At 48.5% G+C, this 71,215-nt stretch overlaps 1 protein-coding gene across 1 annotated transcript; it reads left to right on the top strand.

Moving 5' to 3' along the window:
• Nucleotides 1–20,034: 20,034 nt before the first annotated feature.
• Nucleotides 20,035–49,747, top strand: Drgx (dorsal root ganglia homeobox). The gene is made up of 6 exons (XM_040747736.1): nucleotides 20,035–20,149; nucleotides 24,427–24,524; nucleotides 25,775–25,876; nucleotides 28,656–28,834; nucleotides 28,920–29,032; nucleotides 47,555–49,747. Exons 1-6 carry the CDS (start codon nucleotides 20,116–20,118, stop codon nucleotides 47,818–47,820), a joined length of 792 nt encoding a protein of 263 aa, XP_040603670.1. The 5' UTR covers nucleotides 20,035–20,115; the 3' UTR covers nucleotides 47,821–49,747.
• The last annotated feature ends 21,468 nt before the right edge of the window (nucleotides 49,748–71,215 follow it).

Raw genomic sequence — 71,215 nt, 5'->3', positions numbered from 1 at the left:
TGTTCTGTGGTAGATTATTCATTGGTGCTGTCTTCTGCTTTGAGGTTCAGACAGACCCAGTTGTGGCTATGGCTTCTCCGAGCCTTTGCTGTGCCCCTGTGGTTTGGGCTGCCACCTTCCCTCCCGGCATTGGCTCCTTGTTACTTATCTGCCTTTGCTGGAATCAGCCTTCGCTCGTCTCCTCCTCTTCCCTTTACCTCTTCTCTCTACCCTTGTTCTAAGTTGTTTATTCCAGGGTAATTTTGAACTTTATGGCCTTAGCAGGACTGGCTCCTGATGCAGTGGCGAATGGAATTCAGAAACTGCCCTGTGTGCTCCCTACCATTGGAACATCCCCTCTGCGTTTATTTTGTATCTCTCCTCATGAACTAATGGGTACTGAGGTTATAAAGCCTCTGTCATTTAAAATGAGTGTTTGACGGCGAGTGGAAGGAATTGGAAGAAAAAACATGAGGTCAGTAATAGATTGTGGATACCATAATCACTGCTATGGTGGAACTGGGAGGGGGGATTGACATCTGGGGGTGAAGACAAAACCCCAGAGCAGCCCTGGGCCCTGTGCTGATGGAATCTTCTCTTTAAATATAGAGATGTACTTTAGTATCTTCCCACAGCAGTATGTGACCAGCTGTTGGAAAAACTGACGTGGGCTAAGAGATTGAGCGCATTCCTGTCAGTACTCGTGAATCTAGAATTCTCCCCAGACCTGTGAGGCGTATACATCATTGTCACCGTCCTAGACGGAGTTCTGTTGCTGTGATAGAAGTCTAACTAAGAGCAGCTTGGGAAGGAAAGGGTTTATTGGCTCGCAGGCTATAGCTCATCATCAGGGGAAGCTAGGGCAGGAACTGACGCCGAGGAGACCGTGGGGGAATGCTGCCTAGTGGCGTGTTCCCGACGGCTTGTTCTGCTGGTCTCTTGTCTTGTACACCTCAGCCCTACCTGCCCAGGGGTGGCACCACCTATTGAGTTGGGCCCTCCTACATCAATGATTACTCAAGAAGATGTCCCACAGACACGTTCACAAGCCAATCTGATGGAGGCAATTCCTCATGTAAGGTCGTCGTTTCCCAGGTGCCCCTAGTTTGCATGGAGTTCACGAAAATTAGCCAGCATAACCGCTGTTGTGCAGATGGAGAAACTGAGGCACGGGCCACACAGTGAGACAGGGCTACAGGAACGTATCAGCAATGGTGGCCAGGAGTGCTGCCCCTGGGCTTCTACTTTGGAGAGTGACATGCTGGGTGGCACAGACTGAAGGTCTTCTGTGTCACTGATAACCAAAGACAAAGTGCCCGTTGGGGTTGTGTTTCCATCACAAGTGTGTACGGGCTTAGGCCTGCCTTCCGAAGAACTGGTTGCCAGTAAAGGCTTTTTACTCGTCTCTTTCTGCCTTATGTATTAATTAGCACATGCTAATGCTAACAGCTGCGGGTACAGTGTGGGCACTTGGTACACAGTATGTACAGAGCGTATCAGGACATTAAATGTTTTCCCTTCGCTTAGGACGCTATGAGCTCTCCCTTTCTACCTGTTTTATAAACTTCCTCATGAGTTGTGAGCTGAGGTTACCTCACAGTGTTGCCCACCATCCACTGAAGAGTGTTCCTCTTACGTGGCTATGTTCCCAAGCCCTTTCTCTCTCCCTTTCTCTCTCTCTCTCTCTCTCTCTCTCTCTCTCTCTCTCTCTCTCTCTCTCTCTCTCTCTCTCTCTCTCTCTCTCTCTCTCTCTCTCTCTCTCTCTCTCTCTCTCTCTTCCCCCGTCTCTTTCCAGCCTCATCGACTGCGGTTCTGCTCGATACCTCTGTGAGCTCAGACTTCTGGCTTTCACAGATGGATGAGCGCATGCGGTGTTGTTTTTCTGTGCCTGGTGTGTTTCACTAAAGAAAATGCCCCAGTTCTCCCGTGCAGCCACCAATGACAGGGGCTCATTCTTTCTAATGCTCTCTACTGCTACTGCTCTCTTACAGTTCTAAAAGAAAACAAGCTGGGTGGTGGTGACTGGTGGCGCTCACCTTTAATCCCAGCAATCAGGAGGCAGAGCTGAGTTTGAAGCCAGTCTGACTTAACAGAGCGAATTGCAGGACAGCCAGGGCTACATAGAGAAACCTTGTCTTGAAAAACCTTTTTAAAAAAGTGATGGAGGTTCTTCCTCGAGGTCACTTTTCACTTAAGGTTTCCTGATCCCCAAACCAACCTAAGATGCCATTTGAAGGCTGCATCCCAGGTCTTCCCAACCCATAAGTGAAGGCAGTAATGTCTCAGACATCTTACACTGGGAACGAGGTCAAAGTCTTGTGTTTGAGCCTCACTGTACTCCTTTCAACCAGCCTTGTGGTCTTCGGGAAGCCCTTTGCCTCTGAGTGACAGGCGCATTGCCCATATAGAGTGTGGGGTAGTGCATCTCCCCATGGTTCCAGACGAGCAAGGTGCTATTGAGTGAACACACGGGAAATGCAGCCTCAGCTCCAGCGCAGGGGGCATCAACCACTCACCGGAGAGGTGGAAAGGAAGATGGTGTGGGCTGGATAGACAGGCCTGGCAGAGAGCTGGCATTCGGGATAGGGCTTCTACTTAATGAAGTTGAGGGGGGACAACAGGGCTATCAGAAGGGAGAGGACGTATCCGGTGTGTTTACCCGGGGCAGAGGAAGCAGGTAAGGGAGGGGACCTGAGAGCCGGCACCCAGGCAACGTGTGTGCATGAATGAGTGAGTGAATGGACATGCTGTCCCTGGAGCCAGGTTTCCCATTGGCCCTGGGAACTGTGTGACGACTCTGTTGGGAAGAGGGGGGAGGTGCTCTCTGCATTGTTTAGCGGTACCCCTGCTCCTGTCCTACTAGAAGCCAGCACCAGTCTCTGCCTCCCTACTGCACGTGTGACACAAAAGCATCACAAGTTCTGCTAAGTGTCCACTGGCCGACCGAATTGCTGCATCTGAGCGCTGCTGATCTAGGAAGAGGAGAGTTCTTCCAGGTGGGATAGGGGTGGAGGGGGTGATGCAGGTCACATGGGCAGGATGGCCCAAGTGCAGCAGCGCTGGCATTGACCCTGACCGAGAAGAGACTCGTAGCCTTCCCACTTGTCCCTAGGCTCCCCCAGCTCTCCCAGTCGCCATTTCCCAGCAGTGTCCTGCAGGGCTCCACTGAAGGCATAATTCCTGAGCTGACAGCCCCAGCTCAGTAATTTCCATTCATACACCCAGGAGGTGGCATGTCTGGTCCCTGTCCCAGCACTGTCCCTCATTGCTCTATGACTTACCTTCCTCACCTACCCTTTAAAGACCTCCAGAGTGGGGAGACCCTCACTCAAGTCTCGGGATAAGCCGACGCCCCAGTAATTCAAGAGAGACTGTTCTTGATGCAAGCACACGAGGTTTATTCGGGGAACCAGTGCACTGGCACCGAGCTCATGACCCTCACAGGGGCAGAGGAGTTCGATCCCCAGTAGCTGCAGTCGGGGGGGGGGGGTTAAAGGGAAAAACCATAAAGAATGGGGGAGTTAGGCAAACACCTTCAAGGATGGGGAAGTTAAGTGATAGCTCATGTCTTAACAGGAAGGTTATAGGTTATCTCAAGCAAGCATTCTTTGGGCATTGTACAGTTAAAAATTGAGCAGGAATGTGGTGAGCTAGTTCCTGGACCAGGGAGGGTTATCTTCTAAGTTTATCTTGAGGTCTCCGGTTTCTCAGGAGAGGGCAGAAGGACAAGTTACTCTGTGCTGGGCTAGTTGCTAGGGGTATAAAAATGTTGAGTTGGGGTCTCTCACCCTCTGTGAGGCCTGGAGGACTGTGGAGCTTAGTGGCAGAGGCTTTGGCCTACAGGTTCCTAGGCTCCCGGTCACCAGTGTAACCAGAGAGAAACTTCTCTATTCCACAACAAATGTCCAAGCATGCAAAGGGGACAGCTTCTTTGGTAGCCCCACATAGACCTCTGCCAGCCACTGCAAAAAGTTCCCTGGCAAACAACTCGCCATTTCTGCATGTGATTACAGCTTGTTGATTCAATAGCTAGGCGCATGGGCAGCAGCCCCTTGACTGTTGCTAGGAGTCAGGTAGGTCCCTGCTTGCTGAAGCCTCCAAGTTTTCACGAGCTTAACACTAGCTTTTGGCTGAGTCAGAGAACCCACACAGAGTGCCTGGCTCTTCTTCTGGGACTTGGGCTCTCTAGATCAGCAGTGAGTGATGTTTCAGAACCCATCCACCTTTCCTGCAGGTGGTACAGGATGGAGATGCCCAAAGCCTCAAAAGAAAGGGTACAAGTGAGGCAAGCCATCATGCGAGGAGATTGCAGGGGCGTCTGTGTGGTTTATTTGCATGCATTTACCCCTCAGGACCTGTCAGGGTTCTGGATGTCCACAAATGCCAAAAATCCGTGCATGTTCAAGTCCCTTACATAAATGGTTTACGTATTTGCATTAGGAACTCTGATACACGATGAAAACTCCCATAGAAAATGGGGTGAGAAGGAAAAAAAAAACATTATAGACTACAGAAACAAACTGACTCAACTCAGAAAAACGAGAAAAAAAAAAAAAAACAAGAGAAAGGAGATGCCCTTTATGTGACTTGTGGGCTTTCTGAGTTTACTGTCAAACTTGTCTATAGACTCTGTGAGTGTGGCCAACATCTCCAGGTACCTGGCCCTTGGGGAATTTCCACTGTCCCTGTCCCTGGACTCCTGGTGGCTCTCTAGAAGGGCAGTTACTGGACTAGTGTGGCAGACTTAGGGCCAAAGGCAAAAGAATGAATAAATGATGGGATTTCTGGGCAGAGCTAACCAGAATTACAGTTAATGAAACTTGAATCTTGAGGTTCCTATCACCAGGGACCTGCCTGGTCCCTTGCCATTGGCCTTGGCCTGGGAGGTGTTGCAAAAGGACATCTCTTTGTCTCCTTTCATAATGGCTCATTGAGTGGGGAAAATGAAACTACAACTATATTTGGTCTGTTTACTGTAGCTGCTGTAAGCAAATGAGATCGAAGACTACAGGATCAAGGTTGTCAGGGTCACCAGGAATGTGTTTGTGTGCTGCGAAGGCTTGCTCCCTTCTCCTGGTATTTCAAAGAGCCACACTCAAATTCAGATGGCACTGTAGGGTTGGCAGCAATCTGGGGTTTGGGAGAAATGGGCCTGGTCAGCCCAGGGGCACATTTCTGTATGCAGAACACTGAGCTCTGGGGCTATAATGCGCAGCATGGTAACCACAGGTCAAAACATTGTTTGCTATTTGAGGAGTGAGAGTATTGTAAGCATGCTAACCATTTTTATTTTTAAAAAAGCAACTCGTAAAATGACAGTTATGTTAATTAAATACCATTTCACAATGTATATATACGCAACACACTGTACACCTTCAATATAAGCCATTTTTAATTTGTCAATCAGACTTCCACAAAGTTAGAAATTCTTTCTTCAAAGCAAACAAACAAAAACCAAAAACGCTCACCTGGTGGCGCAGAGTTTTGGTTAAGGATGGTTGAGAGGACCAGAGGCTTCCTAACGATGGCCCTCTCAGAGAGGGTTCACTTAGATTACAAATTTCAGTATGCAGGGTTCTGTTGTAGATGTCAGAGGAAGACATGCAGCTGGCATGCTACCAGAGATGAGCTCCTAGTGTGTACCCACAAAACATGCAAAAAAAAAAAAAAAAACTCCCCAGGAAGGAACTCAAAGCATGAAAAGGCCACAGAAGGGCGGGAGAGGAAATGAGGGCCAGAGACTTGAAGGCCAGTCACAGGTGATCTTCTGGCAGAGTAACGACAGGGTGGGGAGGGGAGGGTGCTCAACGGGGCGCCCAGCTGCGCGGCTGCAGGGAAGCCTTTTACTCTGGTTGCCCCAGGAGACACAGATGCAGCGTGAGGACATTCCTAGTGCTCTCTTGCTCTTTGTCCTCTGGGACAAAGGGTAGAAGACCTGGTCCCATCGGTTTGTGCAACCATGACCCTCTTCTGTGTGAAGTGAGGGGGTAGGACACCTAAAAAGGCCTGGGCACTTCATTATAGTGTCTGCTAAAAAGGAGGAGTAGTGTCCAGCTTCCTCAGGGAGAAAAATCAACTCTATCCACCCATCCATCCATCCACCCACCCACCCACCCATCCACCCATCCATCCACCCACCCATCCATCCATCCATCCATCCATCCACCCACCCACCCATCCATCCACCCATCCATCCATCCACCCACCCACCCATCCATCCACCCACCCACCCACCCATCCTCCCTCCTTCCAAGCAACAGACATTTGCACACTGTCTGAGCTAGCTCTGTGCCATGACTAAGACAGGAGCCGGGAACACCTGAATAAAACAGCTCCTGTCTCATCCTGAAGCAGCCACGGCAGCTAAGAAAAAGGGCTGGCTCCCTTTTGCAGTTTGGTGCCATCTAGTGGCAGCTGGTGGTTACGGATGAAACAGGTGGGCGTGATTCCGAGCTGGGTGACTCCTGGGCTTCAGGGCTGCAGCAGTCTGTTGCAGAGTTTTGCAGGGTTGATTGGTGCCTTTGTCTCTATCCCATCTGGGGACGTGGACCTTGGAAAGTGCTGGGGATGCAGAAATCACTGTCTGCCTCCACCGCTGTGCTTCTCAACGAAGGGTTGGCTGGATGACTCCCCTTGCACCCCGCAACTCTGGCACTAGTTGCTATTCTAAATTAACATTTTGTGGGGTTGACATTACTGCCTAGCTACCCAGGAACTCTGACCACTGAGGGAGCTTCCTTCAGGACCATAGGCAGCCAGCCCCATCTGCTGGCAACGGCCCCTTGGGCCTAGGAAAGCCACTGAGGGGTCCAGAGGTCTGCTGTGTACCGTTTGCTGAACTCGTGCTATCTAACTTGGCCTGGAGGAGAAGTGGCCTGGGCTCCTAACTCTTGACCTTGCTTATCTCCATAGCCTTCTCTACTAGGAGTCCTTCGGCCTGAACTGCCAACCGCTGGCTCCTGGCCCTCCCTTGTCAGCTTCTGGGTATCCAGTGGCTCAGCAGCTCCCATCCAGGCCGCTGGCCTCTGCTGATCTGTCTGTCTGCCCATCTGAACCAGGGCATGTGCATGCCAAGACATGGTTGCTAGGCTTCCCTACCAATGGGGTGTGGTCATCGCTGAGGCTAATGGGATGAAGAAGGCGGAGACTACAGCTCCAGATCTCGGAAGGGTGCTCTTCTTTAAGGATGCCCATGTCCTTTGGAGCCCTTTTCCCGTCTCTCTGGAGGTTACGGTACATACTGGGAGTGCGTTCTTAGACCACACGGGTAGTGGGTCTGCCTCAGGGGCGGTAGAGAAAAGGTTATGAGTATGCAGGCATCCTCCCAGGGCGGAGCAGAGCTCTGCTGCCCTGACATCCACTTCAGAGGGCTCTAAGCGGCGGTGTTTGAGCCATAGTCATGGCCTCTGGTACAGCCGCTGGTTAGACACCCTAAACCCTCGTAGAAGCCCTCAGAACACGCGCAACAATAGCTAACGACACGGAAAGACACTTGCAATATGGCCTTAAATGGGAAGGGGCTCGGTAGGAAAATGTGATGCTTGCCTTCTCCTTTCTCCTTTGAAAATGACGCATGTGATAAATGCATACAAAACATCGGCAGGTTACCTGAGGGCGTTCGTGATGTTTATCTTTGGGCAGCAAGGTGTGAATGAGCTAATTCACTGATTGATTCCTTTCGCGTTAGAAACCCTTTCCAGAAGAGCACAATAAAAGTAAAGTCGACCATGAACCTGGCACTTAAAATCTACTCAAGGATTGTAAATTCAAATGTTTTCAGACACTGGAGAGCAATCAGCGCTGTGCGAGGGGGGGGGGGCGACGCGGCACAGGGGCAGCGTGTGAGACATGGCCCGCTGCTCACCGTGCAATTGTTTTATACGGTAGACATGGGCCTAACACAGGCCTAACAAAGCCAAAGCTGAAGCAGCCAAACGAGAGGCCCATCTTCTCTGCTACACAGAAGAGGGGGCAGCAACATTCTGACCAGAAGAAGGAACGCAGGAGGGCCAAGGCGGGTGCTCCTGGGACAGCAGAGAGAAGAGGACATGGGTCACTCAGATACAGCTGGGCATAGCATGGGCACTGCCAGAGGAAGCTGTGTTGAGAGAGAGGCGCTAGGCAGGACAGGAAGGGGCGTGGGGGAGGAGAAGGATGGGGAGGAGCGAATGCTGGGAAAAGCTGGCAGAGACGGTCCTTCTTCAGGCGTTCGGGCCCGGGTCCCGGAGGTGGAGGCCTATCGGCATCGGAACAGGAGATGACCACTAGCTAACCACTGCCACGTGGGAGATCATTTCCCATTCCCTAAAGAACATCTCCCTGAATGGGAGCCAGTTCTCATCTTCAGGTGGGAAGAGGGGTTCTCAGGAAGTTAAGATGAGCTCAGAGCAGGAAAACTGGGGTGCTGACCCTGGGGTACCAGATCCACCTTCCCACCGAAGGCTGTGGGGTGGGGAAGGAGCGCCCGGCGTGGCTTGTGGGACCGCTGGGGGTATGGCAGGAGCAGACAGGGCGTCTCTTGCTTGTGAACTCAGTGCCCTTTAGGCCACCTTGAGGCAGCGCCGCAGGGAGGATTCCAAAGCCTTCGGCATCGATTAGCCTCAGGTACAGGGAAGAGATGACTGACGGTCTCTCTTTAGTGCAGGAACATACTAAAGCCCTGTCGTGCCTAAGCAGCAGGGCAGGGCACAGGCAGCACCGCAGGGAGGGACTTGCAGCCATATGCCTTCTTCATGCCCCCTTCTCCGTGATGTGAGGCCATAGCGTCTCTCCGGGTAATCAACACATCCTCGCACAGATGAGTAATCTACACGTCGTTACTGAGTGCTGCGGGCACTGATGAGCTCAGGCTGCGATGCTATCCCCACCTTCACAGCCTTTGCAACCTAATAGTAGGGAAGAGACACACGGAATTGTTATAAGGAGGTCAGGGAGTTGGCTCAGTTAGTGAAGTGTCCCCTGCACAAGCTGGAGAACCTGAGCACCCCCCCCCCCAAAAAGCCAGCCACCGTTCTGTGTGGATGTGCTTCACTCTGCCACTAGGGGGCGTGAAGACAGGCAGATTGCTGGAGCTCATGGGCCAGCTAGCTAATCTAGCCAAATTAATGAACTCCAGGTACAGAGAGAGACCCTGCTTCAAAAATCATGTGGGCCGGGCGTTAGTGGTGCACGCCTTTAATCCCAGCACTCGGGAGGCAGAGACATTTGGATCTCTGTGAGTTCAAGGCCAGCCTGGTCTACAGAGCGAGTGCCAGGACAGCCTCCAAAACAATACAGAGAAACCCTGTCTCGAAAAATCAAAAAAGAAAAAAATCAAGTGGAGAGTGATAGAAGATGACACCTGGCTTCTGGCCACCACACATGGGTGTATGGGTGAGTGCTCCTGCATACACATATGCACACATATGTGGTACATGTTACATGCACATACGTACACACAGTGTTGTAGAGAAGTACTGTGGGAAAAACGGATTGGTCTTTCTGTTGCACCTGGCATAGTTCACCTGGTGTATTAGTTTCTGTGGCTGTGACAAGATGCCATAGCCAAGGAAACGTATAAAGAAAAGGGACTAATTTGACTTACGGCTCCACAGGGTTAGCATCTGCGATGGTGTCTGAAAGGCTCAGAGGCAGGACTGCAGAGGCAGGTGGCTGCAGAGTCAGGACTGCAGAGGCAGGTGGCTGGAGCAGCAACTGAAAGGTCACATCCCAATCCACGAGCAGGAGGCAGAGAGTACACCGAGAGTGATGTCCTTTGAACCTTTGACACGCCCCCTCCAATAAAGCCCACACCTCCTAATCCTTCCTGAGCAGTCCTGCCAGTAAGGACCTAGGAAGTAAACACATGGGCCTGTAGGGGATGTCTATTCTCACTCAAACAACATCACACTTTCTGGCCCCTACAGGTTGGTGGCCACATCATAGTATAAAATGCATTTAGTTCAAATTCAAAAGCACCCGTAGTTTTTTAGCCTCAGCACTGTTGAAAAGTTGAAAGTTCAAAGTCTTTTCTTGAGACTCAAGGCAATCTCTTAATTGTAAGCTGCTTTAAAATAAAAAAGCAAATTACATACTTCAACATAAAACGGCACAGACTACACGTTACCATTCCAAAAGGAATTGGGCATAGTAAGGAAATAACGGATCAAAGCTAGACCAAAATCCACCAGGGCAAACTCCAAATCCTGTAACTCCATGTTCCGTGTCAAAGGGCTTGGGTGGCTCTTCCGTTCCAGTTTTGTTGATGACAACAAACTCTCTCTTGGGTTTATTCCAATCCCTATGTGCAGTTCTTCTCAGCAGATACCCATGACTCTGCACCTCTAAAATTTTGTGGGGTTCCAACACAATCCAAGTTCCGCTTTCACAGCTTGACGCAATGGCCTTTCAGGGTTCCCCTGCAAGAACTCCCCTCCACACTTCAGCAGCTCTCCTTGACCCCAGAGGAAGATCCCATAACCCTCTATGCGGGTACCCTTCATCATTCTAAAGCCAGACCGCATGAAAAACTCTGACAAGTTTGGCTACCAACGTGGCTTGGAGTGGAGTCCTCGTGAGTAGCGTTTGCCACAGCCTTTGCTTTTTCTGTGGAAGCTCTCTTAGGCCTGCTCCTTTAACGATTTGGAAGCTTTGCTGGGAGGGTCTTGCCTTAAGGGGCGCCCCTCCCTTTATTCCATTTCCTGTCAGCTTTCTCCTTAATCTCTTTATCTCTTCCAGCACATGCCTTGGGTCCAGCGTTACATTTCCTGTTGCTCTTTTTAATCTCTGAACTGTACATTTTGTGCTTTCTTTGGCCCAGCTTGCTCCTTTTCGTTGTAGACCTGAATAGCGCTGATTACTAATAACAATGTGATAGAGATAAGATTGGGCTGTCGTAAAATCTTCCCCACTAAAGAAATTAGTTCATTACTTTTCAACCTAACCTCAGGAAAATTCTTATGAAACGGGCAGAAGGCAGCTACATGCGTAACCAAAACATCGCAAGAATGTCTTCTAGCCCAGTTGCTTCTATGGCTTTCCCCAAGCCTCCACGGTCTGCACTGCTATCAGTGCTACTGTCTTCAGAGATACCACTAGCTCGGTCCATTGAGCTCTTCTTACAGTGTTCAACTGCTTCTCAAGTCCAAAGCCCCAAAGTCTTCCACAGTCCTCCAAAAACCAGCGTGGGCAGGCCTGCCACAGCAATAGCCCACTCCCTGGTACCAACTTCCATATTAGCTCCTGTTCTGTTGCCGTGATAAGACACGTTGGCCAACGCAGCTCAAAACGAGAGGGTTTGACTGGGGTTGTGGTTCCAGAGGGTTAGCGTCTATGATGGCAGAGTGAAGGCTTGGCGATAGGGGGCTGGAGCGGCAGCTGAGAGTTCACATCTTGAACCACAAGCAGGAAGTAGAGAAAGCACACTGGAATGGTCTTTTGAAACCTCAAGGCCCACCCCACCCCCAGTGACATACATCCTCTAACAAGGCCACACCTCTTATTCCTTCCTAAACAGTTCCTCCTGGGGAGCAAGTATTCCAACCTATGTGCCTTCGGAGGCCGTTCTCAGTGAAGCCTCTGCAGCTGCCATGCACACGAAGAGATGAGAAGGTGAGGGTAAGGAAGAGTGTGTGAGCCTCGCCTTCCCCGTTCAGGTTAGCTGGGGAATGAGGGTGCTGTGGTCACAGTCTTCAGGGCCAGACGCCAGAACCCACAGCTACAACTTGAGATGTGGGGCTCATCATAAAGTGTTCTGGCACTCTAGCCTCCCTGGATCCCACGAGTCCACCGGAGTATATATATCTCTGGGATGCTATGCAGCTCCACAGGCTGGTACCCAGCTCTTGGAAATCAGCAAGATGACCATAAAGGGATGCTCCCCATAGGTCATGGCCATGTGGGGCCTGATTTCGCTCCACCCCGGTCAGTTGGGACTATGAGATGACTGCTGAAGCCTGGCGTTGGTGGCGCACGCCTTTAATCCCAGCACTTGGGAGGCAGAGGCAGGCGGGTCTCTGTGAGTTTGAGGCCAGCCTGGTCCGCAGAGATAACTGCTGGAGGCCGAGAGTGGCAGATGACTGACCCAGCCTGGCCCAGTTACTAGCCAGTCTCGGTATCTTCACTGGGATCCACACGTGTTCCACGGAGGCTGCTGTCACTCGAGGCCACTGGGTTGGGAGTGCTAACCACCTCTGGATGCACTGAGGGGTTCCGTCTTGGTATGGCTCTGATAGATAAGCAAGAGCATGTGCACCGCAGTGTCAAGAGAGATCCTCAGCGGAAGCAGAGTAGTGGAGCATGGGCGGTGGGCTGCATCCTCATGATTGGCCTGACTACAGATGGGGAGCAGTGCAGTGAGCTGGCTGTGGGGTACGGAGGAGGTTCTATGAGTCTAGGTTTTCATGAGCTCCACAGAAAAGCCAGAGCCGTGGAGAATGCGTGTGTGTGTGTGTGTGTGTGTGTGTGTGTGTGTGTGTGTGTGTTTTCTCTGCGGCAGGAGAAGAATGAGGCGTGGGTATGTGAGGAGAGACCAGGAAGAAAGCATGGGTGAGAAAAGTGATTGTGTGTGGGGGGGAGAAAGGAGTTTGACAGAAGGTATGTATTAGAGAGGTGTGTGTGTGTGTGTGTGTGTGTGTGTGTGTGTGTGTGTGTGTGATATGTATGTCTGGGTGTGAGAGAGAGACAGAAGGGGTGGTGAGGAGGAAAATGCTGAGTCAGACACGGAACAGCAAGCATTTCCAATAAAGGAGGCTTAAGAAGCCAGATTTGACCCCAAGTCTGCCTGGTTGGAAACCTGCCCCTCCCACCCCCACAGTTTACATAATTCAAGTCTCTTAGAAATGAGAAAGCTTCGCTGTGTTTACTAATCATTCATGTAGTAAACTTACTTCGTTTGTTCAATAGTCATTTCAATTAAAGGCTGCACATTTATTGAGCACTTAGCATGGGCAATTGACTGTGCTTACGTTTTAGGAGAAACATGTCTTATTTAAGAGGTGTGGTGGGGAGTGTGGGCCTTGGCTTGGGGAAGCCAGCTCCAGCCTGTCTCTGTTCCTCACCAGCTCCAGCCTGCCTCTGTTACAAGCTCTGAAAGCCATCCTGGTCCCACATTTCCCAAGGCTGTTCCTGCTTTGTTTCCATGAGCTGACTCCAAATTACTGGTTTCTGAAGGTAAGCTGTTTCCCATGCTCGGCTGGATTTGGATTTGAGATTTCCCTGCATTGACTTCACTTCTTACTAGCATTTCTGACTGTGTCTTAATAACAGCGGAGACAGGTCTACTAAATGCTCATGCAAAGATACTGTTCTAATTCAGTGACTCCTGCAGGTCAACAAGCGAAGCCCTAGATGTTTGGATGTGAACCCTGACCTTTTGGCTGTAGGTGAAGTCCTAGGACATAGCCCAAAAGGATGCAGGCCCAACCTCAAAAACTTCACTGTAGCTAGAAGGCAGGAGACTGACAGATGTTGTGCAAAGCTCCCACGACTTCCCAGAAAGACTGGGTGATCTCCATTCAGAGCAGCAGAAGCTTAAGTGAGGATGAGGGGACCTCGCAGAAGAGATGGGCTGCCTTCTGATGCTGCTCTTCTGGAGGGCCAGTGAATAAAAAACAAAAACAAAAGCAAAAAACAAAAAAACCTAGGAGATGCGGTGCTTCTCTGGAGATACAGATTCTTCCTGTTCTTTATCTTCTCATAGATGCTTCCTGATTTTTTATCTCTACTCATAGCCAGCTCCTCCAGGGCCTGGAACCTGAGGCTGCCATGAGCTCAGGTGAACGTTCCCTGTTCCCAGATAGACCTTAAAACTCCAGAAGCTGTAGACTTGGTCTCCCTCAACACAATCTGTTCCTATCCTAACCCTTGACAAGAGGTCATTATCAGCGTGTAAATCATGAGAATCCCAAAGACATACAGAACAGTGAAGTGTGTATCCAAGCAGAGGAGTCATACTTAGGTCAAAGGCATTGAGCCACACTTCTAGAACATTTCTATTGCAAATAGAATACCTTTAATCTAACACAAAGAACAAATGTAATTAAGTGTGAAAAGTAGGAACCATTGGAACCAGCATGACAGACAAGCAAAAAGGTTGACAAAAGTTGAGAAGCCACAGTAGCACTCTCCCTGGGAGACTGTTGCTTTGGCCCATGAGAAACTCATCTTGGAAACCATAGAAGACTCAGGAGCCATCTTGACCACCCAAAGCCATGCAGTTCTTTCTAGAAATATAGCCCTCAGTAACCTGGAAAGTTAGACACCATCACTGTAGCTGGACAATAACTATGACAAATGACAATGACAATGATGATGATGTAGCTTGCTGAGTGATTGTGGGGTGCTGGGTGTTACATATAATTTGTATTTTCAAAACTTTAAAAAGTAGTCTTTATTTCTTTTTAGAGCTATTTTATACAAATGGGAAAATTAAACAGAAGCTGAGGAGAGTGCCCTTATGCCCCCATACGCCCTGACAAACACATATTTTCTCCTGTACGTGACGCCTAGCACTAGAAGGATCTATTTGTCCCTATTTGACATAACATTATCATCCAGGTGCAGGATTTACAACACAGTTCATGCTCAGTGCTAGACATTCTGTGGGTTTCTATAAATGTCAAATGACATATTTCCACCCTGCAGAATTATACACAATAGTTTGAAGGTTCTGAAAATGTTCAGTGTAGTTTTTTGGTCTTCTCATCAGAACTTGAGGTAGGCACCGCTGTCCCAATCACAGAATGTGACACAAAGGGCAGGAAATGAGTCCTTCCAGAGCAAATGGAACTAGCGGTGGGCCTGCTTTCCTCTAGTTGAGGACTGGAGTCCTTGGTCTACCCTCTAAGCTCAGCAACAAGGTCAAGGCCAAGAGCTGAAGCTGAACTTCAAGATTGTGAGATTTGAGGCCCTGTGGCCCTGGACCACGGCAAGCAAGTTTATCAGAACCTGGTTTCCATATATAATATCTCTGAGGCCCTGTGGTCCTGGACCATAGTAAGGGAGTTTATCAGGACCTGGTTTCCACATATAATATCTCTGAGGCCCTGTGGCCCTGACCATAGTAAGGGAGGCTATCAGGACCTGGTTTGCATGTGGACAGTTTTTATCACTTTCACATGACAGATAAACTTGTGGGTTAAAGAGAATTGTTAAGATAATAAAAACTATAACTAATTCTTTTCTTCACACACATGTTCTGTTCATAAGTTAACTGTTCACTCAAAATTTCAATTAGCTGCTATGTTTAAAAAGCTATCACGAGTAACTAACCCAAGTTTTATTGGCTGTTTTCAAAACTACAAAATGACCTCACCTTTGCCTGTAAGTAGAAAGAATGCCACATTCTCACTAAACGCACAACTAAGCACACCCTGAGCTTCCCTTCCTTTTCTGGAACACTGCATGCTCACTCAGGATAGCACTGAAATACAGTTTCTAAATTATCGTTCAAACAGCAATACAAATATCTTGGACTCTCCCAAAATAAGTAATTAGGGGTTGAGTGTATTTTCCCTTCTTCTCCTGGTTAATTGATTTATTTTATTTGCCTTTGTTGTTGGGATCTAAGTGGTATTTATTGGAATTGGTTTTGCTCAAGATAAAATTTAAAAGGGAAGCTGGGATGTCCCTCCTGACCACGGTTATCAGGTCCAGTCTATACTCAGGGGTTAGGAGCCGCAAGATGTGCACAGAAGTGCTTCCAAATGTTTCTCTGAATTTTCTTCAACAGGACAAATGAGAAGAAACACAGCTGTGTATGGTGTTAGAGATCTCAAGCCAGTAACTCAAAGTCCTCCATTTTCTAGGGATATAGGATTCTTTCCAGGAATCAATTTAAAATGACTCACAACATAACTGCAAACTATCGAGGGCTTGCATGTAGGATGCTCCCATTTCCAGCATGTTATTGCTGCTCTCAGTGTTTTTGAAATGACAGTTTTCCCTTCAATAGAACCAGTTTAAAATTAGAAAAATCAAACACACATTAGAGAAAGCAGATTTACTCTTCTATTAATTGATAGGGGATGTAAAGCTCCCACCATCTGGGTGGGGGCCATCACTTTCCCTGTGGAGCCCTGGTCATCAGGAGCCCACTCCTCTAATCTGGGAGCTGTCTGCCTTTTGGAAGCTAGCACTGGGTTTCCAGTGCTATGAATGCATTTGCACTGGGGAAGCTGCCTTTGCAACAATGTGCACAAATTGTGTGTGTGTGTGCTACTCTGTTCCTCCCTTTATTTAAGAACATGAACAACCTTGAAAGTTGAACTCCCCACTGTATTCTGGCTTCTCTATGCCCTGCTGGACAAGAGGTAAGCTAGTGTGCCCTATGCAATAACCAGAATATGATTCTTATAGGGAATGCAGCTTGAAGCTGATGAAGTTAAATATTACCAGAAGAAGCCTCCAGGACCACAGAAGTGTCTCCCTGTAGAGGCTGGAAGCTGCCCAGGTAGGTGGGGGTGGGGAGGGCCCTAATAGAAAAAATGTTGAAATATGACCCCGTGTTTCAACTTTAAATAAGCATTTCTGTCCTAATAGAAATCCCATCTAATGTCTCCTGCAGCTTTGATTTTGGAACACGTCACATTCCTCATTAAAGCAATCACTGTTAAAACATAAAGCAACACAGGATTTATTTCTTCATTAAACTGATGATCCGTATATGAAGCCAATTAACATTATGAGTCTGGTGAACATCAAGTGTAAAGAGGTTAGAGAAAATTAAAAGCAGTCACCTTGGTCTTTAGATAAAGAAAGTACACTTTTAGGTTGTAAATTATCAGAGTGTCCAAGCGGGACAGATCGGCAAATTTGGTTAATTGGGAAATACATTTTGCTGCACAGGAATTAAGGAAAAATAAGTTTCCTAGCTAACGCCCCCACCCCCTCTGTTTTGGGGAGGGGAGACCACAACGAATATCTATTAGTCACCTTCTCCAGGACCTGAGTATCGGAGGCAACTGGGGGCAAGGGGGTTCACGTCATCAAAGTTTACTGTAGCTTTTCCGTTTCCACAGTTGTTTGGTTAGTTGTTTATTCTCTGTTTTGCCATAGGGACGAGCCCAGCCTAGTAGCTATAGAAAAGGGACATCGGGTGAATTGAGGCTGAGGGTCCCGAGCTGACTTGGAGCCCCTCACAAGGTGGATGTTTTCCTGGAGCTGGGTTGGTTGTCCAGCCAAGGGCTTGGCCGGGCTCGCGTCAAGAAGCGCTGGGAGGGTCGGGCCAGGAGACAAGGGGGTCTTGGGGTGTTTCTCAGCCACCGGTAGGAGCGGTGCGTTTGAGACAGCAGAGTCGGGAGTTCTCTTCCTACTCCCGGCGCTAAGTGCGCATCCCAAATAACTTTCTAAAGTCTGAACCGGGAGAGGATTAAGATCTCTTGGAACTGGTTGTCCGGGCCTTGATGCGGGGCAGTACAGGACCTCACAAGGGCCCTGGGGACTGGTGGCTTCTTGGGCCAGCAAAACCGCCAGGTAGGATGAAGACGCTTGTCGCTGTCCGTGGTTCTGATCAGTCGGCTGATTCGGAGGGAGGCTCAGACTCTCCGTGCGAGTTTCCTTCCTAAGACCCGGCTCAGGTCAGGGCTTCCCAGGAACTTCCGCGGCTCAGGGTCAGCGACAGGGAGTTGATCCGAAGCTGGGAAATCACTGTTTTTGGGGGGCCAACGTGGCAGTCGGCGCTAGGTTGCTGGGGCCGAGGTTCCCGCGGATAGCGCAAGTGCACGCTGAGCCGAGCTGGCGGGGAACCCTTCTTCACCTCGCTTCCCGGGCTCTCGATTCCCGGAGCGCTTAAGGCGCCCTCGGGAAGCTGTAGCCCGGGGCAGGAGGGCATCCGAGGGGGTTCTCGGCAGACTCCGGAACTCAGGGGGCCTTCGGCTCCTGGAACTGGTTGCAGGGAGCAGGGATGTTCTCTGAGCCGGACCTGGAGGGAAGCCGGCGCCCGCGAGCCAGCAGTGGCCTGGGGCGGTGAAAGGGTCTGCCCCCAGCCTGGAAGCTGTGCACTGCCCCGCTGACCGTGCCGTCCACCGCGGGGGCCCACCCGTCTCACCCGCGCTCTCCACCCGGCCCGCTGCCTGGACTCTTGGAGTCTGTGGCCCCGGAGAAGAGCTGGCGCGGCGGGGTCTGTCCGCTCCAAGCTGAGAAGGAATTTCCAGCCTTTCCTTGCTCCCAGCAGGGCCGATTCCGGCCAGGGGCGGCTGAGTCCAGAAAGGGCCGCTTCTGTGAAAGAGGTTCGGCTTGCGTTGGCCAGAGCGATGCCGCGTTTCTTCTAGGCTGTTTTCCCAGGGGTGTCCACCGCTCGGCCAGGGCCTCAGCACTCGATTCTCCAGCTCCGCGCGACTCGCCCCAGGCGCTTGTCCACGAGTGGGCCCGCCAGGTCTTTTGTTTCCAAAGCTCTGTGTCTTTAAGATCAAGGCTGGATCCCAGACCAGGCAGGGACCCGACCCACCGCTTCGCCAAGGCTCTCAAACGCAGCATTAGAATGTTTATAAAATATTCAATTTATGCAGTCTGTCCAAGAAGCCATCGTCCCAAAATAAAATCGGCAGTCTAGACGCAACACAGACACCAGAACTTATCAACAGTTGTCTGACTCTCATTTTCTGATGCATCTTGAGTGGGTCATAATACCAACTTTATTTTCAGTGGTGCATAAATTAATTACACGCATTTAATAACCAAAATATCATTATATTCCCCCTTTAATATCATAAAGGCTTTCCGCCAGGGAAGCACTTAATAGTGCAGGGGGCCGTAACGGGCTATTATCCTGGTGTAATGCTATTACAGAACCAATTATGCGCCATTAGACTTGCTTTTTTTGCAGTTTATGTGATTTGATCCAATCCCGCGCCCCTGACTTGAAAATTTCAACCCGGTACTTTAGAGTTTAATTTTCACCCAGGCAGAGAGAAGGGCGGTCTCTCTCCGCTGAGTGTCTGCCTCGGATGCATTTTAAAAGTAATTGCGAAGGGTCCCACTGCATATCATTTGCAGGGAGAAGCGAACATAAATTCAGGGACCCCTTGCTGAGAACAAAATCAAACTTTCCTTTTGTACGATCGCTTGGAAAGGAAAGCCGTGTGCAAAGAGTACCCCCAAAACCCATCCGGCGGCGACAATTAGCAGCGCTTTGGTAATTTTGCAGTCCAGGAGTCGCCAGGCCTCTGACAAGGGCGAGTTGAAATCTAATCTCGCTCAGAGAAAGAAGGTTTGAGTGTGAATGGACCCAGAGGGGTAGGGTTGGGGCGACTGTTTCGAGCATAATCTCTTTGGGGAGGGAGGATGTTAGTGGCTGTTGTTTCTATTTTCTTTTAAAAGAAAAGAGGAAAAAAGATTCCTGATGTTTGCTGAGAAGTGACGGATTTTTTTTTTTTTTACACCACGTGGGCCATTTGTAAGGCCCAATAGACCTATCCAAGTTACTCGCTGTAGACAGCGCTGGAAATAATCAGATTAAGGCCAATTATGCGTGAGATTATAAAGGCGAGTGCTGAGCGGCGGCGCGCGCTGTAGACAGACAGCAAGACATCTGGCCACTTCCCCAGTCACTTCTCTGGTCCTGCGGGCGCCAGCAGCGCCAAGCCCCGCCCGCCGCCAGCCGAGCCCCGCGTGCGGACCAGAGGCGATCACACTCGGGCCTTCTCGCCCGCCTCCCGCGGAGGTAGGCAGGGTTCCCGACCCGCTTCTCCCGCTCCCTGCTCTGGGCCTTGGGTTCCACCGGCTTCTTGGCCCGAGCTGCTGCGCGTGCAGATGGCCTTGCGCGATCGCCTGAACTCGCTGCGGTGGCCAAGTGCAGCGCTTGCGGCCGGGACCCCTGAGAACCAGGAGCCAGACTGTGCCCAGCTCGGTGAGGGCGCGGTTGTCCAGCAGCCGAACCTACGCGAAAGACTGACCGTAGGGTCACGGTTTGGGACTGGAGGGGTAACCACTTCCCCCCAGACTCCCCTCCCCTCAACCCGCGGGGGCCCCAGGGGGCCAACGGCTTTGGGAAGGGCTTTGTAGGAGGGGCACTCCCGGTGATCCTTGGGGTGCGCGGGCAGGAGACTCAGGCTCTACTGCTGTTTGCTTTGCAGCCAGGCCGGAGCCACGCACAGGCACAGGTCTGCCAGGCCGCCGCTAGCCCTGGTTCAGCCTTCAAGGCCAATCCGACCGTCGGCGATGTTTTATTTCCACTGTCCGCCACAGCTAGAAGGTGAGTAAGCGCCGCTTTCAGGACTGTTTGGCCAGGCCAAGGCAGCCAAAAGCGGCTGGGGCCGCAGCAGGGTTGATGGGTGTTGGGGTCTTCGTCCCTCGAGGTGGCAGCCGCATGGCAGTGCTTAGGGGCGCCCTTAGCCCCCTCCCTACACCCAGCTCCATCCCTCCGCCCGGATGCCACCTGCCTTCCCACCTCCCTCTCTGCCTGGGTCGTGCGCTGCCCCGGGCTATGGGTGCCTCGGGGACGCCAGGTCCTCCCAGCACAGATGCTGGTGTCACGCCTCTAATCGGGGCTCCTCTACCCAGGGGGCCCGCATCAATCTTTCACGGTGTTTTGCTAACATCCCAGAAAACCAAAGCAAGTTGAACTGCCCGCTGTGTCCTGGGCTCCTATGCTCGCCACGAAGGGCCTGATTGCCCTCATCCTGGGCGTTGGCGAGAATGCTCCGGGATCTCACATGTAATTCTGGACAACTTAACGTCAATTCCTAGCGGCAAAGCTGTCCCTGGAGACAAGTTCCCTGCTAGTTACCTGCTCCGGTGCCTAGGCATAGCTTCATCTTAGCGACTCACTGTATTTCTGACCGCAAATGCCCACTCGCACTAAATCCCAGGACCAAGGTCTGGTGGTTTAAGGTCTTTAGACCTTAGGAAAAAAAACCTCCTTTCCCTATTCCTTCTATGGTCTCTTCTTCCAGTTGTGAGATGGGGCAGGGGTAGTCAGAAGTGAAGAGCTTGCATCTCTAGGTATCCCTAAGCAGGGCCCGGGGGATGCAAGGGTGAATTCTCCCTGGCAGTGATTTGTAGCCATTAGGTGGGCATGCTGCCCCAAACTCTGGCTTGTGCTGTGGCCCTGAGACACTGGAACTTTTATAAGCCTGGGATACTTGCCCACCTTTCTGTAAGTTACCTTAAGCAGTTCCCAGTCTCAACCATGATTTGGGAGTGGGTTTTTATTTTTCCTATAAAAGCCCTTAAGCAACTAGCAGAGTTTGCTAAAGAAAGCTGGTGGGAAGGCATCATTTGAGCTCTGCATGCCTGCATTTCAACACCAGGAAAGACCCAGGCAGGGGCAGCTTTATGGCAGAGTCAGAAAGGCACAATCCTTGACTACTGTACCCAGGACTGTGTGTGTAGTTTCTATGTGCTGCTGACTCCAACTTCAGCACCGATTGCCAGTCCCCAGCCCAGGCTACCGTCAATTGGGAAAAGAAGAGATCTGGGCATTTAGCAAGCTGTGTACATTCTGGTGACCTAAGCAGGAGCCTGCTTGGAAGCGTGGGTTACAGAAGTGACTTAGAGACCACCTTAACTCAGGCTCTCTGACCTGCTTACTGCCCTTAGCTTATTTCTTCTTAGCTTAGTTGCTACCCATGCTCTCTGTAGACCGCACGTTGACGCTGACTGATGTGACCAGAAGGAGAGAGACTTTTGTAGATATATATCTGAGCCAGTTTTTCAGGAGGGGAATTTATGTCTAGGTCAGTCTCGCTGGGGCAGGCTGGTGAGCAGTAGGCAAGACAGTTGAGAATGACTTTGGGCAGCAGACCTCGGGTTCTAGGGAGGCACAAAGGAGAAAGCCGGAGTGTGAATGCAGTCTTACTTCTCAGATACTTTGCTCGGGTTAAATTAGAGAGTGCTGCGTGGCTCTCAAGGCGAAGAACCCACACACTGGGGAGCAAAGCCCGCCTCTTTTCTCATGAGTCCATCGTCGCCCGAGCGCTTCATTCCACGTCGGCTATGTCGTATTTGCACCGAGAGTATGTTGTCTAGTCATCCTGGACTTCGGTTTTGGTTTTACTTCATGACACATCTTTGAGATTTTTCCATGCTGTGTGTATGGATCCACTTATTTTTCTTTTAGACTGCTGTGTAGTATTCCGGTTTTTGGTTTGCAGAATATATCCACAAATGTGTGCTTGGTGTGCCTCTTGTTTTATCTCCTAATTGCAACATCTCCAAGAACATTCCTCCCTCTCTCTTTCAGCCTTCTTTATAGTTATATTCATAGATTAAAAACCTGTGCACTTAAATTTTTGATGGTTACTATTCAGCTGCCTTCTAATACATTTTCACCAATTGATACTCATATGAATAATAAATGCACATGAGCAATTTATTTATAGGTTCTGGGCATCATTATGCACTTTTTTAGACCAAATAATGAACATATTATTTCATTGTCCTAATATATTCTGTTTGAGGAGCTGTGCATAACTTTATCAAGCATTCTATTTCTTTTCAAGAAGCCCACTGTCATCTTTCCTTTACTCTTAGGCTGTCAGTCTTTTCCTTCCTGGCTTGGTGAAGTCAGGTCTTGCAGGCTGGGAAGCATTGTGAGCAATGTTGAAGCAAAGTTGTAAGGGAGGAGACTGGGTGAGACAGTGACCAGGGAGTTTGAGAGTGTGCTCCATGCTTGGCCAGTCAAATACTTTACTTCAGAAAGAGACAGCAAAGCATGGGAAACAAGGCTGCTTTGAATCAGTCCCTTTGGGTTTCTATCAAGATGAAGAGAAATACTTGTTACTAGGGTTTTGAGGAAGAGTGCAGTTTGGATGGGGGGAGAAAGCTCTCCTAGAGAAGGGGGCAGTGTTTTGACAAGACACCATCAGGTAGGGTTAAACATCACTCACTGGGACTGTGTAGATGGAATATGAGAAGGCCTGGAGGACTTGGTCTTCTAGGGACCAAGGTGCTGGTGAAGGACGCCGTGGTCTCAGAGCTGCGGTGAGCCCTGGGTGATTCTGGCAGTAGCGCCCATGGCAGGTGAATGGAACTGGTTAATGGAAACCTACTCATTTGTTTTCCTAAGAAGCCATTGTGGACTATCAAGTAAATAGTGCACATTTGGAGAATGATCCAAATGCACGTTTGGGGCCAGACTGCATTCTGGCTTCATCGTGAGCACTGGAGGCTGCTGGCGAGAACAATGTCTTTCTTTTTCCAGGGAAGTGGGGAGGGACAGCAGGATGTCATGTAAGGCCTGTTTACCTAGTGGAGTGTCCTTGGAGAGTGGCCCTAGCAAGTTAGTTTGGCATTCATTGGTGTAGGCCTTTTGTTAATTGGTATCTATGTAATAGACCCACTATGGTGCTGATGAGCTGTGACCAGCAGTAATTTATAATCATTTATAAACTTCTTACCTCCCTGAATTCTGTACTTCTAGAAGGAAAGTGGTGTGAAAAGCTCTCGGTGTTTCCTTTCTTTCCCAGCCTTTAGCCCTTGGTAGTTATAGCAACAAGGCGAGTAAGCCTACAGGTGTATTCAGTCTTCTGTGGGAGGGTCCACGGTAGGGGGCAGGCAGACAGGGGGCAGAGGGCAGTTAGGAGTAGGAAGGCAGATGAGGACCACAGTTCCCTCAAGCCACTGACCCCTCCTGACTCAGAGACCACAATTTCACAGGGAGTGGACTTGACTGTCTTGGATCTTAAGGTGGCCATTGTCCTATGCAATAAGGAAACCTGCTCCTACAAAGGTTTTGTGGAGACACAGAGCCTGGGGTAGTGAAAAGAGGTGCCTTACTAAGAGAGCACAGAGACACATGTTGGAAGGACGGGCTCCCTGGTGTGTGTGTGTGTGTGTGTGTGTGTGGTCTGCAGACCCGGGTCTCTCCCCCTGCACTGATCCCATCCACTCCCTGTAGGCACAGCACCTGTGTGTGTGTGTGTGTGTGTGTGTGTGTGTGTGTGTGTGTGTGTGGTCTGCAGACCCGGGTCTCTCCCCCTGCACTGATCCCATCCACTCCCTGTAGGCACAGCACCTGTGTGTGTGTGTGTGTGTGTGAGTGTGTGTGTGAGTGTGTGTGAGTGTGTGTGAGTGTGTGTGTGAGTGTGTGTGAGTGTGTGTGTGAGTGTGTGTGAGTGTGTGTGAGTGTGTGTGTGAGTGTGTGTGTGAGTGTGTGAGTGTGTGAGTGTGTGTCTGTGTGTGAGTGTGTGAGTGTGTGTGTGTGAGTGTGTGTGTGTGTGTGTGCGTGTGTGTGTGTGTGTGTGTGTCTCTCCCCCTGCACTGATCCCATCCACTCCCTGTAGGCACAGCACCTGTGTGTGTGTGTGTGTGTGTGAGTGTGTGTGAGTGTGTGTGAGTGTGTGTGTGAGTGTGTGTGAGTGTGTGTGAGTGTGTGTGAGTGTGTGTCTGTGTGTGAGTGTGTGAGTGTGTGTGTGTGAGTGTGTGTGAGTGTGTGTGTGAGTGTGTGTGAGTGTGTGTGTGTGTGTGTGTGTGTGTGTGTGTGTGTGTGTGTGTCTCTCCCCCTGCACTGATCCCATCCACTCCCTGTAGGCACAGCACCTTTTGGCAACCATTCTACAGGGGATTTCGATGATGGGTTTCTTCGAAGAAAACAGCGCAGGAACCGGACCACCTTCACCCTTCAGCAGGTAAGGACAGGTTCCTCAGAGTGAGCACCAGGTTCTTCCCACCTCCCCCAAAGTCAGAGGAGCCACTCCCCTTTGCCTTTTAAAAGGAGGCCAACTGTTGAGTTAACTAGGTCTTTGTTTCCTTGAATAACTTAAACGTGTTTGCCTGGGGAAAGGATAGTTAACTCGGGCCTCCTAATTCCAGATAATCAGTAAGGAAGCAGCTATGGAATTTTCCCCAGGTCTTAGACAGATGATCTGAGGCACATTTCCCTGTCAGCAGAATGCAAGTTGGGTAATCTTTTTTTTTTTTTTTTTGTAATTTTTTTGAAACAGGGTTTCTCTGTGTAGCCCTGGGTATCCTGGAACTTGCTCTGTAGACCAGGCTGGCCTTGAATTTACAGAGATCCAGCCTCTGCCTCCTGGGTGCTGGGATTGAAAGCATGCACCACCACGCCCTGCCTCAGGCGAGGCCTTCTCGTCCCCAGATAGACAGATGGGAGAACTGACCTACAAGGTTGCCTCATGAGCAGACACAGTAGCTGGCTGGAAGTAGAAGGGCCACAGCTGCAACTTTTCTTCTGGGCTTCCCAGAGCTGAGTGTCGGAGAGCAGCCAGCCTCCTTCCTGAACTGAATGAAGGTGACCCCCATACGCCTGTAAGGCTCCTGTGGGGCTGACTCCTCTAGGGTTCCACAGGCGGACAGCCCTTTCGACTCCCGTGGTGGCACTGTGGAGATCACTCTGTTCATGAGACAACCCTAGACTCTTTATTCCCGTGAAAAATTTCAGCAGAAACACACAGAAGCATCCATTACTTGTCTGTTTCTGTGTCTCAGGGAGGGCACATTGTGGCTGTTAGTAGCCTTAACTATGAAATCAACTACTGGAACTTAAGTTGTCATTCTGTGGAATCTCCCTTATCTTTAAAAGATGATATTTTATTTATGTCTTGCACGTGTGTGTGTCCATGTGGGCCTGTGTGCGCCTGCATGCCACGGTGCACATAAAGAGGTCAGAGAACAGCCTGCAGGAGCTGGGTCTCCGCTTCCCATGTGTGTCTTTGGGACCTGGCTCCCTTCACCGGGCTCGCCCGAGCACCTTCGCCCAGGCCTTTGTGGGATCTTTATAGACAGCTCTCTTCTCCATTTCCTTCCTGGATTTGGTTTTCGAAATTGCTTCCTCACCACTCCTGGCAACTCCGAAGCACGCATCCTCTCCCTCACCTAGCCGCAGCCTCTCACCAGTAAACATTTCTTTTTCCTTTACCAGCTGGAAGCTCTGGAGGCGGTCTTTGCCCAAACACACTACCCAGATGTCTTCACCAGAGAGGAGCTAGCCATGAAAATAAACCTCACAGAAGCCAGAGTGCAGGTAAACCTTCTCTTAAATTATTTAACTCTCTAATATTAAAACTGGCAAACTTTTTTTTTTGACATCATGACTGCAGAGTGCACATTTGGCCAAAGAAAGCAAATGAAGACTATCTGTCATTTTCATGATGCACTTTAATAACATCAACATAATGTGGAATATTAGATTAGGTTGATTAATCGGTCATTCATAATTAACTAGTGATAATGTTCTACACTAATTTGTCCGCGTCTCTAAGGTACTAAATTACATCAATGCACATCCATTTCCTTGCTTTGGAAAAAAAAAAAGCTGAGATGCTATTCGCAAAGCAAATCTGACCGCTCTGGGGTGAGGCCGGTCAATTGCAGAGAACAGCGTTTCCAGATGGGAAGCAGGGCAGGATCTGCTTTCCAGAAACTGCATCATGCCCGACTTTGCCCTGCACATAGACTCTTTGAGCAAAGTGGACCTGAAAAACACGTGCAATTTAAAAATCTTTAAACAGCAGCAGCAAATCGGCTGAGCAGATATGGGCCGGCTGGCCCGGGGGGGGCACTAAGCTGCATTGCTTTTCTGGAAGCTGCTTTTAAGTGCCGAGCGCAGCAGCCGTGCCTGAGTGAGTACGAGAGAAGTCTCACAGCACTGCCTCTCCAGGCCCGTTATTCTCTGCGCACAATTATATATTCATTTTATTTATGGGGTTGCCTCCATGCTGTTTCTCTTCTTTTTTATGTAGGGGCTTGGGGTTAAGACTATGCAAAGATCTAATTGTAGGAAATATAATAGTTTGCTTTCCGTTCCCCTGGGTCATGTTAGTATCTCTTAAAAACCAATGGCTGAAGAGAGATAATGGAATTCTGAGCAGTAAATTGGGGGTTGTAAACAAATTATTTCCCCTATAATCAGATTATGTGATCCTGATTATTAAATCTGAACATGAATCATTGGTCATATGCGGGCAAATTAAACTGATTATTATTTGGGAATGAAAATGTTCTTTGGCCCGGACCCCTCTATAGTTTCTTTTTTTAATGCCAGCTTGCCAATAGCTGCCTAAAGACTGAACTGCAAATTGAGATAAATGACACAATTATTGAGCATTCAGAAGAAGAAGATCATAACTTCTCCCTGAAAGGTGCAAGGGTAAGATAGGGGTGGTGACAATTAAAGCTGAGAATTGTTGTCCCGGCCATTGTTGGCTATTATGCAGGCAGACAAAGGTAGGCACGCTCTTGCGTAGCCAGCTTCCATGTGGGGACAAGAGCCTCGGTGGCGGGAAGGGAGATGTGTTTACACTTATACCACTTGCTCATTCAAATATGATTAATGTTCTATAAAGCAGGGTCTTAATCGAAGCTGATGTTGTCAAACAATAACTAAATAGGGAAATAAACGACTCCATCACGCTCCTTCCTCAGAAGCGGGCGGACTGTCAGTGCAAAGTCATTAAAATATGATAATGAAAAATAGCTCAATTAAATGTTGTTATAGCTGTGACCTTCATTCAATTAAGACACAAGAAAGTGTCTGCATTTTGCTTTGCATTTAACTGCCCTAAATTTAGAATATAGATAAAATCATTATTCAATGGTTGCTGATATGTGCAATTAAAAGCCAACACGATTAAAAACAGAAAGGAACGCAGTTGAAGGAGAAAGAGAATTAAGAGATAGGGTGGGCTAGCGGGGGGCTCAGCCTCAAGGGTCCAGGCTCTTTGCCCACTCCACCGTGCCATGGCAAGAGAGTGTGGGGCGTTTCTCTGCCCTTTGGAGCGGACCTAGATTTTAGACAAATCACCTCTGAGAAGAGGTGAGGAGAGGGAGGTTTCTTTGGGGAAAGACCTGTGGGCTTTTGTTGCTTTCTGTGAACATCTTAAGCTGGAACTGCCAGGACTCTATCAGCAAATGCAATTTCTTTCTCTCCCCAGACTTAGGAATTAGCTGACACCAATTTCTAAGCGAGTGCCAAACTAAGGTCAAGGGTAGACAAACCTTGTCTTGACCCGAGGTTAAAGTAGATGGGACACTAATCACTTTACTGAGTGTCCAATTGCTGTACTGCCAGGCACTGTGCAGTATTTTGCGTGTATGTCAGCCTTCCTAACAATGCTTGGGGGTGGTAGCATCGTCCTCTTCCCCAAAACTGTGCCTCATACTCCTGAGCCATGTCACTGGGGTTTTCGTTGTGGGTTCTTCCACTTACCACTTGGATGACCTTTGGCAGGTGAGTGAACTCCCCCGTCTATGAAATGGGGATGACTTATCTCGGAGGGTTCCCGTGGACCCCAACCCACATTTGTTAACCAAGCTTCAGAATTCCTAAGCCACTCTGACTCCAGAGAGAGGGTTTCTCCTGAATACTGCAGGTGGCTGGTCAGGAACAGGTTCCTGTATACAGCGATGATCCTTCAGGGGCAGAGCTCCGGTGTGAGCTTGCTGGAAGGTGGATTGTGTCTTTTTTGACAAGAAGCCCCGGAACAGCATTTTACAAATTGCTTTCACCATGTTCCCTGTAGGGAAAACATTTCACATCAAAATCATGTTCTCACAGGCAGCTCAGTGTTGCGAACTCCTACAGGATGCCGATTTCCCTTCCTGTGGGCAATGCCCTTGGTATTTTCTGCTCTTTACTAGTTATTGGAAAGCGCCTGTCAGAAGCAGCCCAGCTCTGGTCTGAAGTTCTGAGGCCGAGAACTGACGGCATCTGCATGGGCCTCCTGGGGTTTGTGCATGGGTCATGGCTGGGTCCTCTTGGCTGACTGTCTGCCTCCCTTGGGTATGTTTCCTATGGGATTTAGGTTTGGTTCCAGAACCGAAGAGCCAAATGGAGGAAGACAGAGAGAGGGGCCTCTGACCAGGAACCAGGGGCCAAGGAGCCCATGGCAGAGGTGACACCACCACCCGTGAGAAACATCAATTCTCCTCCACCAGGGGACCAGGCCCGGAGCAAGAAGGAAGCCCTGGAGGCCCAGCAGAGGTGAGATTAGTGTGGCCATGGACTATGGGTCTGGGGTAGCTCTGGAGGAAGGCTGGACTTCAATGGAATGTTCTGTTTTCGCCAGCCTGGGACGAACAGTGGGCCCTGCCGGGCCTTTCTTCCCCTCCTGCTTGCCAGGGACCCTTCTGAACACAGCTACCTATGCCCAGGCCCTGTCACACGTGGCATCTCTGAAAGGTAAGGTTTGCTGGGCTGGCGGGTGCAGAGGGTGGGGCGGGAGAGAGGGTGGAGACTGTCTCGTCTCCCTGCTGTCTCGTCTCCCTGCTGTCTCTGCTGGGTAACCTTTGGCTCCCGCCAGTCACGGCCAGGATCACAGTCACCACCCACTGCCACACTTGCTGTCCTGTTTGATTTCGAACAGCCTGAGAATGTAGGTGAGAGTTACCCTGCTTCATCCCACCCAACTGAGGGCTTTTCTTAGAGGCAGGCAGGCCATGCTTCCCGTCTCCTCCGGTCACAGTTTAAGGTGCTGGTTTGCAGCTCCTGGGGAGGACTAGGAGGGGTGGCGGTCTCAGTTTCCAGGACTTGTTCATCTGAATATCCTGCCTATTTAGGCTCCTTAGGGATTCCTTGGGACAGAGGTCTGAATCCATAGGACTTTGATGCCTTGTCTGTGGCTAGATTGTGGGAAGGGAGAAATCTACTGTAGTTGCTTGATCAGGATCGGAGCAAAGGCCTTTGCAGGGCTGTTCCTTGGGCATTTCTGGGGCACTGTCCCCAGAAATAAGGGCTTATCTAGTGTCTTTCAATTCCAGGCTACAAAAGCAAACCAAACCCTACGGGAACTGTGCTGGCTGGGGGGAGGGGGCGGTGGGGGGTGGGGGGTGTGGAGGTGGGGATGACAACAGGACATGGAAGAGCCCCATAGTGGATCTGGGAGATGGTTGTGAATGCTATCCTCAGGGCTTGTTTGTCACATGAGGTCTGGGGGATGGGCTTGTGGGTGTGGGCTATAGGTTTTTCCCAGAGAACAGGCAGTAGGGGAGGTCTCCTAAGATATCTACAGCTTGTTCTGTGCTGCAGTGTTGTGGTCTCAGATGTCACTGGCCTCCAAGGGGTACCTCTACAGCAGGTGTGTTGAAGTAAACACACACACACACACACACACACAGACAGACGGACAGACATATATACACACACACACACACAGACAGACAGACATACACAGGCCCGCACCCATCCACTTACTGAGGAACCTCCAGCCATATTCATAGGACACAATAGGCTGCTCTGGAGCACTACAGGCTGAGCACACCGATTCAAAACTGTGAAATATAAAATGCCCCAGAATCACAAACTTGAGTATAGGGGTGATGCAGCACATGGGAAATTCTGCGTGGACCTCATGTGACAGGAGACGGTGAAAAGGCAAAGGCATGAAAATTATTGTGTGAAATTACCCCCATGGTCAGTGAGTAAATGTGCATGAAACCTAAGCAAACTTTGTGTTTAGACTTGTGGCTCAACCCCAAGATACCTTATTATGTATATTCAAATATTCCCATGTCTAAAAAAAGAAAAAAAACCCAGATCAGAAACATTTCAGGTCTCAGGCATTTTAGATAAGGGATGGGCAACCTGGACAGAGATGTTAGCCAACTCAAGGTCCTAGAGGAGCTTGGCACTATCCCAGGGGCTGATCCTGACAAAGGCGCAGGCCTCATCCCTCTGTCTGTAAAACACTGTCAGTCGTAGTTATTTCCATTGCTACTCTACAACAGTAATTTTCCTACTGTTACGAATCGTAATATAATTTTTTTGGTTTTTCGAGGCAGGGGTTCTCTGTATTGTTTTGGAGGTTGTCCTGGAACTCGCTCTGTAGACCAGGCTGGCCTCGAACTCACAGAGATCCGCCTGCCTCTGCCTCCCAAGTGCTGGGATTAAAGGTATGCGCCACGATGCCCGGTGTAATATAAATATTTTTCTGCCATAGAGGTTTGCCAAAGGGGTCAGGCTCACAGGTTGAGAACCACCGTTCTAGAGGCCAGCAAAAGCGAGAAAATGGAGCGGTGTAGGCACGCTCTGCGGCTCTAGTACAATCGAGCTCTTGCCTACTGTTCTGGAAGCATGGGGCCTTTGGATTTGTCATTTTCCTGCTCAAGTCAGGCATGAGTAAAAGGCAGAATTCCCTGTTACTAGAGACAGTGATGACAGGAACGGTGCAGAGGAACCCCATGGTTTGGCCTGGGAAGAGGTGGGGTGAGGCTCAAAAGGTCAGGAAGCTTTGCCTACAGAAGCCCGTGGGCCATCAAGCCAGCCGATGGCAGCAATGGGAAAGTGGACAGCCTTGCCAGAATTTCTGAGTTGTCTATGGAAGTTGGTCATGTGTCTTTGTTTGGAATATTCCTGCTGTGTTCCCTTTGGACAACTCTAAAGAGGCATATAGACCAGTGGATCTCTACCGTGGGTGGCAGCCCCTTTAGGGGGTCAAACAACCCTTTCACAGAGGTCACCTAAGACCCTTGGAAAACACAGACATTTACATTGTGATTCACAAGAGTAGCAAATTTACATTTACGAAGTAGCAATGAAAATCGTTTTATGGTTGGGGAGTCACCATGACATGAGGAGCTGTGTTAAAGTGTCACAGCATTGGGAAGGTTGAGAACCTCTGGCGTAGACCATGATGTGTAAACAAGAGATGTTTGTTTCATAAGAAACATCCTAGAAGCTTGGGAATCAGGGTTCCGGCAGCATGGGCCTCTGCTGAGGCCTGGCTCTGGGCTACAGACAGAGCAGAAAGAGCTAGTGAGCTAGTTCTCAGGCCTCCTTCAAGAGGGCTCCATTCCCCTCAGGAGGGAGCATGTCCTTGTCCCTCCCGGAGTCCTACCCCCTATCGCTGTCAGCTGGTGAGTTGAAATGTCAGCACATGAATCTGGGGGAATACAGTCATTCAGTCCACAATAGTTTCTATGTTTCAAATGTTTGTCTCCAAAGTCTTTGGGTCGACACGGTACATCCCTGAACAGTAAGTACTAGGTATCTGGCCTTTTGTGGTCCCCAGTGAGCTCAGAAGGACTTTTCTTTCTGTCTGCTTTCTGAATTCCTGTTCCTCTCTCCTCTGCAGATCCCTCCCCAGCAAAGTCCCTTCCTGGGGCTTTCCCCGGCCACCCTGTGTGGTCCCGTGTCCTTTGGCCTCTCTGAGCATCTGACTTTTTCATCTCCTTCAAGCTAAACCACATGGGAAAGGGAGGGAAACTAAAAATCTCCTCTGTGTTGGCAGTCTCACGTCTTAGTCTTATCTGCTCAGTTCTTATAGTGACACAGTCAGCATCGTGCCGGGAGGGGATTCGGATAGATTACCAGCGTGCTGGTGTTAGGACGGCTAAAGTAACGGCCAACTTGTCACTTCTTCCTGTGGCGGCTCTTCCTGATAGGATGTGTTCTGAGCTGGAGGTCCCCTGGGCTGCACTGCTGTCTGCTGTAAATCCAGGTGGGCTCTGCAGCTCCTGAGGTTGGTTTGGGGTAACTCTGAACCAGGGTACAGGGTGAGACATGCCCTTCTACTGTAAGTAGGTTTCTGTCCACTCTTGAGATCCGACACTCAGTTGTTTTGTGGGAGCCATGATAAATGCTTTGGAGAGGGGTCAGATTCCTGACTCTCAGTGACCACCCCCTTTCCCCGACTTTCCCCAACCTGTGAAATGATGTGGATAGCAGCATCTGGACCAGGAGGGTAGCCCAACTTTCTAGGGCCTGGCTGAGTTGTAGGAGACCTGGTCTGTGACTCAGTTTCTGTCACTTTGCTTGTACCTGCAGATGCTGTCTCCTTCTCTTGGACTTGAACTTAGTGTTCTCAGAGAACCTGTCTCGTCTTTCTGTAAATGAGAAGCTGAGGTTCAGGGTTGGGAAGCTAGTTGCTCACATCTGGCAGTGTTGGGGCTGATGTTTGGCTCTAGCAGACGTAGGAGAAGGACATTGTTAGAGCGAAGTCATTATCAAGCATCCCTCCCTTGTGAGTAAGAAAGCTATACTGGTACTCATCAGCTTAGTGTCTGTGGTCCTGAGTTTTTCCTTAGATCCTGTGGGAAATTCTGTGGAGCTATCGCTGCCTGCGTTTTGAATGTTAAGGTCATTGAGGGGAGGGATGGTCCAGAAAGTGAGAGGTGAGAGGGTCTCCTGGCCATCCTCTGGGCTGTCCACAGTCTGAGCAGTCAGTAGCAGGTGGCTTCCTTAGGAAATCAGAGGCACCAGTTTGGCCTCTTTGGAAACTTATGTTGAAGGCAGGGCCTGGGACTTGGCTAGAAGCCTGGAGAAGCCAGCGTTGGTGACTGTCTGAAAATCCCTACACCCCATCATTGCTGTGCGGGTGCTGAGTTGATGCCCCTGCCTCAGGCCCCGAGGTGAGGGCAGAAAGCATCCCATGCCTCCCACTCTGTCCTCTGGTGCTAGCAGACCGTTCTGGAGCCAGCAGGTGTCTGTGCTACAGTGCTTACACAGGAGGCTCATGGGGTAGTTTATGTGAGACCAGCTATAGACTCACTGGGTAGGTTTATGTGAGACCAGCTCTAGGCTCATGGGGTAGGTTGATGTGAGACCAGGCTCATGGGGTAGCCACCATCAGAGAGTGAAGCAGCTGACTCCCCTGGACAGGAAACTGCTCACCAGGGACGGGGTCAGAAAACTGAACCCAGGCACATTCTTCCTTAACCAGTGTGCAGAAGCTAGTGTGGGTTCCAAGTAAGGACTCTGGAGTGGCCTGGCTGGTGTGGCCTGAGCTTTCCACTTTTCTAGCCTTTTTTTGGTAAGTCTCAAACAAACAAACAAACAAAAACAATTGTGTGTGTGTGTGTGTGTGTGTGTGTGTGTGTGTGTGATCAGAGTGAGGGGAGTGTGCCCTGAGATGGAATACGGAGACAATGTGAGGACAGCTGATGGTATACAGGAGGACTCCTATACTGCCTGCCTCTGGTGCCCAGAGTCCTATGTTTTCATGCTGTGGCATACCTGGACATCTCTCATGGACCCACCGGAAAGTCTCCTCCTGAGGTGTCAATGTCCCGGAGATTTGTTGCTCTTGGGATGCTCCTCCCACTGACCCTTTCCTCATACCTTCCATAACTCTGTTTTGGCAACATCAAAGGGCTGTAACAAGCCTTGTACGGTGTCATGGAGCTTTCTAGGTGATAGCTTTGCCTAGGGAATGCTTAGAGAGGATTCACGCTGGCCAGACAGGCTGGCTCACATGAAGTGCGGCTCTTGCTTGACGGTTTCATGCAGACTGTTGGCTTAGAAAGTCACCTGACCCTGCTTGGACAGGGAAGATTTACAGAGCAGCAATGGGTGCCCAGAGGGCACCACCAAGAATGTTGTCTTAATGGACAGCCTTGTGACCGTGATTCATTAGTGCAAGAGAGGTTATTAGTGGCCACAGAGATGCTTGGGTCTGTTCTGGGGAAGTGCTGACCACAGGTGAGCAGGCATTGCTGGGGGCTGGAGAGTCTAGGGCAGCAGAGGAAGGCTATGCCTGGAGTTGCTGAACTGCCCGGCTCGATGCTTCTAACCTGTCATTTTGCAGAAACAGGTAAGCCAGGAGAGAGTTTTCATGATTCATATTGTGCTCTGCCCAGCAGGCTTGCTCTGGCCTGGCCAGTGGCATCACAGTAGACCTTCCCAAAGGAAGTCACATCACCTTACTGCACACTAAATGCAGTCAACCTGCTGCTTTTGGGGATAAGATAGCTTTCTCTTTGAAGTAGGCATTCTGGAATACTGTAGTCTTTGCCATTTGAATTGTGTGAGAGCTCTTGCACACACACACACACACACACACACACACACACACACACACGTCTGACGATCTTTAACACTGTGGTGAAATTTTCCGTGTTTCTCCAAGTATACTTCCATTTTAAGTGACACATGACTGACAATAAATCACACAGTGTGTATTTTGGGGGGTCTGCTTTCTCAGGCTCAGTGTTATGCTAGTAAGGTTTAGCTGTGTAATTAGGTTTAGCTATAGTTTCTTTGTGACAGCCAATGTTCTTGAGAAGGTCATCTCTAAGTATAGTCTGTCTCCCCCTGCCCACAATTGTATACTCTTTCTTTTCTTGTCTGGATTTGCTGGTTAGAATTCCTGGTATATTAATTTCTTTTTATTTATTTGTCATTTTATTTTTAGATAGAGTCTTGCTATGTTGCCTCTACCATCCTTGAACTCCTGGGCTCATGCTCTCTCCTGTCTTTGATTCTTGAATATTCTTGATTAGAAGGGATGTTATCGGGCAATCCTATGCTATTCTGACTTTCTGAGTTTCGTTGAGATACAGTTAACATAACATGCAACTCATGGTGCTGCCCAGGCTTTACTCCAACCATCTTCCTGGCAGCTTTTCTCAGTTCCAAGACTTAGATCTAGACATTTTGAGGTTGCTGTTGTAGACCTTTAAAATGAACAGACTCATACAGTACTGCATCTCTTTTTTCGAGCCAGGATCTCACTCTGCAGCCCAGAACGACCTGGAACTCACTGTGTACCAGGCTGGCCTTGAACGCACAGAGTTCCACCTGCCTCTGCCTCCCCAGTGTTGGGATGGAAGGCGTGCGCCACCACACCCAACTCCATCTTCCCTTCTTGTTGATGTCCCCTGTCTTCCTACTCTTGATCCTCTGGAAAAACTCTCAAGGCCTTACCATCCCATTTACGGTACTTATTATTTACTTAACTATTTGTGGTGCTTACAACTGAGCCCGGGGTCTCACACACTAACCACGTGATCGACCACAAAGCTATAGTCCCAGCACTTGATGTTCAAGACAAGAGTTTCACACATGCTATGGCTCAGGTTGGCCTCAAACTCAAAATCCTCCTGCCTCAGCCTCCCAAACACTGGAATTACAGGAATGTGCCACCATGCCTGACTTGTCTTTATTTTTCAAGATGCCCTTTATCAAAGGGGGCTACTCCCTTCTTGTCCTGGTTTATTGTTTAAAAATCAGAGCTTCATCAGATGTTTTCTCAGCAGCTGCTGAAATGGTCCCAGGGTTTTTCTTTATGTTAATATGATGAATTATGTTGATTGGATTTTAAAATGTTAAATCAACTGCACATTCCTGAAGTAAACCCAAATTAGATGTGACATGTTATCCTTTTCATAGATTGCTGGATTTGATTTGCTAATATTTCTTTAGGCTTTCTGCATTTATTATCTTGAGGAGGTTGATCTTTTTCTTTGTCTTTCTGTTTATTTACAGTTAGCTTACAAAGTAGCAGGTCTCCTCTAGGCATTTTCACACGTAGTAGTTGGGTGGTGTCCCCCCCCCTCCCGTGATAGTGCTATTTTGTTTAGAATCACCTGTACTGACCTGCACAAAGGCTTCACGGGTTTACATTCTCATGAGCAGTGAATATTCGTACCTCTTTTCCCACATCTGTACTTGCTTAGCTTATTTGGTTAACCTTGCTTAGCCACATCTTAGCACACTTGTTTGTGTGTGTGTGTGTGTGTGTGTGTGTGTGTGTCTGATGAGGACTGGAGCCCATCATCCTCCATGGACACCAAAGTCTAAAGACACTGAGTCCCTTCAATAAAATGTCGTTGTGTCTATGTATAACCTGTCCACCTTCCTGCCCATTTTAAATCATCACTAGGTTACTTATGATCCTTAATGCTTTTTAAATGCTTGGTAATGGATGATTATAAGAAAAATGCCTGGGCATGTTCAGCAGAGAGTGTCTCTTCTGCTGAGTTCAGGAGCAGATACAGTGGGTTTATTATTTTACATAATAAACCGGACTTATTCTCTCACAGTTCTGAGGGGTGGTTGGGCTCCGGTGGGCGGGTCTGCTGCTTTTACTTGGGATCTTCCAGGAAGGAACAGGGTACCCCTTCTTTCTCTCTGCGGTTCCTCTTATTCCAGGCTGGGCTTGACTTTGGTGGTGGTAAGGGTCCAAGAGTGTAAAAGGAGTTGCCATGGTCTCTACATGAGCCCAGGATAGGTGCAATATTTGCCACATTGTAGTGATTAAAGCCAATCCCAGGCCCAGCCCAGACTTTCGTGAGGGAATTCCCCAGGGCTGAGTACTGGGGGCTAAGTTTCATTGAAAACTTCCTTTGGAGACCAACAACCACAGCTATAAGGGGTATATTGATCTTGTGACATGAATTGGGACATTTGTTTTTTAAACTCAGTTACTTCCCAGTCCTTACTATACACACATTAAGGGTTTGGTCACATAGGACTTACCCCTAGATCGGAGGTTCTCAACCTTCCTAATGCTGTGACCCTTTAATACAGCTCCTCATGTTGTGGTGACCTCCAACCACAAAGCTATTTCATTGCTACTTCATAGCTGTAATTTTGTTACTGTTACAAGTCATAATGCTAATAGCTGTGTTTTCTGATGGTCATGGACAACTCCTGTGAAAGGGGTGGAGACCCACAGGTTGAGAACCACTGCTCTAGATCCTTCTAAGACACTCACCTCTGCACCAGCATGGTCTTTGCAGAGTGGAAGGTAATGAAGCTTGGGTAAAGAGGGAGAGAAGGCCAAGGTACTCTGGGGGTGGAGAAAGGCTCTTTAGGAAGGTGTAGGGACAGTGATCTTAGCCCGAACTATAGAAACCTTGAACGCTCTTGTTCCTCATCCAGTATCGGCCGGCCACCTCGGACTCTGCTCTAACCCTGAAGCATCCAGCAATGGCTAGGCGTGTCCCTATGCTGGGGGTGCTGGAAGGCTGGGCGGCTGGGTATGGCGAGGGAGTTATGTATGAGGGAGTTATGTTGGTCATGATTCCTTGAGTCAGGTGACAGTTGAACAAAGGCATACAAAGGGAGACATGCAGAAGACATGTAAGGAAGGTTTGAAAGAGGTGTAGGAGATTCCTGGGGTGAGGATGTCCTCGGCAGAAAGAAGGCATGCAGAAGACACATGGACTGACAGCACTGTCTCCTTCCGGGGTCACCTATGAAAGGAGGCTCATCACGGCCACACATAGCCGAGCTCTGGTAAGTAGGCACGTCTCCGAGCCTGGCACAGCAATTCTAGCAACAGCAATTGCCTTTAGGGTCAAGATGACAAGGGGGCAGAGGTCACATTGTCTCTGATAAGAGCTTGGGTTTAGGTGTCTGGGAAAGAGGACCTTATGCTCCACAGATGTTTGCTCACCTGCAGGATTCCAGAATGCAAGAGTTTAGGGGAGCAGGGAGTCTGAGGGACAGAACGTGGTCATTCCCCAGGAGGAGAGTGATTGGATCAGACCTAGCTCCATCTCTGCCTGGTGGTTGTTTAATATTATTTACTATCAGTGCTAGCTTCTGGGACTGCAACCAGATAGCTGAGGTGCTAAGGGGAGAGAAGTCCATTTTAGCTCCTGGTTTCTGTAGTTTCAGTCTATTGTTTGAGCAGGGGCATGTAGTGGAGGAGGCCTGCTCACCTCATGGCAGCTGAGAAGCTTAGGGAAGGAAGAGCAGGGGTCAGGGAAGACGTGTCCCCAGCGGCCTCTCTTCTTCTCAGTCTCATTCCCTAAAAGCCATCTCAACAGCACCCTGGGCTGGGGGCCAACTTTCAATAATTCAGGGACCTTTTGGGGAGGAACATTCAAACTCCACATTCTAGAGGGGTAGAGAACTTGGCCCTCATGATTTGTAAGGATCCTCCTCGGTGAACATCTCTCCATGTAGCATCGGGGAAACTGAGGCCAGCAGAAGCCATAGTACTGCTCAGGGTCACAGATTACACCTGCCAGTGGCAGGCAAAGCCAGCGACCCATGTGTCGCTGAGACTCCATGCCAGCCTCCCGGATTGATTCTGTTTCTTTGACAGGCACCTGCTGTCATTTTCCAGTTTAAAACCTACAGTTCATTTTCTGGAAGTCATTTCCTATGGGTGCTGATGGGTTTGCCCTTCCTGCTAATCAATGGGGCCCTGGAGTGCTGGGAGTTGAGAGGAAGTGTTCAGCTGGTGCCAGAGGCTGAGAGAGGCAGCCAGGGGGAAAAACAACCAACGGGAAAAAAAAACCCAGCCCATACATGGCCCTGCATTCGCTTTGCCTGTGCTGCGGGTTCTCAGATCTGGGAGCTGCTCACGTATTTCTCTCTCTCTCTCTCTCTCTCTCTCTCTCTCTCTCTCTCTCTCTCTCTCTCTCTCTCTCTCTCTCTCTCTTTTAATTCTGGAAAAGCTTTCGGGTAGAAACAAGACACCTTCATTAACCCTGGAAGGACATCAGAAACCTGGTGGTAGAGTTGGTCCTTGTGCACGGATGTTTTCTGAATGAACGAGTGAATGTCGAGACATTGTGTTTTTATGCGGTAGCGGGCATTGAGGTAGTATGTGATTCGGACTTAACAGCACTAAAGGAACTTGAGAAAGTAGCTTCACGCTCTTGGTATCGATTACAGTGTGTAACTTTGCCGTGACTACAGGGTTTCCTTCCACAAGGAGGCTTGGAACCTGGGCAGTAAAAATCTTGAGACACTGACATATGCCAACTTTCCAGGAAGGACAGATTGTCCCTCTCTTTCTCCATCCCCCGAATATTCCTGAGTGTTTACTTTGCATGAAAATGGGACCATTTGGCTGTTGGTTCTGGGATCAGGGGTTGGAGAACATGCTTGGAAGCAAATGGACTATGGCATTGCCTCACAAGTCCGTGTGTCTCTGCTTTTGTTCAGCTTCTACATTTAACAAGAACGGTCAACAAGGAAACAGTGTAGCAGAACAGTACCTGCCACCGACCTCAGATCTCATGGCCCTTTAGGAGGAATCTGTGCTATTGGCAGAGACCAGACAGAGCTAACTTAATTTTTCCTGTCAGTCTCTGTAGCAGATCAATTAAGCTGCCAAGAAGATCAAATATTTCAGACTGTATTTATTACATTAAGTATTTATGTTCAGGCCAAGCTTTAAAGCATGATGTCATATAGGGATAGAGGCCGATTAGATTGGTTCAGCAGAATTTGTTGTAACTTAATGGAAATCTAATTGTATGTTTTAATTTAGTGTCCAGAGGTAGTATTTTCACAAACAAAACAATTCTCAGGCTGTGTTTAAGGACCATGATGGTGTTTCTGCATGATGGTGGAAGCTGGTGCTGGAGGGAGGGAGGTTTTGGGAGTTGTTGCAGGCTTGGGGGCTTCTTGGGTCCTATGTGAAAGGACTTACTGATGCCAGTTCTCCCTGAGTGGGAGATGAGTGGAGTGTTCGTGGATCAATCTCATGGTGCATCCTCAGCTTCATGTCTGTACTAATAGTCTGGTGCAGCAGGAGGCCATTAGCCTACCAGAGTCTTTGCTGGGAGTTGAGGACATAGTCTATTCCTCTGCAGCTTAAGGTGATTTGAGCAACATCTGTCCCACTGTCTGCATGGGGGCAGACAGAAAGTAGAGACCACTAGAAGTCCCGGACTCGCAATACCTGGTCAGCTTAGGAAATACAGTACTATGCAAATAAAAGATGACTCATAACCGGCAAACAGAACCAATCACTTTGTTTTGGTATTTGTGCAACTTCTTTTTACTTGCTTATAAATTTAAATTTATTATTAAAATTAATACATATGTTTCTAAAATTTTTAAATGTTATAAATCTATATGTACCTGTGATACAAAATCAACATGCTGTACTTTTTTACAAATACTCTACATGTATGCTATTGGCTTCCTGTAACTGAGGGTTCTACACCTACAGATTCAACCCCACAGAGAAAGAAATAGAACACTGTGTTTATACTAGCATGCATAGACTTTTTTCCAGTCATTGCACAGTAAGTATCTAGCACAATTATCTTCACAGAACTTACATTTTGTTAGGTGTTTGTTACAAGCTATTTATCAATGATTTAAAGTTTAGGGGACAAGTATTGAAAAATGACAAACATGCCACTTTATTTAAAGGGCTTGAGCATCCATGGGTTTTGGTATTCTTAGAGGCTCCCAGTACCAATTCCCCATGGATACTGTGGACAGCTCTGTGTGTGCTTTTTTCTTTTTCCTTCCTTCCTTCCTTCTTTCCTTCCTTCCCTCCCTCCCTGCCTCCCTCTCTCTCCCTCTCTCTTTCTTTCTCCAGTCTATGTATCATGTATGCATCTATCTATCTATCTATCTATCTATCTATCTATCTATCTATCATTTATCTATCTATCTATCTATCTATCTATCTATCTATCTATCATCTATCATCTATCTATCTATCATCTATCTATCTATCTATCTATCTATCTATCTATCTATCTATCATCTACCTATCACCTATCTTCTGTCCTCTTGAGCTCCTGTATGACACGGAGAACTCTTCCCTGTGAACTAACTACCTTTCAAAGGCTCTGCTTCCCTGCACCATCACGGTGAGGGTTAGGATTTCAACATACAGATTTTGGGGGCTCACATATGTGTCAAAGCTGGACCACATTGACTTCTTGCCCCTAACCCTACTTTTAGTTTGATGTTTAGTTCTTGCCTTTTCATGGCGCTAGCCTTCCTCCTACAGTGCAATTTCAACACAGCAGCAGTGTGTTTTGTATACGATACTGACTCGTAGGCCTCTCACAGTTCTCATTGCCACGTGCCATGCTAGAACACCTTCTTTTGTAGAGAAGTTAATTCTCGGTCCAATCACGATGATGGATTTTAGTAAATTAAGAATGAAACAAACTGAAGAAACACAAAGGCTGAATGATGACCTCTCCAGCTAATCCCTTCTGGCTCCCCAGGTCTGGAAATCAGGAGCTTTGAGGGTTAGTTTTGTCTTTCTTCTCAAAACCCTCATAACAGAGTGGATATTCTATCTCTGGGTCAGATGGACATATCGGTGGAGGGATAAGCATGACCGTCCCCAGTGCAGGGACTGTCCCCAGGGCAGGGTAGGGAAAGTACAGATGGGAATGTCGATCCAGTGCAGCACCTTGACGTCCATCTCCTGTTCTCGGGGACACCAGAGCAAGGTAGGCCGGTTAGAATGGGAAACTGGAGGAAGCCACAAGCTGGGACTTTTAGTTGGCCTCTGTTTTTTTTCGGGATTGTGGAAGCTACAGCCCGCTTGAGGACTTAGCACCCTGCTTTCTAGGCTAGATCTCAGCGGTAACTTATGAAGTGGAAGCGAATTGAGAAGCTTGAATGATGGAAGGTCTTGGAGTCATGATGGTGCTGGGTTTAGATTTAGATCAGACGATGGTTGGTTGAAAGGCGCACGGCACATTCGTTTTCATTCTCGCCTTCTGGACGGTGTTCACAGAACTGTCTGAGGGTTTAGCCACTTTCTTGTAGAGCAGGCTGCCTGCTGAATGTTGCTGCCAAATTGTGGGTTAATGCAAGCGTTCTGGGTGGCCAGGCTCAGCCGGACACTGGGTGGGTTGACTCTATTAGGTGCATTTTCAATCTTTAATTTTTCAACTGGCATTGGGCTTATTGGGGGTGTGTGTGAGCCCATCACAAACAGAAGAGCATTTGTGGCCCTGGCTGGCTCACTGGGCCAGGGTCATACTTCAAAAACTACCTGCAGCCAATTCACCAGGTGGAGAGATGTCCTTTCATCCTATGGGTTTCTGAACCCAATGATGTCTTGATTTTGCTGTATGCATTTTCCAGATGTCTTTGTCACCTCTTTGATGCACTAGAGAAGAATGCTGAGCCTCTCTTCCAGCCAACTCGATGTCACTGTCACTAATAGTCACAAGTGTGACGTGGATTTCAAAGCTTCACACAACTTCATTGTGTGTGGCTTGCCAATCTCTGTTAATGACAGTTTCAAGCCATCTTTTTCTAAAATTAAAAAACTATGCATACACATACATATATATGCACATACACACATATATGTACATGCTTGTCCATATATGTGTGCACACTGACTTGTTCAGGAGTGAGTGGAAGTCACTCTATCACTTTACCGCAGTTTTTGAGACAGGGTCTCTAACTGCACCTGGAACTTCCCGTTTCTACTGAGGCCTCAGAATCTGCCTGTCTTTGCCCCCAACACTGAAGTTACAGGCATGTGTCACTGAACCAAGCTTTTTTGTGGGTTCTGGGATCTGAACTCAGGTCCTTATTCTTACTCAGCAAGCGTGTTACCCAGGCTCCCTCCCTAGTCCTCAGGTAACCTTTTGCCTGGCTTTCCCAGGACTAAACGGCCCTAGGTTGCCATGTGTTTTGAGGTGCTGCTTTGTAAAGCTGCTTATGTAATTTTGTCTCCTCTTTATTACCTACACCAACATGTTTGCTATCAACATTTGTTTTTCTATTTGTGACAACCTTCTAAACCAGACAATTTTAGCCAGGAACACACATCCAGGAATGCCGAAGCTCTTGGTAAAGGTTTTGAATGGACTTCTCCTGAGCTTTGTATGGGTTTTTGTCAGGGTTTTAGCTGATGGAGGACTAAAGGCATGGCATGGCCACCCAGGAGAAATAAGATTCCACCCTCATCGTTGGTGTGGATTTTGCCTCTATTAAGGCAGCTTATGATATTATGGGGTCACTACAAGCTTCCTATGAAGTCACATTGACAATGTACTCACAGACAAAACAGGTTTCACTTTGGACAATTGGATCATTGGGCCCAGATCACGGATTCTGCACGTCTCCCTGTTAAATCCCATCCTGTCTCCATTGTCTTCTGCCTTGCTTGTGATGCTATCACATAGACAGTCTCTCTCCTGTCTGTCATACACAGCTCCACCCTGGCTAGTCACGCCTTCCACGCTTATATTCAGGGCAGGGCAGGGCAGGGCAGGGCAGGGCAGGCCAAGGGGACGGCCCCTTTTGGGGTACCTCATTGGACATCCTTCTTTCCGCCAAGGCTTCATTCCTCAGCGTTCCAGTATGGGTGATTCAGATATGTGTGAGTTCAGTTAGGCACCTTGACCCTGATGGATGCCTCTGTGGTCAGTGTTCATCTCAGAGATGGTGCCCTACTTCATGGTCTCATCTTTAGGTGTGCACCAGCTTGACGAAGGTTTACAAACCTGCAATGTAGCCTTAGTCAAAGATGCGCCAAGCCAGCAGGGTTGAGGGAGTTAGCTAGTCGGTGTGAATCTGCATGGCTAGGCAGGTAGGGAGGTCCTCAGTCACTGTAGGAAATGGAGAAGAGTCTTAGCAGCCTCTTGTGGTCCTCATCATTCTGGACCAGATGGACCCATCCTTTGACCCAGTGTCAGTTTTTATTTATTTATTTATTTTGGTTTTACGAGACAGGGTTTCTCTGTTTTGGAGGCTATCGGTCCAGCCTGGCCTCGAACTCACAGAGATCTGCCTGCCTCTGCCTCCCAAGTGCTGGGATTAAAGGCGTGCCCCACCAACGCCCGGCACAGTGTCAGTTTTTAAAGTTTATTTTTAATTATGGCAAATTGCACTTAGCTAACTTTATTATCTTAGCCACATTAAAAATGATTTATTTTGGCTGGGCAATGGTGGCAGTGCACACCTTTAATCCCAGCACTTGGGAGGCAGAGGCAGGTGGATCTCTCTGAGTTTGAGGCCAGCCTTGTCTACAGAGCGAGTTCCAGGACAAGCTCCAAAGCTACACAAAGGAACTCTGTCTGGAAAAAGGAAAGACTTATTTTCATTAACTTAATTATGTGCATGTATGTCTACAGGAGGGGTACATGCATTTGAGTGCTATGGTCTTAGAGGCCAGAGGGTGTCAGTTCCCCTGGAGTTGGAGTTTCAGGTGGTTGTTAGCCACCCGATGTGGGTTCTTGGATATGAACTGGGTCCTCTGCGAGAGCATTTTGTGCTTTTAACTGTGAAGCCAGCTCTCCAAGCCCTTAACTGCGGTTAAATGTGCTTTTCAATGTTGTTAAATATGCAACCATCCCTGGATGCGCAGAGTTCCGCACTCCTCCATTCAATAACTTACAGGTAGAAACTTGGATTGTGGGGACCCAGGCACATGGATTTTTTCCTGTGATTATCACCTAAATAATACAGTATTACAACTACTAGCCCAACGCTACAATAGCCCAGAGAGGAAAGAATGTCAGAGGATGCTCATGGGTTCTGTGCAAACACTTGCCACTCTCTTATAAGGGACTAAGATCCTTGGGCTTTGGTGTTGTAGGTAGTCCTACATGAATGCTGAGAGATGGCTGTTCATCTTTGAATGCTCTTCCTCTCAGAAGCTAAAGCCGTACAATTAAACAGCAGCTCCTTGTTCCTGCTCTCCCCAGACCGCTAGAGCTGACTTTCTGCTTTCTGTCCCTATAGATTTGTCTGTTACCTTAACTGGAATCTTACAGTACCGTCTTCCTTGTCAAGTCCTTGGGATCCCTTCTTGTAACATGGGTCAGTCAGTGTCTCTCTTGCAAAGAAGCATGTCACTCTGGTGTGTAGCAGTTTTAATCATAGGGTCCTCTAGAGCCTTTGACTTCATTTGATCCTCAGTTTCCCTATCTGTCTAGGCTGGGGTGAGTGAGAACCAGGTCACAAACTGGGTCCTAAATTAGTTTTCTTCATCTCTAAATCTGGTGTTTGAGGGCCAGGACTGAAGTTATTGGAGACTTTATTGGGGCCATTGTTGGTGTCACCTAGGGTGTATAGACTTTGGCCTCAGGAGAAGCTTTGTCACTTCTATATTCTACAGAAGGTAACTGTCACCTGAGTCACAGAGCATCTAACTCACAGGACGCCCTGGAACAAGTCCTATCCTGTGACAGAACTAGCCTTCCTTCGGTAGCTCAGCACAGTGACTGCTGGGGCTGAGCCTGCAGAGCCTGAGGCCATGGCTCCTTCCAGGTCCCCGTCTACTCTCTGGGACTTTGAGCTTGTGTGTGGCCGGGGCTCCCTGCCACCTGGCCTCCTCTCAGCTGTGCGGGGCCATCTCCATCCTTCTCTCTTTTTGCCATCCATTAGCAATTTCAATGAAGGTCGCGATCATTATAGAAAAGTGTAAACAATCCAAACAGAAAACCACAAACTCTTTGCTATCCTTCTCCCCAGAGGGACCATGATCCTTAGTATTTGGTTTCTTCACACCTTTGGTTTTCATAGACAGCAAGTGCCTTGTTTGGAAGGGGACTTGGATGGAAGTTGGCCTCCTAGGGGAGGTCCCCAAATCATGGTGCCAGCAGCACAGACATCCTTCCCAGCAAAAACCGAGTCCCTGCAGGGACGTCTCAGTGTGATGTGTATCAGCGTACCACCTTGTCCGTGTGAAGCCGCTGGGGACAGGGAACATGCAGGACTCAGAGCCTGGTCAGATGCACCTCAGGTTAGAGACCAGCCAGGCAGTCGGCGTTGGGAGAACGGTTCTCAGAAGTCCCTTGTGCACTTGGCCTTGGTGCTGTGTCTCCATCATCTTGGTAGCTCCCGCCTGAGTACAGCAGGTCCTCGTTTAAAAACCAAGGCAGGAAGCCGCTGCTGCATTCCAGCCATTATGTTAAGACTCAGGAAGCGGCTGCTCCCACCTCTGTAAGGCATAGAACCTCTGACCCTTTATTAGGAGAGGGCAAGGAGGGACATTCACCCCTCTCAGGGGCCGTACTGGTGAGGAGAGGTAATGGGGAACGGGGCCAAGGGCATCTTCTTGTTGCCTTTGAGCAGGATGGGCAAAGACGGGCAACGTCCTTGAATATGCTGAAGAGGAGGAGGGTTGCCCGGCCCGGCACTGGGAGGCAAAACTATGTAGGCCTTCTAGCTGCCTGTATAACTGACATTGCTGAGGCTAGCCCAGAGGCTGGTCTCTGTGAGACACCAGCCTTCATGACTTTGAAAACAAAGTGGCATCGTATCTGGATTATTGCTCTGAGGTGGCCTGAAGAGGGGGACTTCAAGCCATGCCAGACAGTAGAAAGTCAGCTCATAAGCTGATGGGCGTGTCAAAGATGGCAGGGGAATCAGGGGCACAGGGGACTCTGTTATTTCCGTGGTTCTCAGCTCTGGCTTGGGCCCCTTCAAGGACTGCAGTGCAGTATCTCTTATCTTTGCCAGCCAAGAGGCCACAGTGAATAAGAATGAAAATCCATGACATGGGTCTGGGCTGAATGTGTTTCCAACAACTACTTCAGGGCCCCAAACCGAAGTCCTTTCAGCCTGGGGCCATAGGAGTAGCCAACAGCTCTTTTCATTAAAGGGCTAGATCCAAAATGACTTAGTAAGCATTATGTCTTCTCGGTGGCTTTCCAGGCATTTGGGAAGAGTCTCAGTTTAAGTAGCTAACACCTGTAATGGGCTGGCTCAGCTTCTCCAACTCTGCGGGAGGGCACACCCCGCCTTCATTCTGTATCCCGCGTGGGTTTTCTTCCCACTGGTGTGAACCCTGCAGAATCCCCTTCACAGAGATTTGATCTTCTCGAATGGGATGTATTCTGGTCTCATATGGAAGCTGTGAGTGGTTTTGAGTTGACAGAGTGGTTGGGCACCCAGCAGAGCCTCACAGTGAGTTGTTAAGGGTGACCTGGCGCACGGTCTGGGAGTGCGGGGTGACTTCATCAGACCCTCAGAACAACTCTGTGATGCATATGCATTGTTCCATTTCACCCAAGTAGAGGTCAAGGTCCAGAGAAAAGTAATGTCGGACTGAGATAATACAGATGGCTGGTGAGAGACGGCCAAGTCTGACCAGGCCTCCTAATGTGGACAGCTCTCTGGACCACCGACTGGATGCTTAGAGTCTTGCATCCTTGGGGGCCTGGGTTTTGTCCTCAGTCTAGTATCTGGAACCAACGGGGATCAACATCCCTCTTTTGGGGGGGGCAAGCCCCTCCCCAGCCCTAAGAAACAGGGCATGGACAATGACAGAGCCTCTTGCTTTCCTTCCTTTAGGAGGCCCACTCTGCTCTTGCTGTGTCCCAGACCCCATGGGGCTCTCCTTCCTCCCCACTTATGGCTGCCAGAGTAACCGCACCGCCAGCGTGGCGGCCCTGCGCATGAAGGCCCGCGAGCATTCAGAAGCTGTGCTGCAGTCAGCCAACCTCCTGCCCTCCACCAGCAGCAGCCCCAGCCCCGCCTCCAAGCAGGCCCCTCCGGAAGGCAGCCAGGACAAGACCTCCCCGACCAAGGAACAGAGTGAGGGAGAGAAGAGTGTATGAGAGTCCAGAGTAGCCCAGCCTGGAGCCCTCCCCACCCCTGCTTGCCCTGCGGCTCTGAACCACAAGGAGTAGCCACCTCCTCATGGATCTGGCGGGGGAAGTGAGACCTGCAGCCTGGAGAGTCGCTCTAGAATTCTGCCGGTGGGCTGTGGTTGTTTCTGGCTTTTCTTGGTGACAGTTCCCAACGGCACTTAGTGGCTCTGGAAACTGCTCTGTGGTGAGGCCCTTGTGTGGTTTTTTTTTTGTTGTTGTTTGTTTCATTTTCCAGGCAAAGCAGCGTTGGGGCAAAGCGTATTTATTTGTTCACCCCATCACCCTTCTTGAGCCATCTGGGGAGGACTTGTCACTCCAAGGACTGTGGCATGAGTCACCTCTGAAAGATACCAATGGGGGACATCTCATGACAAGAAACGGGACAGCCACTCTCATATACTGTAAGGACCACAGAACTGGTAGAGGAGCTACAAGTTCTTACTCCCCTCAGTCAAGACTGGCAACAGCCCCCCCCTCCCCCTTCTGTTGTTTAAAGTGTTAGCTGAGGTTTTGGTTAGGAAGTTCACAGTGGTCCTGACGGTGGTGGATTCCCTGGGCACACCTGGCTGGTCCCAGTCACACATCTTGTCAGCGCCGTGGCCCCGGGGGCTGCTATCTTGATACTGCGGTGTGCAGCAAGCGTGGGTGCCCCGTGACTGGAGTGTCCACTTACGGGCCCTGCGTCTCTACGGAAGAGCGATGGGAAGGCCACCAATTCCAAAGCAGCTTTGTGGCCTACAAAAGGACAAGAGGCCCCTGAAGAGGGAGGAGACCCCCAGGGAGGCCCCCCCGAAATAACTCACGCACAAGTGAACTGCCCTTCGTCCTGTCCCCGTCATGTGGAGGGGGAATCTGCGGGGCAACAAGACAGGACTGGGCGATGTGAGACCCAGGAAGGTGGCTCCTTGTGGTGGAAGAGAACAGATTCCCAAGGGCCAAATTTCACAGAGATTTCTGCCTCATCCAGGGTGGCTGTGTTCTTTCACGAGGATGGCGACCTCGAGGAGACCAAAGGGGAGAGCGCGATAGCATGAGCCCTGCCTGTCCCCGTGTTGGAAGGGTGGTGGTCTTTGGTGGCTTTTGCTGCTGCTGTTTCCATGCAAACAGTTAACTGCTTTCATGAAGGCTGTTTCCATTTCAGTTGTGATAGTCGAAAGGCTTTGCATTCAGGCCCTCTGCCTCTCCCTCAACTCTGCAGGAGCCCCTGCCCCTGTAATACTCCTAAGTGTATCGTGCCTCACTTACGAATACTGCAACACAGTTGGTAGAACACACTGTCTCCTTAAAAAAAGAAAAAAGAAAAAAAAGAGCAGATCCTTGTTCCTGCTGTATTTTGCTTGTTGAGTACAAAGATGAAGTGATTTGCCAAAAAGCGGCCAAGTCGCTTCCATTTCCCTGTAATTACGAAGGTTTGGTTGAGCAATGTATGCTCCAGCCCTTATGCGCACTAACTCTTCAATCTAATTGTTTGATTAAACTCGTATTTCCTCCAGAAAGGTGCATAAATAAGTGAACTGTTGGGCAAATTAAGAATACTTAACAGCATTGCATCCGAAAAGTAGTTATGCTGATTAAATTTTGTGTCCTTGAGGACTTTCAGGAAATTACTTTTGATCGTCAATAACACAATTAAGTAAACTACACACACATTAGCATGAATAATTGATAAGAAATTATGTATTACCACGAAGCACTGATTTAATAATTCATGACGCGACACTCCAGTGACTGTGCAAAACTGGATAACATTGAAAAGTCTGCCTGACGTTCTGGAAAGAAAGGAAAAAAAAGCGAGCGCCAAACCTCTGCAGAGATCTCTGAGCACTTAGTTTTGTTGTACAAAGGGAAAAAGTAACCAATGCATGATATTGTTTCTGTTCGTTTAAACATCTGAATAAATTTAGACTTTAAAGACTGACTTCTCTTTCTCCTTCCTGGTCCCTGGTCCCTATGCTTCCGGGCTGGGTGGAGTCTGTGCTCCCTAATACTCCGTTTTTTTTGGCCAGCGTGCAAATGGAAATGGTCTTACTTAGAAGCCTCAGGCACAAGAACCTTTTAGCAGATGCTGGGGCTGGTTGGAGGCCCCGGCACAATCGCGAGCTCTCCCTCAGGTCTCTAGGACTCTGGCCACCTGCCCCACCTTGTCCTAATCAGGGCCATCACTGGTGAAGTGCTCTTTGGGGCAGTTATAGTTGGAGCCCCTATGGGCTGCCCTGTCGGCAGAAGTTCCTAATGTGACTATAAAAGACATCCAGCTTTGGTCTGGAAAGGAGGTTCAGGCCCCAGGGATTGACTGATGATTGACTAACAACTATTACTAATTTATTAGTTGAAACATTCCAAGAGCATATCATAACGCACTGCAGGCTATGGTCATAGAGCTTAGAAGCCGCGGCAGCCATGACAGGGGCAGTGAGTGGTCAGCCTTGGTCAGCGTGACACCCCAGGAAGCAGAGCACTAGGTGGGTCACAGGGAGTCATGGTGGATGACCTGGGCACAAGACCCTGGGCCATTCCCAGGGGGCTCCCTCCCTCCTTCAGTTTGCATTTTATTTAGGAATATCCAGTGCAGGGTCTCTCAGCTGGGTAGCAAGAGCTCTGCTAGATACCACTGTCTCATTGGCTGGGAACTTGACAGGGCTTAACGAGTTACACCGTCACAACCCACCCATAAGGTAAGTACTGCTTGAGTACAGCCCTAGCTGAAAGTCTAAAGTCCAAGATCTTCCGAGACCCCAAAGCTCGTGAGCGCTGACATTACAGAAGTGGAAAATTCCATTCCATACTTCACACACAAAATCATTGGAACAACTATGTATAGGTTATGTAAAGTGTTTACGGAAACACCACCCCATGTTTTTGGTTTGGCTCCTTTCCCCAAAGCATCTTTTATGTTTATGAAAAAAATTTCCAATATCTGAAAATGTCTCAAATCTCAAACGCTTCCGGCCACAAGCATCCGAGAGTCTTTTCCCATCTAAGGGATATGAAGACTGAGGGCAGGAAGGTTGGACAGCTTTTCTAAAGTGACATTTCCTGGTGAGGTTTGGTGGCAGGAACAGGGGACACACAGCTGGGCTTCGTGGCCCTGCTCCTGTCACTAGGGCAAAGGTGGTCTGTGAGAGCAGGGGAGTGGCAAAAGGCAGACAGATGGCCAGTAGGGCAGCTCTGCCACTTTGCTTGCTGCCGGACGACGCTGGCCGGACGGACACTGGCCGGATGGATGCTGGCCGCACGGATGCTGGCCGGAGGCTTGTGGGAAGGGAGGAGGCCACCCTGGGTCTCCTCCCCGAGCAGAGGTCAGCCATTCCTCTGGTTTTGCCCCTGGGCCAGTGCCCTGGCCTCCTGGTGTGTGCACATCTGTCTGTGCGCAGACCCAGCAAGGGATCCCCAACCCCAGGGAGTGAGAGCTCCTGGGCTCCTCAGATGGTTTTTCTGCGGTGTTTACCACAAATTAGGCTGGGACTCAACCAATATATGAGATGAAACTTACTGGCTTCACTAGAAAACGTAAAACCCTTGCCAGTTCAGAGTCTTGCCAAGGCACACATTTTGCATGTTTGAAATCCCAACTCTTTTGGCTGTGTGGCTCTGACAAGTCCTCAAACCTCTCCGTGCTTTAGCTCTTATGTAACCATAGCAACGGGCTTTTGGGGTGTTTTGAAGGTGATGGTTGGATACACTTCTGGGTGAAGCCTGGTGTGGAGAAAGCTCAGTGTGAAGGCTGGTTCTCTTCTACCATGCCTCCCAAGTATCAGGGCCTGGAAGGTGTTTCTTAGCTGGAAACCTCATGCCGGGAAGGAAAGGAAGAAAGGGGGAGAAGGAGCTCACCAGACTCCTTCTTCCTAGTGGAATTCATGGAAGAGCAGGACTTCCAGAAGGGCAGGACTTGCAGCTGACCCTCAGCACTGAGAGGTGGGAGCTGGGTTCTGGGAGGATGCAGATGCTCTGGTCCACGGCGTTGAGTCGAGTAAGCTGACCAGCAAGTCAAAAGGATAACAGGCAACTTCACATGGCTCAGACCCATCCTGGATTTCAGGGGGACAGGCATCAAGAAGCAGGCAGTTGTGACTCTCTGCAGAGGCCTCTGATATCCACCCTGGGTCACACAACGCTCTGTTTCGCCTCTCACCTGTCTCGTTCACCTGGGCATTGACTGGCCCATGGTAGTTTTGGAGCTCCACCTGGACCACCTGGGCAGTTAGTGGAACTGATCAGTACGGCCAGGGCCCAGCAGATCCGCTTGGTTCAGTGGAATGTGGTCAATCAGGGCTGCCCAGGTTCCTTTCGCCCTACCCGAGGGCAGACAGTTCCTAGGGATCTCGATGGGGACAGGGAGGGGGTGTGCATCTCAGGGTAGGCTGTGTCAGGGGCAGGGGAAGGGAGAGTTGTGGTGGAAGGAACCACCGCAAAGGACCCATTCCTTAAAGAGATGAGAGTTCACTTATACAATGGAATTTAGAGGCCTCCAGATGCAGCTCACGGTGCTGGCCTCAAATGCTTGAAGCCCTGGGTGCGGTTCCCAGGGCCGCATAAGAGCAGGTGTGGTAGTGCGTGCCTGTCCAGCTCTCGAGAGGCGCCAGCCAAGGGTCAGGGCTTCAGGGCTGCCCCAGGCTCCCCTCCACGACACAGGAAATCTACTCCCTCAGAATTCGGCACTTGGTATTTTTTCCTAGCAGGACTTGGCCGCTGCCACAAATCCATACAAGGCTCATGGACTCTGTGGCCACACAACACCCAGCTGTTCCCATGAGCTGTTCTCAGCCGCCACCCGTGTCCAGATGGCCCTTCCAATGACAACAACAACAAAGCTCTTGCGTACAGGGGTGGACCTATGGAGCCCAGTACCACCAGCAGCTATTCAATAGAAATCTCGTGTGGCACACTGGGCCGGCATTTACTCTGTCCTGAGCAGTGGCCCATCATCCCTCCCAGTATGAGCTGTTCTCCCTACAAAACCAGGCCATTCCATCTTCTTGATTCAGAGAAATGTCCCTTGTCCCAACCCTACCCCAGGACTCCCCACTGGAGTTCCCATAGACATTAGCGTACCCACAAGACTGTGTCGGCGTGGGGCTGGGGAAGTAGGTCAGTTCTGGGAGTGGGTACTACCTGTGTGACCTTGGGCAACCCAACTCCCTGTTCCTCTCCTATACCTGTGGAGTGACTGTTATAACCCTCATTCCCAGCATGCACTGCTGTGAGGAGCCAAGGAGATGATGAAGGTGCACGCAGCCTCCGAATGGGTCTCGGGAGGACAAGGTCATTGGCAGCTGACTGCACTGTCTGAAGCTGCCTCCTGCTGCTTCAGTGTGGCCTGGAGAAAGCAGCCAGCCTAGGACTGGAGAGGAGGCAGAGCCAGGAAGTGAATGGCCCAGGCTGTCCCCTGGGCTTTGCCTGCCTTGAGCTCCCCCTCCCCCAAGGTCGGGAGGGGCAGGCAGAGGGGCTAAGTGATTCTGTAATGGCCGCATCTGTCAGCAAGGGCCAAATGGGTTTTCCAGGAGTCGGTGAGCTAATGACTCTGCAGCAGGAGAGTGGGTGATCGTTTCTCCTAAGTGGGGCACTTTATCTACAAGAACGGTAGAGCGGCAGAGCCGCGCGTGGCCCCAGGCTCTGTGACTTCAGAACAGCTGCTCTGCCCACAGCCTGGAATTAGCTCCTGTTCCTATAGGCTTGTCTCACACCTGCAGCCAGAGGCCAGTCTGCAGGTGGCAGTCAAGGTGGCTAACAAGGGGTGATGAGTAGGATAGCAGGGATGGCCTGAGCTTGCCCCTTGACCTCTCCAAGTCTCAGTTTTCCCATCTGTGAGATGGACCCACGGAATGCATCTGGAGGTGTGCAAACCCTGTGCATGGAAATGGTGTGCCACACACTGTGCAGTGGGTTCTGCCTCCAAGGGTTACAAAAGCAAAAACAAACAAACAAAAAAACCCCTGCTACTTTCCCAAGGATTGAACGCACTAGAACAAAACAAAATATCTTTATTTATTTCATAGTTTCTTTAAACCTTAATCTTATTTTGTATGCACACGTGTGCCACTGCTCGTGTGTGAGTACAGAGGACAATTTACAGGAGTTCCAGGGATTGAACTCGGGTCCTCAGGCTTGGCAGCACGTGTCTTTACCCACTGAACTATCTCACCGGCCCAATATTTAGTTGCTTTTGGGGATAACATATGAAGAAACTGGTTTCATTATGGCATTTGCATATGTATGCACTACTAGACTCTTCCTAAACACTCCTGCCCCTACTGTCCTCCCCCATGCCCCCCAGTCTGCAGGGTTCCCTCTTCTCCATGATAGCACCTCCTCTTCCCCGATGATAGCACCTCCTCTTCCCCGATGATAGCACCTCCTCTTCCCTGATAGCACCTCCTCTTCCCCCGATAGCACCTCTTCTTCCCCGATAGCACCTCCTCTTCCCCGATGATAGCACCTCCTCTTCCCTGATAGCACCTCCTCTTCTCCGATAGCACCTCTTCTTCCCTGATAGCACCCCCTCTTCCCCATGATAGCACCTCCTCTTCCCCGATGATAGCACCTCCTCTTCCCCGATAGCACCTCCTCTTCCCCCGATAGCACCTCCTCTTCCCCGATAGCACCTCCTCTTCCCCCGATAGCACCTCCTCTTTCCCCGATAGCACCTCCTCTTCCCCCGATAGCACCTCCTCTTCCCCGATAGCACCTCCTCTTCCCCCGATAGCACCTCCTCTTCCCCCGATAGCACCTCCTCTGCTTTGTGCATTCCATTACCTCCCAGCTCTCCACTCCCTTAGAAATGCTTCTCCTCACACGATCCCCTTCCCAGCTTTGGGACCTACACACATAAACGCGAGAACACACAATTTAAAAATCTAAGTTATACATATGCTATTTGTCTTTTTGAGTGTCTTACTTATTTAATTTAATAAAATGGTTTCCAGTTGCATCCATTTTCCTGCAAATGTCATGATTTCCTTTTTCCTTTTAAAATTACTTTTTAGGTTAGCATCCGAGTAATGGCTGTCATTGTGCGTTTTCAGACATAGGTCATATACTATGTTTTCATTCCTTCTTCCTCCTCCACGCACTCTCTCCCCTCCAGCTGGTTCATTCTCCCCACAGCTCCATCCTCCCCTTTCTTGTTCTCCTGATACATGTATTCTCACCACCCTTAAGATCTCTTCCTCCCTTCTCATAATCTCCTGTCCATTTTCATAATCTACACACTCACACTCATTTATACACACTCACTCACACACACTCACTCATCTACACACACATTTACACATACACACACGCAACCACACACACACTTTTATTTTTAATTATGTGTATATGTGTGTAGATGTGTGCATATGTGTATATGTGTGTAGGTGTTCTTGGAGGTCACAGGCATCAGATCCCCTGGCTCTGGAATTACAAGCAGTTGTGAGCTGCCCAGTGTGGGTGGTGGGAACTGAACTTGGATCCTCTGTAAGAGCAGTGCATGCTCTTAACCTCTGTATCACCTTTCCTGTCCAGTAATTTAAAATCAAGGCTCTTCCAACCAACCAATCAAGCGACCAACCAACCGACCAACCAACCAACCAACCAACAAAACATGGTATTTATCTTCTTGAGTCTGGCTTATTTTGCTTGGCATAATGCTTTTCAGCTGTAGCCACTTTCCTGAGAATGCCATGATTTCATTTTTCTTTATTGCTGCATTGGGTACAGATGCCACACTGTCATTATCCATTCATATGTTGATGGACATCATAGCTAGTTCAGCTCCTGATTATGGTGGAATGTAGAGTCTCTTCAGCTATCTACCCAGAATGGCATAGCTGGGTCACATGTTAGCTTTATTTGTAGCCTCTTGAGGAATTCTTACATAGACTTCCACAGTGGCTGCACAAGTTAACACTCCTATTTGCAGTGAATAAGGGTTTCTTTCCCCCACATTCTCTCCAGCATGTGTTATTTGGTCGTGAACTTTAGCCTTTAATGGCCAACCTATCTCTCCAATCTGTCATTTGTTTCTTGATAACTGTTTGACTGAGGTGAGAGAGAACCTGAAAGCCATTCCACTTTGCATTCCCCGGTAGTGAAGGCTAGTGAACTCTTTTGCCAATATTTCCTGGCCATTTTCATTTCTTCTTTTGAGAGCCATCTATCCAGTACATTAGCCCAAATATTGAGCAGATGAGCTGTTTTTGTTTTCTGTGCATGTGTCTGCTATGTAGTTGGCAAAGGGATTTTTCCTGTTCTTTTGGCTCCCTCTTCTATGTGGTAATGGTTTATCTTACTATGCAGAAGCTTTTTATTTTAATAAACTCTTGAGACTATCTCCTGTGCCTTTTTATTTTTTAAGCAGAGCTAAGGTAGAAAACCCAGTGGAGCACCTACACAAACCCAGACATGTAGGTCATTGGAATAGAGTAGAGGGCCCATATTTGGCTGTGCCCCCTTGAGCACACCTGATCTTATCAGACTAGAGGCCACACAGCTATGGCTAGCTCATTTTGACAAAGGTGTCAAAAACATATTTTGGAGCAAAACTAGACCCATATCTCTCACCTTTTGCAAACACCAGTTCAAGAAGAACCACAAACCTTCCTGTGAGACTGCAGTGGCCTAAACCCCGCCTTCATAAGACCCAAGACTCTGCAGCCACTAGAGGGAAAACACAAAGTATTTTAAAACATAGTCTCAGGCAAGGAATTCCTGGGAATAAATCCAGTGGAAAAAGGCTTTTTCATTTGGGAATAATTTTAGTCTCATATAAAATTTGCAGAAATGGTGCCGTGTTCCTGTGTTCTTTTTACCCATCTCCCCTCACACAGGCTTTGACAGGAAGCTGACACGGGCACTGGTGATCTACACGTCTTTGGCGTTTCACCAGTTTTTACCTGAGTTCATTTTGTGGGCTGGACACCAGCGAGATGATGCACCTCTTGCACGTGGAGGTTCATGCTCACTGTCCTTCAGCTGGCGTGCAGAACTGCTACCTGTCAACCCCACTCCGAGCAACTAGGCCTGTTCCTCATCGATCTGTTTTATCTTGATACTGTTTTAGACGAGGAACTCTGAAGCGGCCATCACCTAGTTTTAAAAAGAGTTGAGCGCGATTCGTTACTCATGGTGATTTAAGACATCAAATACAGCAAGTTGGCATTAACCATGCCAGACATTCATTAGTGCAGGTTGCCGTTACGTAACACCACAAGCTGAATGGATTAAGCAACAGAGGCTTATTTCTTCAGTACGGGTCTGGGAGACTAAGACTAGGGTACCAGCGGATTGATCCCTTTATAGCTTGTAGATGATTTTCTTAGGTCTCCATGTGGCCTGTCCTCCTTGTGCACGCATGAAGATGAGAGGGTGATATCTCCACTGTCTTTTGTGGGGACATTGATTCTATCAGATCTGAGCTCTATTTTACCTTCATTCCCCCCTTGTAACCCCATCTCTCAGTGCAGCTAGACTCGGGGGTTAGGGCTTTAACATGCATTTTTTGAGGAGATAAATATTCAAGAATATTTTGCTATAGGTATGTGCCAGATTTAGCTTATGAACTCACCTGCTGCTGGCTACTGGGTTACTTCTGACTTTTGTGTTAGTTGTGCAAATATTTGTTCAAGTCCTTGCTTTGACATCTTGGATGTGTACCTATACGTAGGATTACCAATCTCTCCTTTCACTCGTGTGAGGGGGACCATATCACATTCCATTTTGGCCACACCCTCTCCCATCCCTTCCAGCAACACACAGGGGCTCCAGTTTCTCAGTCTGCTTATCACACTTGTCATTTGTTTTATTTTTAAAGTGTTCATGCTAATTGGTGTGACTTTGATCAGTATTTCCATAATGACTAGTGATGTTGATTGGAGGAAATTATTTTCAACGTGGAAAAAGCTTAGCTAATGGGGATCCTGAAAGTGGGAAGCAGAAGAATGCAAAATTGACTGTGGCGATGTCTCATTAACGTTTTGGAACAATTTATCAAGAGGAGACGGAACGCCAGCCTGCTTGCCTTGGCAAAGCAATCTGTGGTGTGTTGGAAGCTTAACATAAGGCTTTGTGAACTTTCTTTGAACTGGCCCTTCTGCTCCCATCGACTAAGAAGGGCATTGCCAGGCATCTCTCCTCTGTGCCTCTTCCTCAGAATCTGCGTGCTGGCAGAGATGTGTGTGTGTGCGTGATGTGTTCTCCTTTCGAGCAAAAATCAACATGCCTTCCATCCTCTTTGATCTTTGCTTTTTCCCCTCTGAAGCATGTAATTTGGAAAAAGTTCCCTGTCCTCATGTGTGGTTCTTTGGCAGCTCATTTATAATTAGTGTGACTCTATTCCCTCTACCGGTACATTCTGTCTCCAGAAACTTCTTGTAAGTTGTAATGTGGACTCTTCCACTGTTCGTTCCTCACTGATGAGCCCGGTGTCCATTGAGTCCTGGTGAGAGCGCAGCAGTGTGTAACAGTAGTATGTCCAGTGACTTTAATTGTTCCCTCTTTCCAGGAGAGTGTGTGTGTGTGTGGTGTGTGCATGTATGTGCACATATGTGTGTGTGGAGGCCAGAGGTTGGATGTCTTCCTCAATCTTTCTCTACTTTAATTAATTTGTGTGTGTGTATGTGTGTGTGTGCATGTATGCGTGCATTCATGTGTGTGTGTGCATGTATGCATGCATTCATGTGTGTGTGTGGTGTGTGCATGTATGCATGCATTCATGTGTGTGTGTGTGGTGTGCATGTATGCGTGCATTCATGTGTGTGTGTGTGCCTGTGCCCATGTGTGCACAGGGAGGCTAGAGACCAGCACAGAGAGTCCTGCACTATCACTCTCTGCCCTAGTCCCCTGAGACAAGGACTCTCATTGAACTTGAGCTAGGCTAGAGGCCAGCAAGTCCCAGCGATCCTCCTGCCTCTGTCCCCCACACTGGAGTCACACGTCCAGCTCTTAATGTAAGTTTTAGGTTTTGAACTTAGATCCTCATGCTTTTATTCACTGAGCCATCTTCCCAGCCCTCCACCTTGTTTTTGAGACAGATCTCTCATTGAACTAGAGTTCCCTGATCTGACTGTCCTGGATGACCAGTGAGGTTCAGGGATCTTTCTGTCTTCATCTCCACAGTGCTGGGACTCTCTCTCTCTCTCTCTCTCTCTCTCTCTCTCTCTCTCTCTCTCTCTCTCTGTGTGTGTGTGAGAGAGAGAGAGAGATAGAGAGAGAGAGACAGAGAGAGAGAGACAGAGAGAGAGACAGAGACAGAGAGAGAGAATAAAATCTGTAGTGTGGTAGAACACCAACACTTCTGCTAAACAATGCTTTCTTTAAAATGTCTATCCATTGGATGAAGGTTATGTTTCCTAGACTCTCTGGCTGTGGGACTGTATGCTGGCACTCCCCAGATCTATGTCTAAAATCCATATATGAGAGAGTACATACCATGTTTGTCTTTTTGTGACTGCACAGCTAAACACTAAGCTGAACTCAAGGAACCTAGTGACAGAGAGGGAGGACTGATGAGCAAAGGGGTTAAGACAGGGCTGGTTTAACCCCCAGAAACAGTTGACCTGAACAAGGGGTAGCTCTTGATTCTCAGACTGATGCCTGGGAATACAACATGGGACTGATCAAGACCCCCTGAATTTGGGTGTCAGTGAGGAGGCCTAGGCAATCTGTGGGGCCTTATGTAGTAGATCAGTATTTATCCCTGGCATACAAATGAGTTTGGGTGCCCATCCCACAATGAGAGATGCACTCTCACCCTGGACTCTTGGGGGAGGATCTAGGCCCTGCCCTGGATGAAATGACAGACTAAGGACACCCCCATGGAGGGCCTCACCCTCCCTGGGGAAAGGAGGGGGTATTGGGGGTATTGGTGGGAGGGCATGGGAGGAGGGGAGGGAAAGGGAGAGGGACCTGGAATTGACATGTGAAGCAACCTTGTTTCTAATTTAAATTTAAATTTTTTTATCATTTTTTATTTTAATTTTAAATAGCTTGTTTTACATGTCAATCCCAGTTCCCTCTCCCTCCCCTCCTCCCGCACTCCCCTTCCCCCCACCCTCCCACCCTATTGCCAAATCCTTCCACATAGGGGATATCCAGAGTCTGTCATTTCACTCTGGGTAGGCTCCAGGCACTCCCCTAAGAGTCCAGGCTGAGAGAGCATCCCTATAGGGACACGAAGACTGTTTGTATACCAGGGATAGACACTGATCCACAGCTCAGGGCCCCATAGGTTGCCCAGACCTTCTCGCTGACACTCACATTTGGGGGGTCCAGATCAGTCCCATGCTGGCCTCCCCACTGTCGGTCTGGGGTCCAAGAGCTCTCCCCTGTTCAGATCAGCTGTCTCTGCTGGTTTTGCCAGCCCATTCTTTGCCAATTTGCTCATCACTCCTCTCTCTCTGTCACTGGGTTCCTTGGGTTCAGTTCAGTGATTAATTGTGTGTTTGCCTCTGCTTCCATCAGTCACAGGATGAAGGCTCCTGGATGGTTATAGACATCAAGTTCATTATCAGGAATGGGCATTCGAGGTGGTCTCTCCACTATTGCTTAGCTTGCCAATTGGTGTTATCCCTTTAGATCACTCGAGGTCGCTCTGGTGCCTGATCTGTATTTGATCCTATGATTAAATTTAAAAATAAAAAAAGAAGTGTGACCTTAAAAAAAGTCTATCCATGGACCAAAGTTTGAAAGTCTAACTTTGGTTCAAAAAGATGATTTAGGGGTTGTCTGTACAATGTATGGAAGCTTTCCTTTGTGGAAAGGCTGACGTGTATGTGTGGAGAGTCCTTGTACCCAGACATAAAGAAGTGTCGGAGGCGACAGACGCGCCATCCCCGCAATCCCACCCTCATATTTGGTATCATGCATGGACCCATGGCTCATGTCACCCATAAGTGTCACTGAAACTAACAGAAGAAAAATGATGCTGATTGTAAAATAGTCAATGCTGCGAGTGAAGGGAACGAAGGGATTGGGCAGATGACGGAGGGAAGGGAAAAGTGGAGACCGCAGGCTGGGGCACAGGACTTAGGGCCTGTGAGCCAGAGTAGCGTTTTGGGAAAACCTATGGGGGGGGGGAGAGGAGGCAGAAGTGTAGAGGGTATCAAAGTTGCTGCAACTACGAAACAGAGGTTACCGTGAGGTCGTCCACCTGCTGGCACCGTGCCAGGTCCTCTTTCCCCGCTGATCGTGGTGTGGATTACATTGATGGATTTTTGTATGTTGAACCATCCCTGCAGGGATGTAATCCACCATATAAACAAGCTGAGAAGCAAAAATCACATGATGCTGAAAAAGCCTTTGACAAAGGTCTTGGAGATCTGAGATAACAGGAACTTACCTTAACATAATAAAAGCTATATATACATATATGCTCTTAGATAGGTAGGATCAACACAATAAAAATGGCAATCTTACCCAAAGAAATATACAGATTTAATGCAATCCCCATTAAAATCCCAGCACAATTCTTCATAGACCTTGAAAGAACAATTCTCAACTTTATATGGAAAAACAAAAGATCCAGGATAGACAAAACAACTCTGTTCAACAAGGCAACATCAGGAGGGATTATCATCCCTGACTTCAAGCTGTATTACAGCGCTATAGTCCTGAAAACAGCTTGGTATTGGCACAAAAATAGACAGATAGACCAATGGAATTGAATTGAACACCCGACATTAACCCATACACCTATGAACACCTGATCTTTGACAAAGAAGCTAAAATTATACAATGGAAAAAATATAGCATTTTCAACAAATGGTGCTGGCATAGCTGGAAACTGATATGTAGAAGAATGCGGATAGATCCATGTCTATCGCCATGCACAAAACTTAAATCCAAATGAATCAAAGACCTCAACATAAATCCAGCCACACTGAATTTGTTAGAAGAGAAAGTGGGAAGTACCCTTGAATGAATTGGTACAGGAGACCGCTTCTGAACATAACTCCAGTAGCACAGACACTAAGATCGACAATTAATAAATGGGACCTCCTGAAACTAAGAAGCTTCTGTAAGGCAAAGGACACAGTCAGCAAGACAAAAAGGCAACCCACAGATTGGGAAAAGATATTCACTAACCCCACATCTGACAGAGGGCTGATCTCCAAAATTTACAAAGAACTCAAGAAGCAAGTGTCCAAAATACCAAAGGATCCAATTAAAAAGTGGGCTACAGAACTAAATAGAGAATTCTCAGTAGAGGAATCTACAATGGCTGAGAGACACTTGAGAAAATGCTCAACATCCCTAGCCATCCAGGAAATGCAAATCAAAACAACACTGAGATACCATCCTACTCCTGTCAGAATGGCAAAAACGAAAAATTCCAATGACAGTTTATGCTGGAGAGGATGTGGAGAAAGGGGAACACTCCTCCACTGCTGGTGGGAGTGATGACTCATACAGCCTCTTTGGAAATCAGTATGGAGATTCCTCAGGAAAATGAGAATCAGTCTACCACAAGACCCATCATTCTACTCTTAGGCATATACCCAAAAGATGCACATTCATACAACAAGGACATCTGTTCCACTATGTTCATAGCAGCATTATTTGTAATGACCAGAACCTGGAAGCAACCTAGATGCCCCACAACCAAAGAGTGGATAGAGAAAATATGGTACATTTACACAATGGAGTACTATTCAGTGGAAAAAAAACAATGGAATCTTGAAATTTGCAGGCAAATGGATGTCATTAGAAGAAACCATCCTGAGTGAGGTAACCCAGTCACAAAAAGAGAAACATGGTATGTATTCACTCATTCATGGATTTTAGACTTGAATCAGGGGAGTGCCAGCATACAGTCCCACTGCCAGAGTGTCTAAGAAAAAGAACCTTCATCCAGTGACTGATGAAAGCAGAGGCAGATACCCATAGACAAACACTGAACTGAACTCCTGGAATCCAGTGTCAGAAAGGGAGAGCTAATGGGAAAAGGAGTTAAGACTGGGCTGTTTTAACCCACAGAAACAGTTGACCTGAACAAGGGGGGAGCTCTTGGACCCCAGATTGATGGCTGTGTGGAAAGCATAGAACTGCCCAGACCCCCTGAATGTGGGTGTCAGTGAGGAGGCCTAGGTAATCTATTGGGCCTTGGGTAGTATTTGTCCCTGTTGTACAAATAGACCTTCAGTGCCCATCCCACAATGAGGGATGCTCTCTCAGCCTGGACTCTTGTGGGAGGGCGTAGGCACTGCCCTGAATGAAATGACAGTTACTGGAGATCCACCATGGAGGGCCTCACCCTCCCTGGGGGTCGGAGTGGAGACTGAGTGGGAGACTGGGGGGCCTAATGGGGAGGGCGGGAGAGGAGGGGAGGGAGAGACAGCTGGGATTGACATATGAAACAAGATTATTTCTAACTTAAATAATAAGATTCTGGGATACTGCTTCCAACACGGGCTGGGAGAAGATGGCCACTCCCCCTGTCGGATGCAGGCTATTGCTGTCTTGGATGTTTCAATGGTCCTCAGGGTCCACAGTCCCAGAAGAATGGAAACCCATTTGGGTGAAGCTGGAAGTGCCCCGTTTCCTAGTGGTCTTCAGGCAGCACAGCAGCCTAAACTCTTGAGCTTCAGGTTAATCTGTTATGCAACAGCAGGGTGGGGGCCATTTCACCCAGCATCTCTTAACCTTGGCAGAGGGCTAGCTGAAAGTGACTGCTGAGTGATGTCCTGCCACGGACAGATGCTAGCAGCTCTCCATGTTGAGTCACAGCAGGAGCCACCCTCCCTGCTCTCCCTAGCACCATCTCCTAACATCAGATTCTCAGAGTAGAGGGCCTAGACCCTAGCAAGTGGGATCATCTTGGTCCAGGTGTGGGGCCAGGGTCTAGAGCCTCCTGGTGGCAGACATTGCCCAGCAGCATGGTTAAGAGAGTTTGATGGCTTCCATGGGGTGGAGAGGCTGGGGTCCCCTTTCCTTCGCTATGGACTTGGGATCACTGTCTGTTTTATTAATAATGCATGCCTGGCTGTGCAGCCTGTGAGCTTGGGTTCATCTCTCAAGTCTAATTGTTCTGTCAGCATGCCTCCCGTAGATGCATCATTTCGTCTCTGTTCTTTATTTAGCAGTTTTATTGCCAGCAATTAGTAATGGCATCAGCCGGAGTCCCTCTTTATGGGAAGATTCATCTCTGTTTACTCAGTGGGATGCTTTTGGAGCGAGGGAGCTTGCTGGGGGTAGACTTGGCCCCTTACAGACTTCCCTTATCATCACAGTGTCTCCCAAACAGGGCTACTTGTGTCAAGATTCATCCCCATCCTCCTGACTGGGCTCAGAAGTCCCTCAGGCTGGCCTCTGTCTCATGTCCTCCAGGGGGCGTCAGTGGACACTTGCTCTTTCTCCTGCAGCCCCTTAGGAACTGAACACCCGACCCCCTGAGTTTGCCTTCTTGCTTTCCCCAGCACTATCTGCTAATATCAAACTCTTCAGAGCTCTGTTCTGGGAAGATGCTTCTGAAACAGATCTGGGGTGAGAAGTTTGTCTTTGTCATCAAACAAACCAAGAATACCCATTGCTTGTCCCTCCATTGCTGTGACTCTACTCATGAGCCAAGGATGGACCTTCCAGTGACTATGATCCCTCAGTGACAGTGATGACTCCAGAAATCAAAATCTACAGGACTCAAGGCTAGGTCCAAGGCTTGCGGCTACATTCTAACTGACCTAGGCACGAGACGTGTGGCCCATTGGTGAAGGTGTGGGTAGCACGTGGAGAGCTTCAGAATGAGGTAGACTGGCTGTGGGTTTGGGGAGGCAAGGAGATGGAGTCACTCTGTTATGGAGAACCTTAGATGACAACAGTGTGGTCCAGCCCCCTACGCAGGATGTCAACCCAGCCAAGTCTGGCTCTGGAGCAGTTCTAAAGTTCCTCCTTTCAGAACTCCTCCCCAGGTCCTCTCACCCTGGTGCAGTCTGCATGGATGACCTCGAGGATTCTGGGTATAGGAATGCAGTGAGTGTTTGTAGTCGGAGCTGCCTGCTGTGGGGGGCTCCAAGGTGCTCTCTGGCTACATACAATGACTTTGGTGTGTCCTGGGTTATTTAGGCTTTAGATTGTTCTTCAACACAACAGACACAATAGTTATCCATTGATACAAGTTTTATTATACCTCTAGAAAGCGAAGTCAGCCTTGAATGGAAGGTAGGCTGGCTGAGCAGAGCTTACATAGTAGCATCGACTCCCGTCCTTGAGTGCTCTTGGACTGTTCTCTTACTCAGAAACTGCCTCCTCCAGATGTCGACCCCAGGGATGATGGGCACTTCTCCTTTAACCGTAGCACAGAGACTCCGCCTTTTCCTTACTCCCAGCAGCATGGTATGCCCTAGTGGAAATCAGTTGGAATGATCTGGTTATCTATTGTTGAGTGACAAGGCACACCAAGAACTGGTTAAGACAGCACTAGTGTCTGATGCCAATCAGGGACATGGCGGGCCCTTCTTTGATCTCATGGGCCTGTGAGTCAGGAATGGTTCTCTTGATGCTTCTAGCTCTAGAATGTTTTGCTTGTTCTCTTTTAATAGAGAATTTTATATATTCACATAATGTGTTTTGATCAAGTAATCCCAGTCCCTCCATCTCCTGTTCTCCTCCACTCCCTACTATTCCACCAAACTTCATGTGGGACAGTTTATTCTGGAGAGGATGTGGAGTAAGGGGAACACTCCTCCATTGCTGGTGAGAGTGCAAACTTGTACAGCCACTTTGGAAATCGGTATGGAGGTTTCTCAGAAAACTGGGAATCAATCTACCTTAAGACCCAGCTGTTGGCTTTACGGACGCTGTAACGATACGCGACACACAATTAAGGAAAGTGAAGCTAAGTATTTAATTTAGAAAATTACTCACAAGATACCAAACCCCGAGAAGCCCAGCAGATCTCAGCTAGCGACTGGACCGGAAGCCGAACTCCAGGAAAAGAGAGCGAGACTTCCTGTGCGCTGTCTTTTATGCCTTCCCCCGTAACGCCCCTAGCCATGCCCAAAAGTGGGCCTGGCTAGTGACGTAGTTCCGCCTACGTACGTATACGTCTTTACGTCCAGCCGTATACGTCTTTAGTCCTGCCTAAAGTGGGTGTGGTTAGCGGTGTGGTAAACCGCCCTTTTATTACCTCATCTGTATGCGCCTCTAGTAAGTCACATGTTTAATGGCGGCATCAGACTTCCTCCTACACCCAGCAATACCACTTTTGGGCATGTACCCAAAGGATGCATACTCATACCACAAGGATATTTGCTCAACTATGTTCATAACAGCACTATTCATAATAGGCAGAACCTGAAAGCAACCTAGATGCCCCTCAACCAAAGAATGGATAAAGAAAATGTGGTACATTTAAGCAAAGACTGTGTAAATGAAGTACTACTCAGTCATAAAAAAACAATGACATCTTGAAATTTGCAGGAAAATGGATGGAACAAGAAAAAGTATCCTTAGTAAGGTAACCCAGGCCCAGAAAGATAAATATAACATGTACTCACTCGTAAGTGGATATTAGACATAAAGCAAAAGACAACCAGCCTACGGTCCACCAACCCAGAGAACCCAGGTAACAAAGAGGACCCTGACAGAGATACACATGGATCCACCTAGAAAGGGAGAAGTAAATTGGAAGTGTGGGGAGCAGAGGACCATGATTGGAATGCGTGCACTATGATGGGTCACAGACAGCTTTGAGGAAGCAAAGGAGGGCGAGTATTTTTATTTTATTTTACTTCCTAATTTATTCTTTGAGAATTTCATGCAGTGTGTTTTTTTTTAATCATATTCTTTTCTTCTCCCTTGATTCCTTCCTGCCTACCTAACTTCATGTTCTTTCTTTCACCAAAAAGAAAAAAAAGAAAAGAAGTCACTAAGAATATTGGAATAATTTGTGTTGGCCAACTATTCCCGAGCATTGGGCCCGCCCTGGAGTGTGGCTGACATATTCAGGGCCACTCCATTGAAGAAAATGGAAATTTTTTCTCTCCCAGAAGCTATCATTTGAGAGTAGCTTCTTGGTTAGGGCTGAGACTTTGTGCCCATTTCCCTTCCCCCATGTTGGGATTTTTCTATCTTGAGCTTGTGCAAGTCTTATGTATCTCTGCATTCATGTGTGCATCTGCCTGTTGTGTCAAGAAAATGCTGTTTCATAAATATTATTCACGACCTTGTCTCCTTACAATCTTTCTGCCTCCTCTTCCACATATACCCCTGGGCCTTAAGCGGAGGATTATGATAAAGACATTCCATGCAGGGCTACACACTCTGAAGTCTTCCATTCTCTGTACACTGTCGACTTGTGCGTCTCTGTGCGAGCTAGCATCCACTGCAAGAAGAAGCCTCTCCGTTGAAGGATGAGCAAGGCTTTGCTCCGTGGTTATAGCAGTATGCTATCAGGATTCATTTTATTGCTATGTTCACTTAGCAGAATAATGGTGGTAGGCTTTCCTTTGGGCTCATGACCTATCTAGACTGAAGTTCATGGCCTCATTAGCAGCATCAGGGTGTATTCATTCTGTCTTAGGAACTGGGCCTAAAATCCAAGCAAAAGTGATTCTCCCTTCACAGGCACGCCATTGTTGCACCATTGGTCATATCTTGCAGGCCATGTTGTTATAGCTCACAAGGTTCACAGCTGGGTGAGACTGATGATGACTTTTCTCCTCTGTTAGTTGAGTATAGAACCTTCTAGCATTTTGAATGCTAGCCAGTAAGGGTGAAGCTTCCAGGTGAGTGCCATTAAAACGTTTCCATGTTCTCTGCCATATACATGGTATCTTCGGTCTTACTCCCAAGTTTTGGAGGGAAGCAAATAGTCTTTGCAGTAGCCTGTAATGTTTGATTAACAACTCAAAAAAAGATGTAACCCGTTTCTGGTACTGGGGATTTTATTTGGTAGTAATATGATGTCTAGTAGGGTAGTTTCATACCCACTATATGGTGATTCCACTTAAATGCCTTTAATGCAAGCATATATTTTAGGAAGCTTCTAGTAGTAATAGGTTGTCACACGGTTTTTCAAATGGCCTTTAGTGTAAATATCCCTCCCATGCATGCACCTCTACCCTGTCCTCCCACCCCTACCCCTTTAATCCTCCTGTTATAATTTATGCCTCTCCCTTTAATAAACTGAAATTTAAAGACAAGTTAGGAAAGTTATGGGAGTTGTTTTGAAACCATTATCCTTGGTTGCAAGGTTAACGCAACGGGTGCCATGGTTGAATAGGCAGCTGCTGGGTAGATATTCCTATAGAAGTGTTATATCATTTATGCGAATGTGTTGCTCTGATGTTCTCTTGGCATGCTCTTGTTCCTGGGCAGATCACGCAGCAGGGGGGCATCTCTATGACCTGCTGGTTTTGCTTTGCTAGGGTTGTCTGAGCGACTCTGTTTTATTTCTGTTAACTTTCACCCAATCCTCTCTTGTTCCCATCCTCCTGCCTCTCACTAACCAATACTAAGCACGCTGAGTTCTGGATGCTTCTGTCCATAGGGGAACAATCCCAGCAGAGACTCCTGTCTCCTGTGGCTTGCTTTCTTGATAGAGGAAAGAGATGATCAACAGTAGATGTCACATAATCTCTAGTTGCGTCATGTTAGGTGACACGTACTGGAGGGAAAACGAGGACAAGGAATGGACAAGGGAGGCATGGCAGACCAGCACAAAGGACATTGAGGGCAGGGGACAGAGTCAGGGCCCTCTGTGGGTAGAAGCGCTGGGACACAAGCCCCCGTCTGGTCTGTATTTCCTACTCGAAGACTCCACCTGGTATGGACTTTCCTACACCAGGTTGCTGCCAGAGCCCTGGGAACCTGCATCTCAGGGACCCTTTGGTCAGCATTTGAGCCCCAAGCCCTGGACATCATCCCAGGGGCTGGACTGTGTTGGCCAAGACCACCATGCCTCCCAGATTGTCCTCTGGAGCCTGCTAGCCCTGCTGGGCTAGCTTCTTGATGCAGGTCTTGTGGCTGGTAGAAGGAAGGAGGAGTCATTCTTCCCCAAATGAGCCATGTTTGCCTTGTCATCTGAATCCAGGCCCCAGGTCCCTCAGTCTAGGAACGATTCTTTATTAAACTTGGGCCCTCTTTGCAAACTCCAGGCTCCAGCTGCAGCAGACCGAGATACCCCAGGTGCCTCATGTCCAGAGCTCCCTGAGGTTTCCCTTGGCAGCTGTCTCAGGCCTGCTTGGAGAAGGTGCAGCTGGGATTGACCTCAGTCCCCAGGGAGTAGGAGATCTGTGCTGTGGACAGGATTCTTAGCCCTGACCCACTCCTGGCCCACCCCTGCCTTGCTTGCTGGTTCCATCCCATGCTGAGGTACTCAGAATCGGAAAAGCAGGTCACCTTGGGACCATGACAGCCAGGGCTGTGCTGAGGACACTAGAGGAAGATGGGGATACCTGACACTGACGACCCCTTAGTGACAGGCCTTGGGCATGCTAGCTCACCCAGTCCTCATTATTGCTCTCTGCGACTGAGGTTTATAGAAAAACCAGAGGTTCAGAGTAGCCTGCTTGGTCAACAGTGGCTTGGGCCAGGGGTCATGGTGAGCCCAGATAACCTGGTGCAAGCCTGAATATTAGCCGAGTGGTTAGAGGTTTGTTATCCTTATATTCTCTGACCTTAGACATCCAGGGAAGAGGTCACAGACTCCTTTACTGAGGATAAATTTAGCTGCAACCAATACAAGACCCTAAGACAGAATGGAATGTATAGATGAGCCATGCCTGCATTTCTGATTCATAATATTGTGAAAATGCAAGCAATTTTAAGTATTTATTTTATTTTGTCTTTATTTATGCATCTTGGTCTCTCTCCCTGTGCATATGTGTGCATTCATGAGATCGGAGAGGAAGTGTGTGTGTGTGTGTGTGTGTGAGAGAGAGAGGGGGGGGGTGAGGTGACCTTGGAGGCTAGAAGAGGGCATTGGATCTCTTGGAGCTGGGATTATAGGTGACTATAAGCCACCAGGCATGGGTGCTGGGAACTGAAGTCCAGTCCTCTGGAAGAGCAGCAAATGCTCTGAACTGCTGAATCATTTCTGTAACCATAGTTAAGTTTTAAGTGACCCTATTGCTGGCATTTTGTTAATAGACAACGTGTTAATAGAGAACAGACCCAGAGTCTACTAGTTAACATCCCGAGAGACAGTGGGCTAGAATGCTGTTATACATCCGGCGTTGCCACACTTGGGATCATCGGAATTTAGTTTCACTAACCCCCGGTTATTTCCTCTCTATCCCTCTTGTTTTGTGCTGGGGATCTAACTCAGGACTGGTGATCTGCCACTGAACTGCAACCTGCCTAAAAGAACTTTTTTCAGTGTCCACAGCTGTTTCCTCCACTCTCTTGCCTGCATAGTTTCCAGTGATCAGGGGCTTTAATTTCTACCTTTGGCCTTTAACATTTTTTTTGTAATACACTGTAAGACATCCATTTTCTATGGTTGCCATTTGTTGGCAAGAATTTTATTTAGATTTATTTTACTTAGGGTTCGTTTGCTGAACTTGGATCTCTAAATTTACAGTTACCATTAAACTTGGAGAAAAAACTCATTATCACAGCTCTATTTTTCTTATTCTCCCCCCCCCCATTTATTTGTGATTTTAGTCAAATGTATATGAAATTGCATCACGGTCACTGATGCTCCTAACTTGGAATTATTTTTTCTGTGTTCTCATTTTGCAGGGGGGGGGGCATTGCCGAATCTCCTGGTTTCTAAGTCTCTAATAAGTTATTGCTGTTACCTGATGGTTTTCGTTTTAGAGGCATTATTTCTCACCTCTTGATGCTACATGCCAGTTATTTGTTCATATGCTTTGAGTTTTCCTTCTCATCATACCCGTGCTGTCTTCTGCACTCTTGAATATATATAGAAGAAATGCCACCCATCATTTCCTCCGATTAAAAAATCCATCTCTATTGCATGTTTTTTTCCCTCTTGGTTGTGAATTTTATTTTTCTGCTTCTTTGTAAGCCTGATAATATCTGTTTGTATGGTGAACTTTGTGGTATATTCTTGGTTTCTGGGTTTTGCTGTATTCCTGTACATAACTTTTGTTTCTGTCTTCTGAATAGTTCAGTAGTGTGAAGCCAGCTAGATCATTTAGAATCAACTTGTCTATTATTACTGCATGTGTATGTGGTGCACTCAGCCATGTGGCTGTATGTGAAGGCTAAAGGTTGATGCCCTCCTCAACTTCTTTCCACTTAATTTTTTAGTTAGGGTCTGTCACTGAATCTGCAGCAAGCCCTTTTGCTTGGCCAGAATGCCCCTGAGGTCTTCCTGTCTCTGTCCTCGGGCACTGTGGTTAAAGACTTGTGCTGCTATGCTTGGCATGGGTGCAGGGGATCTGAGGTCAGACATGTGCATATATGTGTCCTCTCATATGTG

The sequence above is a fragment of the Mesocricetus auratus genome, unplaced genomic scaffold (assembly GCF_017639785.1).
Source record: "Mesocricetus auratus isolate SY011 unplaced genomic scaffold, BCM_Maur_2.0 Super-Scaffold_100006, whole genome shotgun sequence".
NCBI lineage: Eukaryota > Metazoa > Chordata > Mammalia > Rodentia > Cricetidae > Mesocricetus > Mesocricetus auratus.
The sequence above is the reverse complement of the archived record's forward strand: the minus strand, read 5'-3'. Positions and strand labels throughout refer to the sequence as shown.

What these genes read in the sequence shown, in the direction of transcription:
- Drgx (XM_040747736.1), top strand. Translation starts at nt 20,116, where the DNA reads ATGTTTTATTTCCACTGTCCGCCACAGCTAGAAG. An exon ending in TCACAGAAGCCAGAGTGCAG is followed by an intron (nt 25,877 to 28,655) that starts GTAAACCTTCTC and finishes TATGGGATTTAG; the next exon opens with GTTTGGTTCCAGAACCGAAG. An exon ending in GCCCTGGAGGCCCAGCAGAG is followed by an intron (nt 28,835 to 28,919) that starts GTGAGATTAGTG and finishes TGTTTTCGCCAG; the next exon opens with CCTGGGACGAACAGTGGGCC.